The sequence below is a fragment of the Arachis ipaensis genome, chromosome B5 (genome assembly GCF_059453495.1).
Source record: "Arachis ipaensis isolate K30076 ecotype BB chromosome B5, ASM5945349v1, whole genome shotgun sequence".
NCBI lineage: Eukaryota > Viridiplantae > Streptophyta > Magnoliopsida > Fabales > Fabaceae > Arachis > Arachis ipaensis.
The window spans coordinates 118,951,920-119,024,008 of NC_142440.1; the positions used below are offsets into that span (position 1 = coordinate 118,951,920).

Here is a 72,089-nt window from a genome sequence, read left to right on the forward strand (position 1 = left end):
AAAGGGATACAAAAGAATTCCCCAAATGCAAAATAAAGCAATGCACATAGGACAAAATTAAAACTAATGCATGAGCATATAACATCAAAAGTGGGAAAATATGGGTGAAATAGGTAAAGAAGCTTTACTTTACAAAAGTATGTATGTTAGGTGAGATCTTAGACTAATCAAGGATTCGCTCAATTAGCTCATTTAGCCTTATACATATACCCTTACCTTTACCTTGGCCCCATTACAACCTTAATTAAAGACCTCATGACTTTTGTATGCCTATATTCTATAATTGTTGATTGGTTAGATGAAGAACAAAGTTATAGAAAGTAAGGATAAAAAGAAGAATAGAGTGATTAACCCAATAAACACTGAGTGACCAGAGAGTAAACACAAAATTCAGTGAGGGTTCAATAGCTCATTAACATATATCTCTGCTTGAATTATTAATTGTCTTGCAAGTTTATAAAATATTTTTTCCCCTCTCAATTGTAAAAGTGCTTTATCATTATCTGAGGTCTGGCTATATATATGATTCCTTGAGAAATGTGAATTAATTCAACTACATGTGAGCTTTATATACAAGTGAGTAAAAATAATTAGAATTGCATGATGCATTTAGGTAGTTGCATTTAGAATAGATTGCATTGCATGAGATTGCACCACTTCAACCTTACCTTACTCTTTATCTTGGATTTAGCATGAGGACATGCTATTGTTTAAGTGTGGGGAGGTTGATAAACCCATATTTTATGATATATTTTGTGCCTAACTTGAGTGATTTATTCAATCCTTCACCCACTTATTCATATTAATTGCATGGTTTTACTTTCCCTTCCTTATTATGTGATGTATGTGAAAAACATGTTTCCTATGCTTTAAAAGTAATTATTTTAATTTCCCTTTATTACCATTCGATGCCGTGATTTATGTGTTGAGTAATTTCAGATCTTCTAAGGCAGGAATGACTTAGAGGATGGAAAGGAAACATACAAAATTGGAAGGAAAGCATAAAATGGAGTTTTTGAAGAAACTGGCAACGACGCAATCGCATGGACGATGCGGCCGTATGCCAGCGCAAATTAACAGCGATGCGACCGCGTGATTGACGCGATCGCGCGCCTTAAGAGAAACGCATATGACGCGGACGCATGACTGACGCGACCGCGCGACAAGGAAAACTCTAATTGATGCGACCGCGTGACCCACGCGGCCGCGTGACAGAGGCCACGCACCAGAAATTACAGAAAATGCTCCCAGCAATTTCTGAAGCCCTTTTTGGCCCAAATCCAAGTCCAGAAGGCACAGATCAGAGGTTATGAAGTGGGAGAATGCATCCATTCGGAGGAGAGTCTCCAATTAGTTACTATTCATGATTTAGATGTAGTTTTGAGGGAGAGGTTCTCTCTCTCTCTCTTTTAGGATTTAGATTTAAGATTTTATTCGCTTTCAGGATTATCTCTTTCTATCAGGTTCAACATTCCTTTTTATTTATCTTTTCAATTTAATTTATGAATTCTTCTATGTTACATATTACTCTTTTGAATTAATGTTATTTGAGGTATTTCAGTTTACAATTGTTTCTTTTATTTACATTACTGTTGCTTCCAATCTGAAGATATTTTTATTCCGGTAGATTTACTTTTTCCCTTTTGGTCTTGGTTAAGAAATCAGTAACTCAAGAGTTATCAAACTCAAATATGATTGATGATTGTTATCTTTGCTAATTGAATTGAACTTCAATAATCCCAATCTTTCCTTAGGGATTAACTAGGATTTGAGGATCTAACTAATTAGTCACTTGACTTTTCTTCACTTTAAGTAAAGACTAACTGAGTGGAATTAAGATTCAATCTTCATCATCATTGATAAGGATAACTAGGATAGGACTTCTAATTTCTCATACCTTGTCAAAAGTTTATTTTACAGTTATTTATTTACTTTACAGTCTTTTACTTATTTCAATTGCAATTTAAATTACTTGCTCCTCATCTTCAAAACCCCGATTTACAATCTCCATAACCGATAATAAGAACATACTTCCCTGCAGTTCCTTGAGAAGACGACCCGAGGTTTAAATACTTCGGTTATCAATTTATTTAGGGGTTTGTTACTTGTGACAACCAAAACGTTTGTACGAAGGGATTTCTGTTGGTTTAGAAACTATACCTACAACGCGACTATTTTTTTATAAAATTCTTTACTGGCAAAAAGCCTAACGTCAGTAGACCTTGTGTCTTGGTGTACTCTTTTTCCCTACTTTAAGTGTTTTTTAACAAGGCACCTACACGAGGGTTAGGGGTACTCAAGCCCCTAGTACATAGGTCTATGTAAAGGAATTTCTGGACCATTAATAAAATTCCTATTTCTTTCTCCAAAAATTCCTATTTAGAATGCATTAATTTAAGCTCGACAAACCGAAAAATCATTGTCCGACCTAAAAATGGTCAGCAAGATGAAGCGACGAGGTACAAGTTAATGTAAGAAGTTATATAAACAACTCATACAAAGCGACCTCAATGAGATCGGATAAAAAATGAGTTGTAAAAGTAACTTAATAAAGGCCAACTACTCGAAGTCGGAAATATGAAAAGAAACTAATAAATTATGATTTAACAAAGTTTCTAAGGACTTAAAAGTCAAGCAAACTATGTTCAACTACAAAAACACAACTTCATTTCAAAACAGAAAAAGTTCTCTAAGATATAAAGAGAATAGCTTTGAACATTTCTATTAAAAGTTGTGGAAACAAACTGCAGTAAACGGTAAAAATGTTCAAAAGACTACCAGCTATTACAAAAGTCAAAGTGTCATAAGGAACCCACAAGTCGGGTCCTACCAAATATCTAAAGCAAAACTAAGAAAATTCAAGGTTTCTCGCCAAAGAGAGGGTTTAGCTCCTCGCCCATAGCAGCATCCCTTCCTTGGACAGGACAGCCAGGATAGTATCAGATGGTGAAGGAGAGGCTTCCACATTAACAACCTCAGGCAAAACCTCAGAATAGACCTCGAAAGATTGACCAGCCGGAGATGCCGAAGTCTTTGAGTTAAAAGGAGACCCCTCATCCTCATCAGGGACTGGCACAATCTTCCCGTTAACTACAATGTTGTCCATACTGAACAGGGAAAGATCTAGGTCAGGGGTCAGAACTTGAACTTGAGCCTTTAAGTTTTCGAACAACTCATTCATTCCCTCGACCACATGCTTCTAAAGATCGATGTACTCCTCCCAAGCTGTTTTAAGCTCCTCCCGAGTATGGATCAACTCTCAATAAGTCTGGGTATAGCTCTCTTCAGCCTTCTTCGTTAACCCCTCTGCCATTAACACTGCAGCCTCAACCTTCACTGCTCGAGAACATGCTTTCTCCAAATCTGACCTCAGCTTGGTATTCTCCTCCTCTAGTTCCGCCTTCAAGCTACCCACCCTCTCAACTCCAGCACGGGCTGAATCCAGAAAGGCTTGAGTGGCCCAGATAGGAGTCTTCCTAAGTTCCTTGGCCAAGGAGGTACTCACCCTGCCATATGGATACAGTTACAAGCCATATGATGGAGGTGATTCTGAATTGCCACATCGTCTATGGTTATTTGGGTATAAGGCAAAATGTTCCTGTCACTCCAGGCGGACCCATCGAACTCCTTATCATTAATGCCTGGCTCCCCAAAAATATTTTATTTTTTGGAAGGAGGCCCTGACGGTAACGGGGAAGAAAGAGCGTCTGAGCTCTCAGAAGGCAAGTCAGAAGAAATCAGCCGAACGGTAGGGGTCAGGATGACCTTTCTTTGGGCTATAGGCTCCAGCTTCTTTGGAGAAGGTTGGGAAGAGACACCCTCAGCCCCTTGACCTTGAAGATTCTAGGTCACCACGGACTTCTTAGTCTGGTGCAGAAATTTCATAGAGGAGGTCTTCGAAGCCATGGTCTCTGAAAAAATGTGAAAAACATTAAAACAACGAAATATAGTTCGACAAGTTACAAAGGCAAAAGGTCGGGAAAGCTATCTAACTCGGATTGGAGTTGACCGGTGTCTTCTAAAAATGTTTTTGTTTCCAAGTGAGGAGCTCGGCCCCAGCACTCTTGCAACACATCCACGAAGGCTTTCTCAACCTTATCTAGGCTATCTATGGCATATTTGGTCACTATGGGTTATTCTTGCCAGTAAGGGAGAAGGAAGGTTTGTCATTCTCTTCAAAAAGGAAAGGTCGGGCATCCACCATGGCCCGAATTTTAAAGAAATAATTTTTGAAGTCATGGAAGGATTCATCAAAGATAGAGAAAACTTTTTTACCCTGGACAGCTCAGAAAGAAAGCCACGAAGCCTTCCCCTTCAGCATCCTGGGTTTAGTCAAAACAAACAGGTAGAGAAAAATCCTGGTAAAAGGTCGGACATCGAGTTCCTGACATAAAAGTTGAAAAATTTTGAAGAAGACCCAAGAGTTCGGGTGAAGTTGGGAGGGGGCTACATTGCAAGCCCAAAGGAATGTTCGTTTCAAAATTAGTAAAAGGGAGAGAAATGTCTAATTTTGTGAAAAAACAATTAAAGGCATAAAAAAAGGGGCGCTCCGACTCGTTTAAGGGGGGAAAGCAAATCTTCTCTTCGGGATCGAGTACCACTAACTCGTAATTCCTTTCATCCTCCCTATTCTCACAAATTTTATGATGACGATGAGAAATGTTACAGTATTCCCTATCCACTACCAGGACACAAGAGAGGACGGTAGTATCTACCCAAGCTAAAAGGCTAGGAGAAACCTTAGTTGACATACTCTGAACTACAGCATGTGACATAAAAACTACACCTACAGATATAAAATAAAGAGATCATTACTACAGCATCTTGAACGTCGTCCAAAAAAAGTCGGTCAAAACAAGCCAAACTTAAGAAATTCATTTTTTCAAGACTTTCTACAAGGCACAGCGAAAATGGTGTCCCTCCTATGAAACAACATCATCACATAGAAAGGACACCATTAAGGGCAATATAAACATAACAAACTACTATAAGTTTCAGAAATTCATTTTCAGAAAACTCCGGAACCCTGAGACAACCAAATAAAGACTTCAATCAAAAGGAACCTTTAAACAAAGGAATAATAGCCAAGCAAAGAGGAAGTTCTCAAAGAAACAGCAAAGAGCATTACCAAAATCCAAAGCATCAACAAAACCCACTATCAACAGCTATTACTCAGGTGACATTCAACATAATCAAAATGTAAAGCCATTGATAAAGTAAGAAAAAGCACCAACCTTGATGGATGAATCGAGTAGAAAAGGGGCACATTAAGCAGCAAGACACGAACAATCCTCTTCCAAAGACTTTTCCGAAAGGAAATGAGAATTAGGAGAATCTTGAAAATGACGTCACAAAGAGATACGAAGGAAAAGAAATAATCTTTTCCTTTCACAATGAAGAAGAGCAAAACGAAGGGCTTTTCTCAAAAATGGGGAAAGTGGGAAGAAAGGAAGCCAAGGAGCCTTTATAGGAGACAAGGGGTTTTAATGCCCTCTTAACTCCTCTTCAAAAACGTGCGTGGATTCCAAGTAAAATTGCCGCGCAATGTTTGTCCCCCATTAAAGAGGCAATGTTTCAAAACACATCGAGTACCCGACCTACAGTAAAGCGCCGGGGCACCCGATGTCCAAATCAAGGCCATGAGTTACTTGAGCCCGACCTCCTGAAAGCTCTGGGCTCAAGCAGGGGCACTGTTCATACCCTGTCCCAACAAGCAAAGCAAGGCCCAAATAACAAAAAGGCTCAACTAGAAAGGTGGCTCCGCGAGCAAACCCGACCTCTTTAAAGAGGTCGGACATCGACAAAGGAGCCCAGCTATACCAACCCAAACATGTAGCTACCTCCGTAAATCTCTTCCACTATCCCTCCTTAAAAGATAAATGATACCAAACTCTCAAGATAAAGGGAACGATTATCCATCAATAAAGATGGAACTACTTCAACAAATGTGGTTACTGACTCTACTATAAATACATTGATACCCTCAGGTATAATATACATTCTAATCTACCAAAAATCTACCTAAAAACCTCAGGTATAATATCCTCCAGCTCTTTCCGTCATCGTACTTCTTTTCATAATTCTCGTTCTGCTTCTCATTGTCGCTCAGCCTCCAACTCGAGTTTCTCTAACCATCCAAGTGGCCATGAACTAACCCAAGTATTTCCGTCAGATGGGGAGGTTCTTCATCCTCAGGCGGGTGGACCTCCGAACGAATCCCCGGCAGATGAAGGTTTTCCAATGTTCCTTCTCCGCGGGTGGCGTTTGTTCTTTCTCGCAGTGGAAGTAATGCTAGCGTCAGGTCATCATGGTGGGGCTCTGGTTCCAGTCAGATGTCGTGTGGCTGTGTTCATATTGGTTGTCTACCATATGCAGATGTAAACTTTTAAGTCTCCGGTAACGGCGATAATATTCTGAGATTACTTGAAACGGTAATTTGAACTAGGGTATGAATAGTTAAAAATAGCTATTTACTCATGATAATATTAATGATGAAGATCGGTGGAGGGCTAGACAGAAGTTAAGAAAAAACTAAGGAAAAAACAAAATAAGTCATGATGAGAAGGGTTTTACAATGGGCCAAAGTCAAAACCATGCCAAGTCCAAAATAGATAGAGACTTTGTTATCTTACAATCAAGAAAGAAACCTATTTTTGGACGGGGGTGTGAATGAGAGAAGAGTTTATAAAAACAAGATGGACCATCCAAGCCAAGGTCAAAGCGGCAACAATAACGTGAAAGATGTTGGCCCATCGGGTGCAAAAACGCCCTTTGTTCGTCGTAAAAGATAAAGGTTTGTCTTTCTTTAGAATTCTCCATTCGAGGAGGCGTTCACAAGGGAGCACATCACTCTAAGGCTCCAATTTTTTGACAAGATGTAAAGGGGCCAAAATCGCGCACATAGACTTAGTTTTGTGTCTAATAAAATTGCCTAAGTTCATTGTAAAGACCTTATTCGTAGATATAGTCTTTATTTTTTTCAATCTTTTTGAAACTCATCAATTTTTATAGAATGAAATTTTTGTGTAGTCTTGGTTATACTACTATTAGTATCTCTAAAGTTCAGGGACACAATGGTGATATTTGATTTCTTTTTTCCAGACAGAATGTGTATGTAAATCTTCTTAATATTTTCGACTAGACTGTGAGCATTGAGTTGTCCTTGGGTAGCAAGTTATGTGTTTGTAATGTGGTTTTTGGTAGTCCTTGTGTTTAGTATTGCCATCAATTATGGGACTGATTAACTGATATGGCTGACAAAGTTAGCATTTTTTGGCTTGTTGTAAGAGACAGATCTACATATACTAGTACAGGGGCAATTGCCCCCATTGAATTTTTAAAAAATTAATAATAAATATATATGTGTAGATAATTTTTTCTATTGTAATAATTTATTTGTTCCCGCACTTCAAAAAAATTATGTGTAAGAAACATTTATATTATTATTAGATATTAATACAATAATAAAATTATTGTATTATATAAATTTAAAATAAATAATAATAATAATTAATAATAATATAATTATTTAATTACCTCAAGTCAGCTTAAACTTTTAAATATAAATGTAATTATTAATATTAAATATTTTAATAATATATATCTTTTATTTATTTTTTATTGTTTCGTTTAATTTATTTTTGTTTATACTTTTAATATTATTTTTATCGAAAAAGTTTTTACCATAATATCATAAAATGTCAAATTTTTAATTAAATATCAAAAAATTATTTAAATATTTTCTTAATAAAAAAAAATATTATTTTATCTATACCTACATATAACAAGAATTATGATTGTATTGTTTGATTTGAATTTTTATTTTTCTAACAACTTTTTAATCCTCCTCACATAATTTTAGTAAAAATTCAAACACTAAAATAAAAAATAGAAAATATTCTAAATTAATTTATTCGAGTTATAATTTTTATAGATTTTGTAGTTATGGAGGTATTATTATTTTTTTTTTTTTTTGTATCATATAAAAAATAATCAATAAAAATTTGATTTGATGGATATTAGATGCTTGACTAGATACTAGTATTAATAAGGGTGAAGTACGATTTTGATCTTTAAGGTATAGATCGAAATTTTTTTGTTTCCAATATTTTTTTGCATGCAAAATCATCCCTAAAATTTAACTTAATTTTAAAATTGTCATTTTTACTAAAATTTTAAAATTTATGACCAAATTACCCCTAAACAAAAAATTATAAAATATAAACAAAAGAAAAAAAAAAAGAGAAAGATAACGGACAAGAGGGAGAAAGAAGAAGAAGAAGAAGGAAAAATGGAGGCAGCTTCCACTCTAGTGTGGTCTTCTCTCCCAATTCTTTTTTTCCAAACTCACTGTCTTCGTAGTCCTTCTTTTTAGTAAACTCAACAACGGCGATTCTAATAATAAATGTATTACTTATGCAATATTATCAAAACATTAAAATGAAAAAAATTAAATTAATATATTTTTAGATGTGTTAATTACATTTATTTTTTAGAAATTTGACTAACTAATATGTTTTAAGATTTAAATATCTCTAAATATATTAATGTTAATATTTGTTATTATTTTATTATATTCTTTTACTCGTATTTCTAAAATTTTCTGGATCCGTCACTATATATTGTGGGTGACTTTAATGAGAGTTTTCTCCCTAGTAAAGTGAGAGGTGGAGCTTTTAATCCCCATAGGGTAGAGGTTTTTGCTTATGTGTTAGATTATTGTGGTCTTCTAGATTTGGAAAACGGGAGTCGGTAGTTTTCGTGGTACAAGAATGTTAGAGATGGTACAAACATTGCCAAACGGTTAGATAAAGCTATTCATAATCATAACCAAGATCGTGCCTTCTCTTCCGAAAAGCTTATAAAGAGGTTCTCAATAGACTTCATTCTGATTATTATCCTCTCTTGGTGCAGTGCAACAGAATCTTTAGAATGATTATTATCCTCTCTTGGTGCAGTGCAAAAAATAAGAAATAGCATCGTCCTTTCATATTCCAAACTACTTGAACCATCCACCCATCCTTCTCTAGTCTTTTGGCTGAAACGTAAAGAAAAGTTCTCCTAGTGTTGCTTCTCTCTTGTGGGAGATGCAATAAGAAGATCCTATATTTAATAAGAAAGTGTTTGCTAATGTTTTTGTGAAGAAAAGGAAGCTAGATTCTTCCACATGCATATTTTGGTATACAGAAGAAGAAATCGTATTAACAGTATTTTTCTAGAGAATGGACAATGAATGTGTCGTGCACACCACTATTTTTTGGGAATGGATCCTCTTAATTTTTTAACAATTGAGAGTATAAAGTGTGATCTCTAACTTTTTATTGTTCTCTCTTTTATATTTATTCTTAGTCCCACTTATAAAATTAATGGTGAGAGATCACATTTTACTTCTTCAATTATTTAAAAAAATTGAGAGGAACCATTTTTCTATTTTTTGCGCTACCAATCATACCTCACATGACACCATTAATAAAGCACATGACTCACATTTTAGACATTCAAAAAGCTCCAAACTTCAGATTTTTTTAGTATTTAAAGTAAAAATATGAAGAAAAAAAAGAAAAAATTTAAGGTTAGTTTTAGTATAATATTTGTGTTTTTAGAGAGAAACTCTCCTCTTTTTTTTTTTTCTAGAATTATAGTTGATTTAGTTAAGTTTTTGTCAATTTTTTTCTAATTTTAGTTTCGAATCTTGTTATAGTTAAGTTTTATTTATATTTTCTTGTTTTACTATCTTAGTTCGTTAGCACTTTGTTGTTAGTTTCTTATTATGTTATTTAGTTTATAAATTTTTGTTGGATTTATGTTTTTTATTTATAAATTTGATGGTTTGAACTTTTATTATTACTTAATTGAGTTGTTATGATTGAATTCTTATAATAGTTAGTCATAGTTTTTACTATTTTTTGTAATTTATAAAGTTTTGTGTTTATACTTTTTAAGTGTTTGATGAAATGTCTCATTTAATTATAGAGTAAATTTTATATTCTTGGCTTGAGTTGGGAACTTAGGTGATTTTAAGTTACTAATGTATAAATTGATCGATAATTTAGAGATATTAATTAATCTTATTTCTACTAACACTAATCTTTTACTAATTTTAATTAATAAGTTAGTTAGTACTTATGAGTTAGGATTAATTAAGCCTAAATGATTTTTTTTAATTTGTAGAAGTTGACGAATTGGGTTTACTCTTTATAATTATCATGTTGTGGTTAGTGATAAGAACAGTGATTTTTATCCTTTAACCCTTATCAAGATCTTTTAGAATTTAAATTTACTTTTATTTTCTAGTTAATTGCGTTAATTGTTCTTAGTTTAATTTTTTTTATATTAATTTCTTGTTATTTCAATTTTCGTTAATTGTGAACCAAATTCTCAATTTTTTATAATTGAGCACTACGTTGTGATTCCAATGAACAAGACTAAACTCTTGGTTATTGATTTAAATAGTAATATTTTCTAACTAAACTTTGAAAATGTTAAATTCTGATTTAAAGGTATAATGAACTTAAACTTTTAAACTTGTAAATTTTCTAAGCTAGTACTTAGCAATGTTGTTATGGTGGGTAAGTTAGTGTGGCAAATACTTAATTGTAGAGACAAGCTGTGGGTGGTTAGACAAATATATATCTGATTGTGGTACTAAAAATATAAATTCTTTTTGTACATAAATAATTTTAAGAATGACCTACAAATATGGCCAAATAAGAGTCAAGTTCCTCTTAAAAATATTGGGTAAAAGGATGGAACCCAAAAGAACACCTTGAAAAGTTGAATTTCCCTTTGGTAGGAACTAAATTGGTGAAAGTGGATTTGTTGGATTTGGAGTGTAAAGAGTGTTATCTAGTTGAAAGAAAACCAAACTAGATGTCCTTCACTAATGTCACATGTCATAAGCTTTAGTTTAACTTGTGAAAATCAACTTCTTCCATTGAACATATACAGTTGAAAAGACTTGAAGTGACGGGAATACCTAAAAAATATTTGGAGTAAAAGGAGTAAACCAAATATCAAACTATAACTATTGGACAATAGATTTCTTCTGTAAAATGATTTTACACTATAAAAGGACCTTAAGCCACCTTTTTAAAGGACCTCTTTTTTTCTGAAAATTTGGAGGCTAAAAAATCCATCTTTTTTTCTCCCCAAAATTTCTCTCATTGTTATTCATTTTATTCATCACCTTCACGAGTAAAACTGGCATTCGAGTGTTCCAACAGAACACTCGACAACCATTAATTAACCCATGTCCACTTTAAACAAAATTCATTCATCCTCTTGTGACATTAGTGGAAGTCTCAATACTTGTTCTCCACCTCTATTCCTCAATATTAGTTCTTGTATTGTTTATTTGCCATTAACAAAGTATTTTCCTCACAAGTTTACTTACCCCAAATCTCTTATCTTAATCATTTTACACTTAATCTATTTTCACATAACTCACCCGAATCAATGTCAAATCAGAGAGGGTTAAATTTTTACTCCATGAGAAATGCTTCAAATTGCTGGAGAAGCATCAGTGGGGCTTTTGATCACATTAAAGAATGATTTTCTTGGTGCATTGAGGAGATTAATCAATCCTTTTGGTACGACACCTGGTCTCCCCTTGGTAAGGTTTGTGATTTGATTCCTTATGTTCATATTTATGATAGTGAATTAAATATTGATGATGCCTGGGTTTATGTTGATTAGTATATTGAGTGGTTAGAACTCGAGTGATATTTGTGCTCTACTTCACAGACAGAGATGTTGAAGGCTAGTCTTGTCTAGGTTTTTTTTTTTTTTCAGACACCAAAAAATAGATATAATCTAATGCTACACAATGGTAGTAATTACTTCCGAAAGTGCTACACAAATACATCAAGAGTACCACCAGGAGTAGTATTAAACTTTATTACATCTCTCTTGAAGCATTATTTTTTAATTCTGCTCCGGAAAACACAGCGTAATTGCTAGGCTGAAACATATATATTGAAGGAGTACGTATATTCTTGACCTAGCAATAATAAATCAGTACATACGAAAATAAGGTCTATTTTACTCCATAAATTATTATATAAATTAGACCAATAATTCTCTCTGCCTCCACCACCAAATTTATGGTGAATTAATACATATGGATTCTCAGGTCACATGTTTATTTAGATTTGTCATTTTCAGCCCATAGCTGTGATTGGCACAGCTTCTAGCAATGACTTATTATTGGTTTTGGCAAGTTCATCATTTGGGCCTCCAAGAATCTTGTCACGGATCATGGGAACAAAATCCTCAAAGCAATCCTCCAAGCATCGGAACTTTTCATCAGGGTACAGTGTTCCAATTTCAACATCATTTGAGCCATCTGTGCTGAAGTTAACTTGGCAACCCTTGATGAAAATGTCATGCGTGAATGAGGCTACAATGCTTTCAGGTATCAAGTTCGCTGCATACACACACACCCCAAAAGGTAATAACATCCATGCAATAGAAAACATTTTTATCCAAAAACAATATATTTAATAATATCACTTTTACAACCACGTTAGCTAAACACAAAAAATAATCATTAATTAACCATCAAAATAGAATAAATATTAAAATATAAACTAAAAATAAATTAGACAATATATATTTATACATAAATATATATAGCGATTAATTTTTAACATAATTTAGAATTTTTGTAAATTATTTTATTTGGTTAGAACTATTTAATTTTTTTTCCCTTATATCCTTATTCCGTAATTCACAATGTTTTAAATTTTCTAAAACATGTAAACTATATAAGTGATCCATTAACATATTTTTGTGATGGTTTCGAAAATTATAATTGCCGTGCACATAATCAACCCAAGATCTTTTGAAGGCAGAGGAAGCTAATTTTGAACTACAAAAGGACACTTTTAAAATAGGTTATTAGCTTTAAATATATATAAAAAATTATACACATTTAGTTACCATTTTTATTTTCCAGATATAGTTATTTAATTTATTTCTTTTTAAAATTTCATATTTATATAAATACTAAAATCAAAGTATAAATATAGAGTATTATAAATTGATAATTATATTAATTATATTAATAAATAAAAAAATCGATTTTACAAGACAATTAAGTCGCTAATAATAATCGAACCTGCAGCTGCAGCAAGAAGATCATCTTCTGAGATGGTAACTCTGGGAATTGTTCGACCAATTTTCTTTTCCCATAAAGAAGCAAGCTCGTTGACGCTGTAACAATTCATTGAGGGTCTAAAATGAACGTTTTTGTTCAGTGTTCTAACATCATCAACTGCTTTCATTGTCAACCTTCCAATATCATTTCCATCAACAAAGTAAGCTGCACATGAAACTATTCTTCATCACCAATTCGTTTAATTAATAAGTTTTTTGCTACTCTAAGGAAAGAACGAAGCTAGCTAGCAACGGTTATAAAAGATGAAAAAAACTAGAAAAAAAAATAGGACATAAAAGTGATATAGGATGGTAATTTTTCAATATAAAAGATACATTAAAAATTAATTAAACAATATATATTATATATAAATATATAACGGTTAATTTGAATGATTAATTTTAATATATACATAATATTTTTAAATATATATATAATATTTAGTTACAAGATTAGAAGGAAAAATAAAAATTAAGTGTATTATTTTTTTTAAGAAAATTATAGTAATATATTATTTAATTATTTGCTTTCCAGGTCTATATTAATATTTTGTACCCCACCATTGAAAAACAAAGCAGCGAAGATAAATTGCCACCAAACTTTCTTCGTCTGTTTTTTTTTTTTTCGTTTTATTTTTGGCCTGCTTGATATAAAATCCTAGACATCACGTTTTGATCCTTGACATTGAATCTTGATAGCACATGCCAAAATAGATAATTGATATATGATTATAACTTTAAAGAGAACTGTATTCCATATTAAGAAAATAATGGCCAGCTTATGAACGTGTGTGTCCTCGTTAGATGAAGCAAGGATTTCCATTTTATTTCGCAATGTAAAGGTCTGGGTCCTTTTTTGGGGGTTCATTTTTCTCTCTTCAATCTTCATATATAAAATATGCCAAATTACAAATGTCATGTCAATTTAGGGAGTGACGTGGCGAAAATACAGAGAGCATGCATGGTAAAGCAATAGTTCATAAAATGAGTGGAATGTGCGATGTAACCTACCGTCCAAATATACCGCACATGGGATAACCTACTAAATATTGACCTTGATATAATTATAGTAGTAAAACTCAAATAAATCTTCAATCTTTGTAAAGTATGTACCTGTATTCTCTATTTTTGTCTATGCAAATTTTATTTGTGGGTATTTTTTAATAAAATTAGAAAATATTGGCACAGAAAATTAGATAGAGAAATGGTAGGTTAAATGTTAGTGTTATAATAAAATGAGATGCATCAATATTTAACAAGAAGAATAATAAAAATAATCAAAGAGAAATATTAAGGATTAATACTTTTATTAATATAAGATAATACTTTGTACAAACGCTTTATTTTTTATATTATTAAAATTTAAATTTAGTATTTAAAATTTAGAATTTGATCTTTAATATTTAAAATTGGCCAAATATTGACCAAAGATAATAAATTTTATTAGTTATATAACATTATTCATAATTAAAATTAAAGATTTCAAAAATTAACTTTTTAAAGACTAATATTTAAAAAATGTAAATTTTAGTAGGACTAAAATCCTAATAATAATAATAATAAATGAGATGTTTTTTATTCTTATAAAATTTAAAAGTTTTGATTTTTTGTCGATTAATATTAACATTACAAATTAAATAGTGACATTAGAAGTCAATATTTAATGGAAATTCTTAACTATAAGTACTAAAACTAGTTCTCTTAGACCAAAACAAAAACTTGCAATTTTTTGAGGAACCAACAACAAATTACTAAATAATAATAATAGTCATAATAATAATATGAATAAATATAGAAAACCAATTTTTAGTGTCTTTGAAATTTAAAGGTAAATTCTATCGCATTGATATTTGATCGGCTATGCTTTATGATATAGAGTGTTGGGCGGCCAAATGAGAGAACGAACATAAGTTAAGTGTGGTAGAGATAAAGATGTTGAGATGGATGAGTAATCATACGTGATTGAATAGAATAAGAAACGAAGATATAAGAGAGAGAGTTGGAGTAGCACCTATTGTAGAAAAGATGGTAAAATCGCGTCTTAAATGGTTTGGACATGTGAAAAAAAGACCAAAAGAATACTAAAAAAATGGATGAAATAGAAGATAGACAAGAGGTGAAAGGTAGAAAAAGACAAAAAAAAAACTATCCATAAAATGGTCAAATGAGATTTACACGTAAATAATTTTTATATAAATATAATATATAATAAAATTCAATAACGTGTTTTAATTTATGTAACCGACCTCTCCTAGGGAGACCTTCCCTAGTGAGATAAGACTCTGATGCTGCTGTTGTTGTATAGAAAACCCATTTTTTATTATAAAATTATTTCTTAATTCTCATCTTTCCTTGGTTGCACTCTAATAATACATAATTGATGATATGGGAAGCTACCTTTAATGTTGCCATCACCATAAATTTGAAATTGGTCGATGGGAGGAGGGAGCTTAGAAGGATGACAATTGTCATAGTAAGGCCAAGAAGCAATGGAATTGCAACAGATGTTGGTGAAGGGGATCCCACTCTCTTCAACCATGCGTCTAACTACGCGTTTCTCTTTGTACATTGTTAGCCCTGGCTCCACAGGCTCTGCCCTGTCCACGTCATGCCCAAACTCTGATGGCAAAAACCTCTGCATGCATACCATACCACTATCATTTCAAATTTCATTTTCCATAAATATTAAAAGTTATAATTCATCTTTATAATTATTTTTTACTATTTAAAAAGAATAAAATTTTAAATATATATCATTTTTAAGAATCAAAATAATAAAAATTTTAAATCTTTTTATTTAAAAATTAAAAAATAATTTTAAAAAATAAATTAGAATTCTTAATATTTTTTCTCATTTACTTAAGAGTTTCTTTTGAGCTAATTAGTTAACTGCATATAAACTAAAATTTATTTATTTATTTATTTATTTATGTAAGTTGATTTTTTGAATTTAAAATGTAACATAAATTTTGACACTATAATAACAAATTATTTATTTTAAAAACTTAAATAATTGATAAATAAAGATAAATGAATGATTATATATCTAAAAATTTCTTCTAACTACAACTATGAATAAGCTCTAATAATAAGAAATTTGATCGTATACATGGAATTTTAAGTTTATTTGAACCATATTAGACCAGCATATCGGAAATTTCTAATTTATTTTTTTAGAAATTATCTCTATATAATGAAACAAAAAAACCAAATAACTTGAGCTAAAAGTTTTGTCCCGGCCCACCAAATTTTTAGTGTCTTTATTTCATAATTAAGTCTTTAACACATACTATATTAATATCATGTGCACCTATCTCTTTAAATGACTAAATAAATTAGTTGTTTATTAGCTAACAATAAATAATTAATTAGACTAAATGAATTATAAAAGTTATTTTCAACAAATAATAAAATTATTAAGCTCCGAGCAAAGTGGAGAATGAATAAAAATATTAACATTTACACGTGTACTACTATAGCTATAGGAAAAAAAATCTTGTGTAAATGTAATTTTTTTAAAAAGTTTCTAGTGAATTTGATTAAAAAATATTTTTAAATACTCTTAATTGTTTAGGTAATTAGAAAAATCCAAAAAAAAAATCAAATAAATAAAGAATGAATCCAACAAAAACTTTTTTCACCTTGATAGTCTTCACAGATTTCATGGCATCTATTAAAGTAATCTGGTCCAGAACATTGCCCCCTCCAACAAGAGAAATGACAATCTCTATCTCATTGTCTTTCAAAATTTTCTCCATTTGATCCTTATCATTTATTACCCCCTGCAATAATAAATAATAATACAAAATTGTAATGACATGCAAACCTAACCTTTGAATTTTGTTTCAAACACTGAAATATAGAGATAAAAAAAATAAAAATTCAGAGATGATTTTCAAATACAAAAATATAAACATAGATTTAAAGAGACAAAGACAGATAGATATTTTCTATTTTCAATTTTGGAAACAACTACAGAACATAGAAAAATTTCTAAATGTGAAAAAATAATTAAAAATATGTCTTTGTCATAAAATTATGTACTTATTATTTTTAGGTTAATTATAGTGTAAAAATGTAAATTAATACAGAAAATACAGAAATTCATTTTAAATTATATATATATATATATATATATATATATATATATATATATATATATATATATATATATATATATATATATATATATGTTACTAGTGATGTTAACACTATACAGCATAGTTGTTTTCAACTAGAAAAACACAATCTGTACAGAATAAACTTTTACAGTAGTGTCCCTTATTTTAAAACCTATGCATGCATGTCCTGAATTTGGATTGAAAGAAAGTATATATCTCGAAATAATAATAACAATAATAATAATTTCCACTTACATGAATGAGTGTGGCACCTTTATCCTGAAAGGATTTGAGAAGGGCAGCCTTGGAGTGCATTTTATGGGGAGGCCGAACCAGCAAACAAGTGGGATGTCCGAAGGCAAGACTCGCCTTTGTCACAAATTGACCCATAAAGCCGGTCGCTCCGATGACCAGAATCCGAGCCTTGGTGGCTGAAGGAATGGTGGCGCTCGACACAGTCATGTTAGAAACCTAATACTTGTTTTGTCTCCCTCACAAAAATAAGTACTAAAGAAGAGTGACTATGTTGTGCATGCAATACCACCGGGTGGTATTTAGTTTTTATAGGAAAAAAGAGCGCTCTTACTATAAAATTATTATGGATAAAAAATAAAATATAAATGTTGACTCTTAGTCTCTTACATTGACCCCGCTAATAGTTTCCACTTTTCAGCTACTCTTCAACACGTGCAGGAACTTAAACTCATCAAGTGAATGAAGAATTCGACACCGGAATTTTAATTTTTGAAGTTTAGTTCTCAACTTTCTTTCTTTGACTGATAGCTGGGTAGCATCTTGTATAATCAAGCGCTTAAACTGGGATGAATTTTCTCAATTTTAATTTTTCTTTCAAATGATTAAGTGTGTTTTTTTATGAGCAATGTGAAGTAATTATCAAAATTTATTATTTTTTGTTATTATTTGATTAGCAATAATTTATATATATTTATATGTGTTTACATATAAAAAATATATAATTTATATTTATATTTTCCAAAATTTGTACACATAATTTTTGGATAATATTTGACAATAATAATTTGTAAAATATGTATTTATACACATAAATTAATATAATTTATATCCATATTTTTTAAAATTTATACATATAAAGAATAATTTAATATTTATGATAGTCAAAATTATTAAAAACTGATGGCTCCTATAGTTTTTTTTTTTAACCATATTACTTTAACAATCATCTTAGCTGTATATAAAATATTTGAAATTAACTATTTATATAAAATATATATTAAAATATAAAAAATTATTAAAATTAAATTAAATTATATATATTTATATACAAATATATAATGACTAGTTTAATTTTTTACGAACATATAACATTTTAGTACTTTTAATGTTTATTTTAATCAGTTTAGGCATATAATAATGAGTAAACTATTTTAATTCTCGTATATTTTATCGAATCAAAATATAGTCTTTATTTGTAAAAAATATAAGTCCCATTAGTTTTTATTAGATTTTTAAGAGAATTTGATTTATAAGCAGTATTTGTTTCTGAAAATAGAATAAGATAAAATATTAAGAACAAGATATAAAAAATAAAGATACAAAATTAATATTTTTATATTTTATTTAATAATAAAGTAGAATAAAATATAAAAATCTAATTCATTCTTATTTTTTTCATTTAAAAACTTTGAAAAAGAAAATATAACAATAAAAAATATAATTATAAAAAATTAATAAGAATAATAAAAGAAAAATAAAAAATAAGTTGTATTTTTTATTAGTGTCTCTGTTTCTTTTCTATCAGAATAGACATAAAATATATTAATTCAATATCTCTAAACATAATGTCTCTTTCTAGTCATATCTCATCTGTCAAACATAATTTATATTTTTATATCCCTATATCAGTTTCATCAAGAATTAATATAACCCCAATTTTTCTTATAGAAACTATTTTAACTCGCTAAAACTTACGAAAGTTAAAATGGCATATATATTTTACAAGAATAAAATAGAACGTTAATTTATACAAAATTGTACTTAATTAGCTTTATTAATTGAAAAGATACATTCCAAAATTATCACACCATTGAAGGAAAAAGAAAAATATCCAACACAGCAATTCAATAAGTTGGTACCACATAACATCAAACTAAACTATATTACGTTTAATTAGTATCATTATTGACCATATTTTAATTTATTTGAGTTCAAATAAGGAGTTAATTATTTTCAATCAATATATATCAGTCAATTTTCTTTTTTTTTAAATTGTTCTTTTACTCTAAGTTTTATATCATAAATTTTAAACATAAACTCTAAATTTAAAATCCTAATCTTAAATTATAAATCTTCCAAAAAGTGAAAATTAAGAAAACAACTTTACAATAAAAAATAAATTAATATTAACTAATTAAAAGTTAATTTTTATACTTATTCATTTCATTTACTGCTGCTTTCTGTCACACAATCCCGTTATTAAGGTAAGAAAATATTCAATATTTATGCATGGATTCCCCCAAGGTACCAGCTCAGTTTTTTATTTTCAAGGTACAAGGAAACATTCAAATATTCAACCAATGAACATTTTAGGAAGTTTAATTCTATATGGTTTTATAATTTATACCCTCCTATATAATAAGTAATTTAGGTGTAAATGGTTTTGAAAAATATGTTGTAATTTTCTGAGTTAATGAGTTATAATTATGAATAACAATTATTTCTATACATACATTTTAATTAAAAAAGATATGTAGCAACTATTAGAGAGGTCATCATTGCTTCATAATATTAAGGATATACATGAGTTTTAATATAGAAAGGAATAAAAATGTTGTCTTCACCTGGTCCCCCTTAAATTTATGATTCATTAATCATAACCTAACCCCGGCCGCGCTATAGACTTCTCATGATGGACGTTATTACTTTAAGATTAATACAATGTATATAACATAAATTCCCCTTACTTACCGATAATTCAGGATCGTATAGCGCTTGTTTACTGCAAAAATATAAAATATACCGTTGTGTTGTATATACAATTTTTTTTTAATCAAATCTAATTAAATTAATTTAAATTTATCAAAAATAGATATACACTCCAACAAATGTTTAATAGCATAAACGTTAATATAAAAAATGTTTCTTCTCTTTCGATTAAAACTGAAACGATCAAATTTTAAATGACTTTAAAAGTCTCTCAAAAATTTCTCAATTTTTTTGCAAAAATTTAAGAAAATCTCAAAACTACGTTTTAGATCTTCATAAAAAAAATACAAAAATATTATTAAAGGTACTGTTCATTAATCGTCCAATTTTTTCATTTTTTTCTTTTACATTTTCGATCGTAAAACACTAGATAGTTATATTTCTATTTATTTAATAGATTCATTTTGTGTTCTTACAATAAAGTATATATTATTGTTCTCATTATACTGTTCATTTAGTGATAACATTGTTAGGCCAATGTAAAAATGTTACGTAGTATTTTTTGTATAGTTTAACTTATATATGCATGTGTTTTAAGGATTTGCATGTATTTTGTGTATTTTTGAATGTTTGCATGTTTTGAACTGGTGTGTAGTAATCAGTAACAACTTTCGGTGTATTTTATTTGAATTGAGGTGCATTTTGTGTTGTTGTCCTCTTTTTTACGTAATTAGGCAACAAAATATTGTTGTAGTGCTTCTGATATTATTTTGTACATATTTGAATGATTTGTATGTATTTTTGTTCATCTTTGAGAGATTTTGTTCATGAATTTGTTGTAACTAGTCCATAAAAATTCGTTGTAATATTTCTGGTATCATTTTGTAAATGTTTGATTGAGTTTCATGTCTTTTTGAACTAACATTCTGTAATGTAATCAAAAAATAATAGCAGTGTATTTAGTTTGTCTTTTGGTGTATTTTATGTGAATTAAGATGCACTTAGGGTTGTTGTCTTCTTTTTGTTATCATTAGGTCATAGAAGTTGTAGTATTTCTGATTTTTTTCTTTTGTATGTTTGAGTGATTTGCATGTGTTTTTGTCCATTTTTGAGGAATTTTGTTTATGAATTTATTGTAACTAGGTCTTAAAATTTTGTGCATGTTTGGTTGAGTTGCATGTCTTTTTGAACTGATGTTGTGTGATACAATCGAAAAATAATAGCAGTGTATTTAGTGTGTATTTCACTGTATTTTATGTGAATTGAGGTGCATTTGATATTGTTATTATCTATTAACCTAATTTTTTATTTTTTACAAAAAAAATGACAAAAAAAGTTGTTGAGAGGAGTACCACAAAAAAGAAAAGACTAAAATATAATATAAGCATATATATGTTAGAACAATTCAATTTTTTTTGTATAAATACAGTTATGTAATATAACTTTTATTTATTTACAAAAAATTCATGATTTGAGATGTTTCACAAGATCTATTTATGATATATTCATAACATGAACAATAACAAAAAAAAGGTATTGTTGAAAAATTGGGATTTGTTGCTATGATGCATATCCCAACTTTAAATGTGCCACATAAGCTCCTGAAAGAATTGACTATTGAAAAAATTATTTTAAGAAATATAAAAAATGTGTAGGTTAAATTTTTACACTGCTTAACTATTGAATTATTTGTGTAACTATATATTTATTTAAAACAAACATTTTTAAAAAAATTAAAAAAACTAATTTTAAAACAAATAGTAATATAGTAAAATGGAACAAAACAAAAAAAAAATATAAAAAGCAAATCTCATTTTCATAAAAAAATCACACAAAAACTGAAAATACACGGAATACATTCCCAAAATAAACTAATTTATAATTCCAAATGTACAGAAACTGAAAATCAAATAGATTTATCAAAATAATAATTCAAATTCAGAACACTTACATTATATTCAAATTCGAACCATCAACCATGAACAACAATTTTTATGAACAAAAACAAAATTATTCAACTATATAGAATCATAAACTGCTAACGAACTACATTAACTAGATTCGAACCACACCTCAGCCACTTGATTTGATTCCAAACAATAATTCAATTCACACTAGTTTAATTGACAATCTAAACTTGAAAATACACCAAAAGCATTTCTAAAATAAACCAAATTATAATTTTAAATGCACTAAAACTAGGAACGAAACAGATTTATCAAAATAATAGTTCAGATTTAGAACTCCTACATTATATTCAAAGTCAAACCATCAACCATGAATAGCAATTTTTACAAACAAAAATAAAATTATTCAACTACAAAATCTATCATAAAACTACTAATGAACAACATTAACTAGATTCGAACCACACCTCAGCCACTTGATTTTATTCAATTTACCCTGGTTCAATTGACAATCTGAACTTGAATTATTCATTGTCTTCAAAAATGAATACATGTTCAAAGTTGATTTCACTGCTTAATTTTAAAAAATTTGATCCAAATCTTTAGATCAGATAAAAGAGCATTAATATTGAATGAAGAGAACGCAGAGAATACAGAAAAAAAAAAGAACGTAAAGAATGCAAAGAAGGAAGAGAATGTAGAGAATGCTGAAAAAATTTGAAAAAGAAAACGAAATCTGCATAAAAAAGGTAGCTAGTTATATATATATTCATGCGTTAAGTCAAAAGTTTATTAGAAATAATGGCGCATAGAGATAAATTAAATTAAAACTATTTCATTGGACTTGTTAATTAAATAACTTGTTGGATATAAAAATTAATTATAAAATATATGCTATTGTGACATGCTTTGATAATAAATTTTAAATAATTTTGTATATATTAAATTTATAACTTTTATGAATTATTAAATTTTATTAAATAAAAATAAAAATATTATAAAATAAAAATATTGGTGGACTTTAATATTATAAAACACTTATCAATACATAAATAAATTATTTTGTTACATAATATTTTAAATAACAAGTGTAACCTTTTTGTTTCTAAATAAATAAATATAAATAATATAAATATATAAAAATTACAAATCTCTTTCATTAGTTAGGATCAATTATTATGCGGAAAAATTTTATACTATTAAAAATATATTAAAATGTTATTTTTAATTACAACAAATAAAATATAAAATAAAGTTATTTTATTATATATTACCTGAGAGATGATTAAATTGTTTCATTAAAAAAATTAAAGGACTACTTTTGTTAACCCATTAACTCGTAAAGGACAAAGGTTATCAAGTCTGATTAACTTATCTTATCCCTACACCTTTTCTATATAAACCTTCACATATGCTTTGCTATCTTCACTTATCTTTTCAAGCTTTCATTATTTCCTTTCCTCATTTTTAGGGGTGCACATAGTGTGTATGAAGTCGAATTTGATGTGATTTAGATTCGATCTAAAATATATACTGGATCTATTTGTTAGACTCGAATTCGATCCTAGACCGATGAAACCAACATATTTTTGGGTCACAATTATACCAGGTAAAAATCGGATAAAAATCGGACCATTAACATTACATTATGTTGATACATTCTTGTAAGTTAGCATATAAAAATATCCAAATTTTTAAGACTCCAACCATTATTTGATATGGTAAAATTCACTTAAAAAAATATAACAAGAACTAACCCTTCTTCAAAATTAAAGCATAACCACAATCAATACTAAAGCATAACCACAATTAATATTAATATTGTCTAATAACACCAAATATTTAAATCAATACAAATAATACAATATTATACATTAGTCTAAAGTCTTATGCATTCTAAATATAAAACATTAACTTATAGTCTTATAATGACTAATAACACAAAATATTAAGGTTTGCAATACTTAAATTTCGCATAAGAATAGCCATGATCCATTACTAATAATATAAAATATTAATTGTGTATGATGACCGGGTCACCGGGCCGAATTCGGATGATTCGAGCTATGACCCGGACCCGATCCAAAATAATGACCGGGTCTATTTTTAAGTGTTCTAAACCCATTGAAATCACACCGAATTAATCCCTAAAGTGTTCGAAGTCGGGTCGAATCTTCATCGAAGCGGACCATGTGCACCCCTACTCATTTTATACTTGACCTTTAGAACCATGTGAGATGTTCTATAAATCTGGTATGCTAAAATAATGAATATATTTTTCTTTTACCAAATATATGTTATTAATTAACCTTTAGAGAAACGATACAATCCTTTAAGGACGTGGTTTAATCCTTTATCTCAATTACATCTAAAGAAAATCTTCCCCTAAGATTCTTCTTCTTGATCTGGCTTTGCATCCATAGATATAGTGTTAGAAGATCCTGAAATTTTTCTGTGAAATGAAAGGAGAATGTTTTCAATGATCTAGTGTGTTCGACCGAAAGAATTAGGAAACCCCAACAGAATAAAGAGTTTGAAGAAAATTTAGCAAAAATTTTGTAGCATTTTGTTTCTTACGTTCTTTTTTCTCTCTTTTTATAATGTTTATATCTAGAAAAGATTTTTAGTGGTTTGAATTGTGGTGGCTAAAGGTGATTTTTTATTGACTAATAAGTGTTTTGTGGACACTTGGTACTGATCAATGTAAGAGAAGCGTTAGTCACAAAATTAATAAAAAAGACTATTATGTAAAGCGCACCAAAGACAAAAGCATAAGTGTATGCTCAAAAAGTGTTTTTTGTTCATGTGGGTCATTAATTTATTATTGGATCATGGTCCTTGTTTTGATGAGTTTCGTTTATTTTTTTAAAATTGTATACTAATATGTAATTTAACGGTCATTCGAAAATAATACAAAAAATTATTTAAAATTATATTTAAATTAAATATTATTTTAAAATTTTAAATTTATTTTAAAAATAATCAGTTAGATATAGTTTGAACGTATATATTTTTAATTTTAGTATTTATATTTAGTATTATATTTATTAATTTAAATTAAATACTATATAATTTTAAATTATAAGTTAGTATATATAAATTATATTAATTAGTTTATTATTAATTTTAAGGGTAGCTAGTTAAAATTAAACATTGAAAAATTTATTTCTATTGAGCATTGGTGAGTTGCGTTGTCTCCGGTTAGGAATTTATTAAAATAGGGATTACTTCGTTGGTAGCACAGTCCCAACCGACAATCAACTCCCCGTCATAGTTTGGAAGGACAAAATATGTCACAATTCAAAACCAATAAAAATTGGGAGTTTTACTTCTCGGGTCATCTCCCAATGCAAGGACCTAGTGATCAATGAGTGTACAATTTTGGTTGTGAAGGCAACAAGATTTTCAATGAAGATATGAACAATTAAAGAAATAAAAGAACATTTAAAATTGCAAGTAATAAACTAATAAAGGAATTAAAGAACTAGCTATGTAATATAGACAAATAAACTATAAAGGTGATTGATGTATGTATGTGTATGTATGATTCAAAACATAAATGGAGTCTTGACTTGGGATGAGCTAGGGACCTTTCCTTGTTGAAACCACAACTATGACAATTGTAATGGATTAATCTCACTTAGTTAACACTCACATGGGAGAGTAAGTCAAGGAGCTTAGTTGTTCTTAATTCACAAATTCTAACTCACTTGCTAATTACCTTAGCAACAAGTTAGCTTTAGTGGAAACAAGAACAATTAACAATCCAAGAATTATTACTAAATGTTGGACATTCCAACTCTAGAAACCCAATTGTTCATTTTTTCCAAGTCAAGAGGTGGAAATTTAGCCCATAATTAAACTTGACATTTCCACAAATACTTGGTGGACAAAAATACAAAACATGAGAGAATTAAGAAAATTCTCGAAACTAAGAGCAACAATTGATCAAAATCAACAATACCAAATCAATCAAGCATATAACAATCATCAATAATCAAAATCATCAACAAGAAATCAAAATTGAAAAAAGTATATATACATAAAAGTATGACTTCAATTACAAGAAAGAGTAGCAAATTGTAACTAAAAGGAGTAACAATTAAGAGATACTTACAATGGAGGCTAGCAAAGTCCAAGATCAAAAATGAAAATGGCACTTGAAATGTAAAACCCTAGTATAAACCCTAATGGAGATGAAAGGAAACTTAGAGAAAAACTACACTAAAACCTCCTACTACTACTCCTAAAACTACCCTAATGACATCCTATGGTATGGTGTTGTTTTTCCCCTTCATTATGAGCTATTGACTTCAGAATTGGGCCTCCAATCCATCAAAAATGCGAGTCACGTGCGTTCTTAATGAAGGCATGTGCGGGTACTTGTGCGTACGCACAAACGTCTGCGCACGCACACTTGGCCAAAATCTCTGGTTGTGCGCATGCACACTTCGCGATGCCCAGGATGGTCGTGCGACGGGTAAGATGCTGCTCACGCGCACGCTTCGCTCTGCTTTGGTTCCTGTGCGTATGCATACATCACTTTGCTCTCCTCCTTTGATTCTTCATGCTTCCTCCTCTTTGCATACTCCTCTTCCATTCTCACCAATCCATTCTTACCTTATACATCTGAAATCACTCACAAACAACATCAAGGTATCGAATGGAAGGCAAATGGAATAAAATAGGTCAAATTAGGCACAAAAGGGCATGTTTTCATAATTAAGCACAATTTAGGAGAAAATGTCAAAAGCATGCTATTTAATGGAATAAGTGTAGGTTTATATGATGAAATCTACTCAATTCTAACAAAAAATTATCATAAAATACGGATTCATCAATTCTCCCACACTTAAACACTAGCATGTCCTCATGCTAATCACATTCAAAGGAGGTGTATAAAAGGAAAAACAATTTATTTAATGTACTACCTATATGCATGCAACTAATCTAGATATCACTTACTAATATCTACTCTACTAGAATTTGGTAGAAACAAGCCATGAAATTCCAATCAATCATCAAGAAAGCTTTAGGGATAAGGCAAAGAGTGAATGCACTTTGATCAATGTCCAAAGAGTTGAATTGAGATTTTCAAAACTAACAAACAAACAACTTACAAGAAGGCACAATATAAGGAACAAGAACATAGAATTGAGCGATCGAATCCCGCACCGGATGTGTTTACACTCTATTTACTCAATGTTTAGGGTTTAATCACTAAATTCTCCTTTAATCATGTTTTTCAAAGATTTGCAAGTCATCTAACAATCAACTAATATTTGATGCATGAAACAAAAATATCATGAGGTCTTTGGAGGGTTGTAATGGAGCTAGGTCAAGGTAGGATTAATATGGTTAAGTGGACTTAGTGAATTATATCTTTGATTAGCTCAAGTATCCACCTAATCCTATACCATCCTCTATAACAAGGCAACCTAACTACCCATTTATCTCCTTCTCGAATTCACTCATGCATTTTCTTTCCAAAACATGAACATATGCATCCTTTATTCATCTTTTTATTTCATATACTATTATGCATAAAATTTGATTTGATTTAATTTTTTTTTGAGAATTCCTTGTTTTGTCAACAAGAGAAGATGCATATGCTTTAAACAATGAATGCATGACTATTGACCATTTTCCAAATTTTCACAATGAATATCCTAAATAAGCTCATCACCAATGTTTCCCAACAATTTTTTCCCACACTTAGAGTACACACACCACTCCACCCAAGCTAATTAAAGAACAATTCAAGGACATCAATGATTTTTTGTTTTAGGGAGAATATTGTACTTAAAATTAGAACAAAGGGGATTTAAAGACTCAAAGAGGGTTACAAAGGTGAATGTAAGGGTTGGCCATATAGGTTGGTGAGTTCAATATCAAAAACGGCCTCAATCATACTAAATACAATCAAACATAAAAAATAGGACATATAGATTCATGCAAATCTAATATCACAATAAAAAGGAGTGTAATAACATGATAAACCACTATTTTGTGGTTTATCTTGTGCTCAATTGAGTGGTTTTTATCAATTCTTTATCCACTTATTCATACTATTTGCATGGTTTCACATTTGCCTTCCTAATTATGTCCTTTGATTGAAAACATGCTTCTTTGGCCTTAAGTTCCCTATGATTAATCCTCTCTTATTACCATTAGATGCCTTGATATGTGTGTTAAGTGATTTCAGAGATTACAGGGCAGGAATGGCTCAGAGGATGGGAAGGAAGCATGCAAAAGTGGAAGGAATACAAGAAGTTGGAGAAATTGCTAAGCTGTCCAGCCTGACCTCTTCGCACTCAAACGACTATAACTTTAGCTACTGAGGTCCAAATGACTCGGTTCTAATTGCGTTGAAAATCTAACGTCCGGGGCTTCGATTTGATATATAATATGCCATAGTTGCCCTGACGCTAGGCGACGGGAACGTGCGCTCCACACAGACGCATCGCAGTGGCAAAAATCAGCGTGGCAGATTTCTTCTCCAGCGATTTCTGGGCTGTCTCTGACCCAGTTCTCGGCCCAGAAAATACAGATTAGAGGCTGTAAGTGGGGGAATGCATCCATTTATGATAACAAGCTCACAATTCATAATTTTTAGGATTAGATGTAGTTTTTAGAGAGAGAGGTTCTCTTCTCTCTCTTAGGATTTAGTTTTAGGATTTAGGATTATTTCTTCTTCATCACAGGTTCAATGTTCCTTTAATTTATGTTTCTCTTTTACTTTTATATACTCTAATGCTTTTTATTTGTATTCGACTTATGTTGCCCAACTGGCTTATGAACCCTTCATGTTAGGATTTTCTTAATTAATAATTTGAGGTATTTCAGTTTATGATTGTTTTATTCTATTTATGAATGCTTTTAATTTAATTTAGATATTTTCTCCCTTTTGGCTTGGGTTAAGTAATTGGTAACGTTTGAGCTATCAAATAAAGCAGTGGTTGAAATTGAGAGTTGCTCCAATAACTCTAGTCTTTCCATAGGAATTGACTAGGACCTGAGGATTATGCTAATTAATCCACTTGATTTACCTTCATAGTTAGAGGTTAACAAAGTGGGATTAAAATCCAATTCTCATCACAATTGATAAGGATAGGACTTCCAGTTCTTATACCTTGCCAAGAGTTTATTTTATTATTATTATTTTATTTTTCTTATTATTTAACATACTTCTTCCTTACTTTCAAAACCCCCAATTTACAAGATTCTTAACCAATAATAAGAACACCTCCCTGCAATTCCTTGAGAAGACGACCCGAGGTTTAAATACTCGGTTATCAATTTTAAAGGGGTTTGTTACTTGTGACAACCAAAACGTTTGTAAGAAAGGTTGATTGCTTGGTTTAGTAACTATACTTACAACGAGAGTTTACTATAACTTCTAAACCATCAATCTTCAGTTCTTTCAAAATGGCGCCGTTGCCGGAAAATTGCAAACGTGTGCCTTATTATTGGTTATTGTAAATATTTATTTTTTGCTTGTTTATTTGTTTTTATTTTTGTTTTTATTTTTGCTTTTTCATAAATTAAGAGGTTATTGATTTTTATTTAGTTATTAAAAATGTTTCAAAAATTTGTTCTTCGTGTTCATCTTGACCTTCAAGTTGTTCTTAGTTGTTTTCTTCATTTTGATCTAAAAATTTTAAGTTTGGTGTCATTTTATTGTTTTTCTCTTTCCTCATTTAATTCAAAAATATCTTTTCTCTTTATTTTTATTGAATTTTCGAATTTTTCATAAAAAAAAAATTTTAGATTTTGATTTTAAAATTTTTTATCTTATCTTAGTTTTAAATTTCAAAATTCAAATATTTTTCAAAAATTATATCTTTTTCAAAATCTTATCTTATCTTATTTCAAAAATCAAATTTCAAATTTCAATATTTAATTTCCAAAATTCAAATTTCAAAATTCAAAATTTTAATTTCAAAATTTTAAAATTCAAAAATCAAAATTCAAAATTAAAAAATTCAAATTTTAAATTTCAAAATTTTAAATTTCAAAATTCAAATTTCAAAATTTAAAAACTCAAAATTCAAAATTTAATTTTTCAAATTCAAAAATTTTAATTTCAATAATCTTTTAATTTAAATTTATTTTTATTTTTATTTTCATTTTTAATTTTTATTAGCTACCATGAATTCTCATCCCTCTTGCTTTGAGTTTGGTTCTAAATCTGTTGAGAGGAGTGGAAGCTATAACAGGAATATGCATCAAGGTCTAAGCAATCAAAGATGGATGGAGCCAAGAGGATCTGATCAACCCTTTAGGCAACAACACCCTCCAAGATATCATGGGCAAGGACCACTCTACAATGCATACCAAGCTGATAGATATGGTGGACCCCCTTGTAATTACCAACAAGCCCCACCCTGTGCTTATGAACCACATCCCCAACATACCTTTGAACCACCAAACTCACAAGCCCTTTTACACCATTTACCTCCATATGACCCTAACCCACATCCACCATACCAACCACCCTATGAACCGAATGAGCCATACATAGATCCACCCCAACCTCCATTGGATAACAATACACTCATCTCTAACATCATTGGTCTCACCTCTACACTCCAAAATCTTATATCTCGCATGAACCAACCCTCTACCTCCAATATTCAACCCTCAAGCTTTAGTGTACTTCCTTTTCAACCACATAATGATCTTTTCATCCCATCACCACCCTCCATGGAAGAGCACCCACATCCATCAGTCCAAGAGCAAGATGATCCCAATTATGCTATTGATATGGAACAGGAAAGAAGGAATCATCTTCGCGAATCCATACTTCATAAAGAGCTAGAGGAGGCCCTGCGGGTAGAGGTAGGAGAGACCCTTAAAGATGAAAGAGTAGTTGAAAGGAGTTGTCATGGAAAGAAAATCATCGAGGATGAGTATGATTTTATACTTAAACAACTGGACAAAGCAGCAATTATTAAAAAAGAAGAAGTGGTTGCAGACTTAAGAGATTCTGTACCTCCATGGAAAAGTCAAGACATAGAGCCTCCTTCCAAGATGGTTGCATTTGATGTTGAGGAGGGTGTACAACCTCCAAGGCATGTCATGGTTAAGGACTTGGAAGAGGTTGATCAAGAGATGGAGATTAAAGAAGAAGAAGCACAACCTTCCATGCCCTTGGAAAGCAATGAAGAAGAGATTGAATTAGAAGAAAGCTACCAAGAGGAAGAGGTTGGAATTGAAGAAGCTTACAAGGAGGTGGAAGTTGTCAAAGAAGAGCACAGGGGAGTGGAGCTTGATATCACTTTGCCAAAGTTGCTGGAGACCCCTCCCCCTACGTTGCCATCATCCTTCACAACATTCAAGTGGGTAAAATTTATATCCCTTAGATTTCTAATTCCACTTGAATATGGGCTACTGGAGACGGATGGTCAACTTAGAGCTCTTTGTGGCATTAAGAGTAAGAGGAAGATGGTTAGTGGTTGGAGCTGTCAAGCAAGGTTCATTATAGTTGGAAGCTTTAAGTTTAAACGCAAAGGTTGGTGTAGAGCTCAATTGAATGGGTCTGGGAAGTTGTTTGGACACTTCAGTGAGAATTCTAAGGCTGAACCACCCGGATGGAATCATGATAATCAACTTGAAGACGGGTGTAGAAACAAGATTTGGGATCCCGGAGGCTGTTGGAAACACTGGTGGAGATTTTTGGATGAATTCAAGCATAAGCCACCATAACAGGAAGCTCATCAAATGTCCAACTTAAGGACTTTAACTAAAAGTGCTAAGTGGGAGACAACCTACCATGGTATGATCGTTCCTTTTTCATTTTTATTTAGTTTTATTTGTTTTCGAGTTTTATTTTATTTTATTATATTGATCCTGGAGTTTTGCATAACATTCATATTAGCATTGCATTCTGCATTTTTCATGCATAAAAAAAAAACACGCACGCGACGCGGCAGCGTCGCTGACGCGTCTGCGTCACCAGTGCGTTGTGAAAAAAAGAGAATTGAACAGAGAGTCACGCGAGAGCGTGGCTGGAGGCGTGCCCCTGCACAAATCACCTCACGCGACCGTGTCGCCGACGCGTCCGCGTCACATGGGAAAAATGCCTCCCACGCGTCCGCGTCACTCACGCGGCCGCGTGACCTGGAAATCGACATAAGAAAGGGTGCACGACCGAAAGTTGTGCTAGAGTGGTGCTGGACTGGTGCTGAACGCCCAATTCTTACCACGCGGACGCATGGCTCATGCGTCCGCGTCATATCCCAATGATGGCCACTCAGGCGATCGCGTCAACCACGCGACCGCGTCACCCTGGATTTTGGCAATACTAAGTTTTGAACAGAGAGTTGTGCGAGCGCGAGGCTGCCCTCGCGCCAGTAGCACAAAACGCGTCACGCGTCTGCGTGACCGACGCGACCGCGTCGATTAATTTAAGCGCAAGTCACGCGACCGCGTCACTCACGCGTCCGCGTCGCTTGCGCCGCACAGCTTATCCTAATTTGCCAAATATCTTATCTTTTCTTCTCCAATCCTAATTTTTCCTCCCTCCTTCCTTACTTACTTCTTCTTCCCTCCTTTCCCTTCTCATTCTTCTTATCTTTCATTTTATTTTACTTAATTTATTTGCATATTTCATTCATCACATTTTAATTTTGTGCATATTTTTATTTTCTTTTTTAAATTAATTATTTTTTCTTTGGTGTTGAATTTTCTTATTTCACTGTTGCATCTTCTCTTGAATTATTTTAGGTGCTTAGAGACTTGTTTTATTCTGGTTAGATAATATTATTTAAATCAATGGCAATCTTTTATACCTGCATCAATTTTGCATTGACATGAATTTACATTACCTCTCCTTACCCACACTCTCCCTCATTGTTGCAAAATTTTGCACCACTAGTATGCCATGTGCTTCTATTATTTTCTCACTTGCATGTTGTAGCTACCATGTCATTGAGACCCTCATTTTTGGCATTAACCAACCCATATTTTATTTGTTTTTTATCTTTGCTTTGGGTTACTTTTCTTCCCTTTTTCTTTCAGGATGGCCACCAGGAAGAGAACCGGAAGACGTTTGCATGGGAGAGACAAACAAGTTCCTACGCACATTCCTTGATGCGAAAAGCGTCAGTTGAAGCAACCCGTTCACTTGCACATCTTAGCATGCACCGAGGACGGTGCAATCTTTAAGTGTGGGGAGGTCGATACCGATCTCCATGGGTTAGTTACTCTTCTATCTCAACACCAATGGTTTATTTTTCTTGTTAGTTGTTGCATTTGCATGTTTGATTGCATGATTATTTGATTTTATGCATATTTTACCACTTGGTTGAAGTAATATTTTCTTTTTCAAGAAACCTTTTAAAGCATTTCACTAATTTGAATAAAATTTAATATTAAACTTGTATGAAGAAATATTATACTGGAATATGGTTTAGAGCTTGAACACACAAAACCTATGAGATTTTGAGCTTATTTGAATTGGTTGCATTTTATCAACCAATATTTTATTTTTGATGTGTGTTGTTCTCTCTAAAATTGTGATCTTTGTCTTGCTTAATTCTATATTTCCATGGTTTGATGTATGTATGCACTTATATGATTGAGGCCTTTGTTTCACTGACCTTACATACCCATATGGCTTTACCCTTTCATTATCCATTGCAAACTAAATTTGAGCCTATTTTACCCCTTTTATTTTTTACTTTAGCACATCATTAACTCTAAGCGAAAAACAATATTATCCTTAATTTGAATCCTTGGTTAGCTTAGACTAGTGAAAGTGCTTATGATTTAAGTGTGGGAAAAGTGGGTTTGGAAACATTTGGTTTAAGAATTGGGTACATCTTTATGAAAATGAAAAAAAAATGTTTAGGACATGTTCATGCATTCAATAATTTAATCATATGCATTGAGAAAAACCAAAGAAAAAATAATAATAATAATAATAAAAAGATGAAAAAGAGAAAAAGAAAAGAAAAAGAGCAAATAAGTAAAAGGGGACAAAATGCCCCAAAGTAAATGTTGGTAGCAATGCATATGAGTTGTACTCAAATCAGGATGCATGAACATGTGAAAAACATGGTTAATGGATAGTTAGATGTGGTACTATGATTACATGTGTTGTCTAAGGTTAGGTGGAAAGTTTAAGTTAATTAAGGATTCAGATTTTAGTCCACTTGGCCAAATACAATCCTACCTTGACCCTAACCCCATTACAACCCTTAAAAGACCTCTTGATATGTGTATCTGTGCATTAAATTTATATTGATTGTTAGATGAAGAGCAAGCCTTAGAAAGCAAGGTTAGTAGAGAATTGAGAGAATCGAACCTAAAAACACTTGAGTGATTAGAGTGCATACACTTCCAGTGAGAGTTCGATGCTCGATTCTTTGTTCCCAGCTTTCATGAGCTATTTTCTTCTACAAGTATATTTGTACTTCATTTTTATGATTTAAATTAGTGAAATCCAGTTCATATTTATTGTTGGAGAATTTATTTACTTTTAAACCAAGTAGGCAGAAATATTTTGTATGTAGTTGCATTCACATAGATAGGTTGCATTGCATACACTCTACCATTCCTCTTCATCTTTATAGCTTCTCTTGAGTTTAGCATGAGGACATGCTAATGTTTAAGTGTGGGGAGGTTGATAAACCACTATTTTATGGTTTATCTTGTGCTCAATTGAGTGGTTTTTATCAATTCTTTACCCACTTATTCATACTATTTGCATGGTTTCACATTTACCTTCCTAATTATGTGCTTTGATTGAAAACATGCTTCTTTGGCCTTAAGTTCCCTATGTTTAATCCTCTCTTATTACCATTAGATGCCTTGATATGTGTGTTAAGTGATTTCAGAGATTACAGGGCAGGAATGACTCAGAGGATAGGAAGGAAATATGCAAAAGTGGAAGGAATACAAGAAGTTGGAGAAATTGCTAAGCTGTCCAGCCTGACCTCTTCTCACTCAAATGGCTATAACTTTAGCTATAGAGGTCCAAATGACGCGGTTCTAGTTGTATTGGAAAGCTAACGTTCGGGGCTTCGATTTGATATATAATATGCCATAGTTGCCCTGAAGCTAGGCGACGCGAACGTGCACTCCACACAGACGCATCGCAGTGGCGAAAATCAGCGTGGCAGATTTCTTCTCCAGCGATTTCTAGGCTGTCTCTGACCCAGTTCTCGACCCAGAAAACACAGATTAGAGGCTATAAAGTGAAGGAATGTATCCATTCATGATAACATGCTCACAATTCATAATTTTTAGGATTAGATGTAGTTTTTAGAGAGAGAGGTTCTCTCCTCTCTCTTAGGATTTAGTTTTAGGATTTAGGATTATTTCTTCTTCATCACAGGTTCAATGTTCCTTTAATTTATGTTTCTCTTTTACTTTTATATACTCTAATACTTTTTATTTGTATTCGACTTATGTTGCCCAACTGGCTTATGAACCCTTCATGTTAGGATTTTCTTAATTAATAATTTGAGGTATTTCAGTTTATGATTATTTTATTCTATTTATGAATGCTTTTAATTTAATTTAGATATTTTCTCCCTTTTGGCTTGGGTTAAGTAATTGGTAATGCTTGAGCTATCAAATAAAGTAGTGGTTGAAATTGGGAGTTGCTCCGATAACTCTAGTCTTTCCATAGGAATTGACTAGGACCTGAGGATTAAGCTAATTAATCCACTTGATTTACCTTCATAGTTAGAGGTTAACAAAGTGGGATTAAAATCTAATTCTCATCACAATTGATAAGGATAGGACTTCTAGTTCTTATACCTTGCCAAGAGTTTGTTTTATTATTACTATTTTATTTTTCTTATCATTTAACATACTTCTTCCTTACTTTCAAAACCCCAATTTACAAGACTCATAACCAATAATAAGAACACCTCCCTGCAATTCCTTGAGAAGATGACCCGAGGTTTAAATACTCGGTTATCAATTTTAAAGGGGTTTGTTACTTGTGACAACCAAAACGTTTGTAAGAAAGGTTGATTGCTTGGTTTAGTAACTATACTTTCAACGAGAGTTTACTATAACTTCTAAACCATCAATCTTCAGTTCTTTCATCATACAAGAACAAATTTTATGGTTAGAAATGTACAACCATCCATTAGAGATCAAAATCTCACAAGGTATGTTGTTCTAACTCTTTTCTATGTTCTATGAAAGGAATACTCCAAGCAAGTTGAAAAATAATTTTTCAATTCAATCAATGGCATGCCCTAAGAAAGGTTTTATGAAAATTTCTTGTTGTTTCACCAAACTTATTCACTCTAACATGCAACATGCAAATATTTACTATCATCAAACCATAAGCACTTAAAGAAATATATACAAACAAACCAACAAAGTGCAAAAATTAAAGAAAAGGAAGCTAAAAAGGAAACTAAAAAGGTATTGCAAAGTGTCTAAGAAAAGAATTTAACCCTCCCTCAAGATTGTTGAACCTCCCCCACACTTAAATAGTGCACGGTCCTCCGTGCATACTCCTAATTCGGGAGAAAGGTAGCTTGGGGGCTCCACCTTCAGTTGGTAGTCAATGGTGTATGGGTTGATCACTTTCATCATTCTCCTCCCCAACTAACTCTGATAAAGCTTTGGGAGTTGGGCCGGGATCTCCTCCTTGTAGCTTTGCCGCTATCCACTTGAAACGCATGTGCCCAAGCTGCTCCATATTTTGGATACCATGCAAGATGTCTTGGAAAAGGTCCGAAAGAGACCGGAGAAACGGTAAAGGAGCTGATGAAGATGGTGGGTTCGATGGTGGTGCTGTGGGTGCCTTCCTCTTGGCGGGTGTCTCCTTTGATGATCCATCCAAACCTCCCCGCAGAATGAAGTTATTGCCTCTTGGTGTCTTGAACATTATGTCCGTGGGTTGCCTCTCTACCCCCGCTGCTATGGCTAGTCGCATTACCATCGATGGAAAAGGGATGTTGATCTTTTTCTTTTCAACGAGTTTCTGAATCGATGTGTGCATCAAAGGTACAATGGCTATTGTCTTCCCTTCCAAAATAGCCCAAATTAGCAAAGCGGCTTTAAATCTGACATGGGTAGCATGGGTGCTAGGGACTATTGGTACGCAGAATCGTGATTACACTTTAATTATGTAAAGTTCATTGCTCTTTCTTTCCCTGGAAATGGCGCCAAACACATGATGCCAAAACCACGGTTCACAACTCCGTGTAACTGACAAGCAAGTGCACTGGGTCGTCCAAGTAATACCTTACGTGAGTAAGGGTCGAATCCCACGGAGATTGTTGGTATGAAAGCAAGCTATGGTCACCTTGCAAATCTCAGTTAGGCAGATATAAATTGATAATGGTGTTTTCGAATAATAATTAATAGAATAGGGATAGAAATACTTATGTAATTCATTGGTGAGAATTTCAGATAAGCGAATGGAGATGCTTTCGTTCCTCTAAACCTCTGCTTTCCTGCTATCTTCATCCAATCAGTCTTACTCCTTTCCATGGCTGGCTTTATGTGATACATCACCACTTTCAATGGCTACTTTCGGTCATCTCTCGGGAAAATGATCCAATGTCCTGTCACGGCACGGCTAATCGTCTGGAGGCATCACCCTTGTTAATGGCTTCATCTTATCCTCTCAGTGAAAATGGTCAACGCACCCTGTCACGGCACGGCTATTCATCTATCGGTTCTCGATCATGCTGGAATAGGATTTACTATCCTTTTGCGTCTGTCACTACGCCCGGCAATCGCGAGTTTGAAGCTCGTCACAGTCATTCAATCATTGAATCCTACTCGAAATACCATAGACAAGGTTTAGACCTTCCGGATTCTCTTGAATGCCGCCATCAGTCTAGCTTACACCATGAAGATTCTGATTAAGAGATCTAAGAGATACTCATTCAATCTAATGTAGAACGGAAGTGGTTGTCAGGCACGCGTTCATAGGGAATGATGATGATTGTCACGTTCATCACATTCAGGTTGAAGTACGAATGAATATCTTAGAAGCGAAATAAGATGAATTGAATAGAAAATAGTAGTACTTTGCATTAATCTTTGAGGAACAGCAGAGCTCCACACCTTAATCTATGGAGTGTAGAAACTCTACCGTTAAAAATACATAAGTGATAGGTCCAGGCATGGCCGAATGGCCAGCCCCTCTGATCTAAGAACCAGGCATCCAAAGATGTCTAATACAATGGTAAAAGGTCCTATTTATAATAAACTAGTCACTAGCGTTTACATAAGTAAGTAATTGATGTATAAATCCACTTCCGGGGCCCACTTGGTGTGTGCTTGGGCTGAGCCTTAACTTTCCACGTGCAGAGGCCATTTGTGGAGTTGAACGCCAGGTTTTGATCCATTTCTGGCGTTCAACTCTGGTTTTTGATCCATTTCTGGCGCTGAACTCCAAAATTGGGCAGAGAGCTGGCGTTGAACGCCAGTTTGCATCGTCTAAACTTGGGCAAAGTATGGACTATTATATATTGATGGAAAGACCTGGATGTCTACTTTCCAACACAATTGAAAGCGTGCCATTTCGAGTTCTGTAGCTCCAGAAAATCCACTTTGAGTGCAGGGAGGTCAGAATCCAACAACATCAGCAGTCATTCTTCAACCTCTGAATCTGATTTTTGCTCAAGTCCCTCAATTTCAGCCAGAAAATACCTGAAATCACAGAAAAACACACAAACTCATAGTAAAGTCCAGAAATGTGAATTTAACATAAAAACTAATGAAAACATCCCTAAAAGTAACTAGATCCTACTAAAAACATACTAAAAACAATGCCAAAAAGCGTATAAATTATCCGCTCATCCCAACACCAAACTTAAATTGTTGCTTGTCCCCAAGCAACTGAAAATCAAATAGGATAAAAAGAAGAGAATATACTATAAATTCCAAACTATCAATGAAACATAGCTTCAATCAAATAAGCGGGACTTATAGCTTTTTGCCTCTTGAATAGTTTTGGCATCTCACTTTATCCATTGAGGTTCAGAATGATTGGCATCTATAGGAACTCAGAGTTTAGATAGTGTTATTGACTCTCCTAGTTCAGTATGATGATTCTTGAACACAGCTATTTTATGAGTCTTGGCCGTGGCCCTAAGCACTTTGTTTTCCAGTATTACCACCGGATACATAAATGCCACAGACACATAATTGGGTGAACCTTTTCAGATTGTGACTCAGCTTTGCTAAAGTCCCCAATTAGAGGTGTCCAGGGTTCTTAAGCACACTCTTTTTTTTCTTTGGACCTTGACTTTAATCGCTCAGTCTCAAGTTTTCACTTGACACCTACACGCCACAAGCACATGGTTAGGGACAGCTTGGTTTAGCCGCTTAGACCAGGATTTTATTCCTTTAGGCCCTCCTATCCACTGATGCTCAAAGCCTTGGGGTCCTTTTTATTTGCCCTTGCCTTTTGGTTTTAAGGGTTATTGGCTTTTTGCTCTTGCCTCTTGGTTTTAAGAGCTTTGGCTTTTTCTGCTTGCTTTTTCTTTTTCTTTCTATTTTTTTTTCGCCTATTTTTTTTTCTGCAAGCTTTGTTCTTTGCTGCTTTTTCTTGCTTCAAGAATCATTTTTATGATTTTTCAGATTATCAAATAACATGTCTCCTAGTCATCATTCTTTCAAGAGCCAACATATTTAACATTCTTAAACAACAACTTCAAAAGACATATGCACTGTTCAAGCATTCATTCAGAAAACAAGAAGCATTGTCACCACATCAATATAATTAAACTAAGTTCAAGGATAAATTCGAAACTCATGTACTTCTTGTTCTTTTGAATTAAAACATTTTTCATTTAAGAGAGGTGATGGATTCATAGGACATTCATAACTTTAAGACATAGTTACTAACTACTAATGATCATGTAATGAAGACACAAACATAGATAAGCACTTAACATAGAAAACGAAAAACAGAAGAAATAAGAGCAAGGAATGAATCCACCTTAGTGATGGTGGCGTTTCCTTCTTGAGGGGCCAATGACGTCCTTGAGCTCTTCTATGTCTCTTCCTTGTCTTTGTTGCTCCTCCCTCATTGCTTTTTGATCTTCTCTTATTTCATGAAGGATGATGGAGTGCTCTTGATGTTCCACCCTTAGTTGTCCCATGTTGGAACTTAATTCTCCTAGGGAGGTGTTGATTTGCTCCTAATATTTATGTGGAGGGAAGTGCATCCCCTGAGGTATCTCAGGGATCTCTTGATTTGCAGCCACATGTTCTACCACTGAGCTATAGACCCTTGAGATGAATCTTTCCATCTCCCATGACTAGGAGGTGGATGCCTTTGTCTTCCCTTCCCCTCTTTTAGAGGTTTAGGTGCCATCAATGGTAATGGAAAAATAAAAAGCTTATGCTTTTACCACACCAAACTTAGAATGTTGCTCGCCCTCAAGAAAAAGAAGAAAGAATAGAAGAAGAAGAAGATATGGAAGAGATGGAGGGATGTGTGTATGGATGTGAGTGGTGAATGGAAAACAGAAGGGATGGTCATGAATGGAGAGAGAGAGGGTGAGGTGGGTGGGGATCCTGTGGGATTCACAGATCCTAAGATGATCCTGTAGTGTCCACAGATCTTGAGGTGATCCTGTGGTGTCCACAGATCCGGAGGTGTCAAGGATTAACATCCCTGCACCCATTAGGCATGTAAAATGCCCTTGCACACAACTCTGGGCGTTCAGCGCCAGGTTGGTGCCCATTTTGGGCGTTCAACGCCCATTTGCTGCCATTTCTGGCGTTGAACGCCAGAACCATGCTTGTTCTGGGCGTTCAGCGCCAGGATGCTGCCCATTTTGGGCGTTCAGCGCCAGAACCATGCTTTGTTCTGGCGTTGAATGCCAGACAGGTGCTTCCTCCAGGGTGTGATTTTTCTTCTGCTGTTTTTGATTCCGTTTCTAATTTTTTTGTTTATTTTGTGACTCCACATGATCATGAACCTAAGAAAACATGAAAAACAAAAACAAAATTAGATAAATAAACATTGGGTTGCCTCCCAACAAGCGCTTCTTTAATGTCAATAACTTGACAGTGGGCCGTCATGGAGCCTCACAAGCGTGCAGAGCTTTGTTGAGACTCTCCAACACCAAACTTAGAGTTTGGATATGGGAGTTCAACACTAAACTTAGAGTTTGGTTGTGGCCTCCCAACACCAAACTTAGAGTTTGACTGTGGGGCTTTGTTTGACTCTGCTTTGAGAGAAGTGCTTTATGCTTCCTCTCCATGGATGCAGAGAGAGATCCTTGAGTTGTAAACACAAGGTTATCCTCATTCAATTGAAGGATTAATTCTCCTCTGTCCACATCAATCACAGCTCTTGCTGTGGCTAGGAAAGGTCTTCCTAGGATGATGGATTCATCCTCTTCCTTTCCAGTATCCAGGACTATGAAATCAGCAGGGATGTAAAGGCCTTCAACCTTTACTAACACGTCCTCTACTTGTCCATAAGCCTGTTTTCTTGAATTGTCTGCCATCTCTAATGAGATTTTAGCAGCTTGTACCCCATAGATTCCCAGTTTCTCTATTACAGAGAGGGGCATGAGGTTTATTCCTGAACCAAGGTCACACAGAGCCTTAAAGATCATGGTGCCTATGGTACAAGGTATTATGAACTTTTCAGGATCCTGTCTCTTCTGAGGCAATGTCAGTTGATCCAGATCACTTAGTTCATTTGTGAACAAGGGAGGTTCATCTTCCCACGTCTCAATACTAAATAATTTGGCATTCAGCTTCATGATTGCACCAAGAAACTTGGCAGTTTGCTCTTCAGTAACATCCTCATTCTCTTCAAAAGAGGAATACTCATCAGAGCTCATGAATGGCATAAGGAGGTTCAATGGAATCTCTATGGTCTCTAGATGAGTCTCAGATTCCTTCGGTTCCTCAGAGGGAAGCTCCTTATTGGTCACTGGACGTCCCAGGAGGTCTTCCTCCTTGGGATTTACGTCCTCCTCTCCTTCTTTGGGTTCGGCCATGGTGCTTATGTCAATGGCCTTGCACTCTCCTTTTGGATTCTCTTCTGTATTGCTTGGGAGAGTACTAGGAGGGATTTCAGTGATCCTTTTACTCAGCTAGCCCACTTGTGCTTCCAGATTTCTAATGGAAGATCTTGTTTCATTCATGAAACTTACAGTGGCTTTAGATAGATCAGAGACTAAGTTTGTTAAATTAGAAGTATTTTGTTCAGAGTTCTCTGTCTGTTGCTGAGTGGATGATGAAAAAGGTTTATTATTGTTAAACCTGCTTCTCCCACCATTATTAAAGCCTTGTTGAGGCTTTTGATCCTTCCATGAGAAATTTGGATGATTTCTCCATGATGAGTTATAGGTGTTTCCATAAGGTTCACCTAAGTAATTCACCTCTGCTATTGCAAGGTTCTCAGGATCATAAGCTTCTTCTTCATAAGAAGCCTCTTGAGTACTGTTGGATGCAGCTTGCATTCCATTCAGACTCTGAGAGATCATATTGACTTGTTGAGTCAATATTTTGTTCTGAGCTAATATGGCATTCAGAGTATCAATCTCAAGAACTCCCTTCTTTATAGGCGTCCCATTATTCACAGGATTCCTTTCAGAAGTGTACATAAACTGGTTATTTGCAACCATGTCAATGAGTTCTTGAGCTTCTGCAGGCATTTTCTTCAGGTGAATGGATCCACCTGCAGAGGTGTCCAATGACATCTTAGATAACTCAGACAGACCATCATAGAATATATCCAGGATGGTCCATTCTGAAAGCATGTCAGAAGGACACTTTTTGGTCAGTCCTTTGTATCTCTCCCAAGCTTCATAGAGGGATTCACCTTCTTTTTGTCTGAAGGTTTGAACATCCACTCTAAGCTTGCTCAGCTTTTGAGGAGGAAAGAACTTGGCTAAGAAAGCCTTGACCAGCTTATCCCAAGAACTCAGTTAAGAATTGAAAAGGATCTTCAGATGGAAGTCCATGAAACTTGCAGTTCTGCTGCATCAGAGAAACTAATTGAGGTTTCAGCTCAAAGTTGTTTGCTCCAATGGTAGGAATAGAGATGCTTCTTCCATGTAAATTGGAATTAGGTGCAGTAAAGTCACCAAGCATTCTCCTTGCATTGTTGTTGGGTTCGGCTGCCATCTCCTTTACTTGTTCGAAATTTTCAATCAAGTTGTCTCTGGATTGTTGTAATTTAGCTTCTCTTAATTTCTTCTTCAGAGTCCTTTCAGGTTCTGGATCAGCTTCAACAAGAATGCCTTTTTCTCTGTCCCTGCTCATAAGAAAGAGGAGAGAAAAAGAAAAGAAGAGGAATCCTCTATGTCACAGTAAAGAGGTTCCTTATTGTTAGTAGAAGAAAAGAAGAAGAAAAATCTGAACTCAGAGAGAGAGAGAGGGTTCGGATTTTTTGGTGATGTGAGGAAGAGATGTTAGTAGATGAATAAATAAATAGAATAAGATGAGAGAGGGAAAATTTTGAAAATAATTTTTGAAAAAGAGTTAGTGATTTTTGAAAATAGTTTTTGAAAAAGGTTAGTAGTTTTTCGAAAATTCAAATAAAAAATAAAATAATTAGTTTAAAAAGAAATTTTGAAAAAGAGGGAAGATATTTTCGAAAATTAGAGAGAGAGAGAGTTAGTTAGGTGGTTTTGAAAAAGATAAGAAACAAACAAAAAGTTAGTTAGTTAGTTGAAACAAATTTTGAAAAGATAAGAAGTTAGGAAGTTAGAGAAGATATTTTGAAATCAAATTTTTGAAAAAGATAAGATAAGAAGATATTTTTTTTTGAAAAGATATTATTGAAATTAGTTTTTGAAAAAGATTTGATTTTTAAAATCTCAATTAATGACTTGATTCACAAGAAATCACAAGATATGATTCTAGAACTTAAAGTTTGAATCTTTCTTAACAAGCAAGTAACAAACTTGAAATTTTTGAATCAAAACATTAATTGTTGATGTTATTTTCGAAAATATGATGTAAAATTAAGAAAAATATTTTTGAAAAATATTTTTTTTTGGAATTTTCGAAAATAACTGAGAAATTTGAAAAAGATTTGATTTTTGAAAAAGATTTTGAAAAAGATAAGATTTTCAAATTGAAAATTTGATTTGACTCATAAGAAACAACTTGATTTTAAAAATTTTTGAAAAAGTCAACTCAAATTTTCGAATTTGATGAGAGAAAAAGGGAAAGATATTTTTTTTTTATTTTTGAATTTTATGATGCAAGAGAAAAACAAGAAAAATGATGCAATGCATGAAATTTTTAGATCAAAACAATGAATGCATACAAGAATGCTATGAATGTCAAGATGAACACTAAGAACACTTTGAATGTCAAGATGAACACCAAGAACATATTTTTGAAAAATTTTTAATGCAAAGAAAATATGCAAGACACCAAACTTAGAATTCTTTAATGCTTAGACACTAAGAATTCCAGAATGCATATGAAAAACAAGAAAAGACACAAAACATGCAAATGCAAAGATCAAACAAGAAGACTTACCAAGAACAACTTGAAGATCATGAAGAACACTATGAATGCATGATTATTTTCGAAAAATGCAAGATGCACATGCAATTGACACCAAACTTATAACATGACTCAAGACTCAAAGAAGAACACAAAAATATTTTTGATTTTTATGATTTTATTATTTTTTTGTATTTTCTTTTAATTTTTTTTCAAAAATTATTGTGAAAAATAAAAATAAGGATTCCAAAATTTTTAATATGAATTCCAAGAATCTTGCCATGTTAGTCTTAAAGCTCCAATCAAAGGGTCAGGCATGGCTTAATAGCCAGCCAAGCTTTAATAAAAATATGAGTGTAATTCAGACATGACAAGCCTAACATGCCCTATCCAGAAGAATTGGGCATGACTCCATTGAGGTGATTAGTTGAAGACCAATCCCAAAGCAGTTTGGGTATGGCTTTACAGCCAGATAGGCTTCAACATGCTTCATGAAACACTAGAATTCATTATTAAAAATTCTGAAGAAAAATATTTTTGAAAACATTTTTTTTTTTCAAAAACAAGTGAGAAATTTTTTAAAGGTTTTTGAAAAATTTTTGAAAGGAAAACAAAAAGAAAATTACCTAATCTGAGCAACAAGATGAACCGTCAGTTGTCCAAACTCGAACAATCCCCGGCAACGGCGCCAAAAACTTGGTACGCGGAATCGTGATTACACTTTAATTATGTAAAGTTCATTGCTCTTTCTTTCCCTGGAAATGGCGCCAAACACATGATGCCAAAACCACGATTCACAACTCCGTGTAACTGACCAGCAAGTGCACTGGGTCATCCAAGTAATACCTTACGTGAGTAAGGGTCGAATCCCACAGAGATTGTTGGTATGAAGCAAGCTATGGTCACCTTGCAAATCTCAGTTAGGCAGATATAAATTGATAATGGTGTTTTCGAATAATAATTAATAGAATAGGGATAGAAATACTTATGTAATTCATTGGTGAGAATTTCAGATAAGCGAATGGAGATGCTTTCGTTCCTCTGAACCTCTGCTTTCCTGCTATCTTCATCCAATCAGTCTTACTCATTTCCAAGGCTGGCTTTATGTGATACATCACCACTGTCAATGGCTACTTTCGGTCATCTCTCGGGGAAATGATCCAATGCCCTGTCACGGCACGGCTAATCGTCTGGAGGCATCACCCTTGTCAATGGCTTCATCTTATCCTCTCAGTGAAAATGGTCAATGCACCCTGTCACGGCACGGCTATTCATCTGTCGGTTCTCGATCATGCTGGAATAGGATTTACTATCCTTTTGCGTCTGTCACTACGCCCGGCAATCGCGAGTTTGAAGCTCGTCACAGTCATTCAATCATTGAATCCTACTCGGAATACCACAGACAAGGTTTAGACCTTCCGGATTCTCTTGAATGCCGCCATCATTCTAGCTTACACCACGAAGATTCTGATTAAGAGATCTAAGAGATACTCATTCAATCTAATGTAGAACAGAAGTGGTTGTCAGGCACGCGTTCATAGGGAATGATGATGATTGTCACGTTCATCACATTCAGGTTGAAGTGCGAATGAATATCTTAGAAGCGAAATAAGATGAATTGAATAGAAAATAGTAGTACTTTGCATTAATCTTTGAGGAACAGCAGAGCTCCACACCTTAATCTATGGAGTGTAGAAACTCTACCGTTAAAAATACATAAGTGATAGGTCCAGGCATGGCCGAATGGCCAGCCCCTCTGATCTAAGAACCAGGGGTCCAAAGATGTCTAATACAATAGTAAAAGGTCCTATTTATAATAAACTAGTCACTAGCGTTTACATAAGTAAGTAATTGATGCATAAATCCACTTCCGGGGCCCACTTGGTGTGTGCTTGGGCTGAGCCTTAACTTTCCACGTGTAGAGGCCATTTGTGGAGTTGAACGCCAGGTTTTGATCCATTTCTGGCGTTCAACTCTGGTTTTTGATCCATTTCTGGCGCTGAACTCCAGAATTGGGCAGAGAGCTGGCATTGAACGCCAGTTTGCGTCATCTAAACTTGCACAAAGTATGGACTATTATATATTGATGGAAAGCTCTGGATGTCTACTTTCCAACGCAATAGGAAGAGCGCCATTTCGAGTTCTGTAGCTCCAGAAAATCCACTTTGAGTGCAGGGAGGTTAGAATCCAACAGTATCAGCAGTCCTTCTTCAACCTCTGAATCTGATTTTTGCTCAAGTCCCTCAATTTCAGCCAGAAAATACCTGAAATCACAGAAAAACACACAAACTCATAGTAAAGTTCCAGAAATGTGAATTTAACATAAAAACTAATGAAAACATCCCTAAAAGTAACTAGATCCTACTAAAAATATACTAAAAATAATGCCAAAAAGCGTATAAATTATCCGCTCATCAACTATATGGTCGGCCACAATCTGATGCCAAATACGTGCTTCGGCATTCAAGTAAGAATAAGAAATACTCGTGGGGACCAATCTTCTTAAGAATGGGAGCCAAAGACATCCTCCCCTTGAACACATCTGCTTTTATCCTTGAATACTGGTGCACGAAATTGTGATCTCAGGCAACGGCGCCAGAAACTCTGTACGCATGTCTTAAGAAATCATTTTTCATTCACAACTTCGATACAACTAACCAGCAAGTGCACTGGGTCGTCCAAGTAATAAACCTTACGTGAGTAAGGGTCGATCCCACGGAGATTGTTGGTATGAAGCAAGCTATGGTCACCTTGTAAATCTCAGTCAGGCGGATATAAAATAGTTATGGAGTTTTCGAACATAAATAATAAATAGATAGAAAATAAGGATAGAAACACTTATGTATGTCGTTGGTGAGAATTTCAGATAAGTGTATAGAGATGCTTTTGTTCCTCTGAACCTCTGCTTTCCTGCTGTCTTCATCCAATCAGTCTTACTCCTTTCCATGGCTGGCTTTATGTAAGGACATCACCGTTGTCAATGGCTACTTTTTATCCTCTCTGGAAAATGGTCCGATGCGCTGTCACTGCATGGCTAATCGTCTGGAGGCATCACCCTTGTCAATGGCTGCATCCCATCCTCTTGTGAAAATGGTCCAAATGCTCTGTCACAGTACGGCTAATCATCTGAGGTTCTCGATCATACTGGAATAGGATTCATCCTCCTTTTGCGTCTGTCACTACGCCCAGCACTCGCGAGTTTGAAGTTCGTCACAGTCATTCAATCCCAGAGTCCTACTCGGAATACCACAGACAAGGTTTAGACTTTCTGGACTCTCATGAATGCCGCCATCAATCTAGCTTATACCACGAAGATTCTGATTAAGAGATCCAAGAGATACTCATTCAATCTAAGGACGGAAGTGGTTGTCAGGCACGTGTTCATAGGGAATGATGATGACTGTCACGTTCATCACATTCAGGTTGAAGTGCGAATGAATATCTTAGAAGCGGAATAAGTTGAATTGAATAGAAAAATAGTAGTACTTTGCATTAATCTTTGAGGAACAGCAGAGCTCCACACCTTAATCTATGGAGTGCAGAAACTCTACCGTATGAAAATACATAAGTGATAATGGTTCAGGCATGACCGAATGGCCAGCCCCCATGAAAGTCTAAGATAGTATAAAACTGATCAAAGATGATCCAAAGATCTCTAATACAATAGTAAAAAGTTCTATTTATAATAAACTAGTTACTAGGGTTTACGGAAGTAAGTAATTGATGCATAAATCCACTTCCGGGGCCCACTTGGTGTGTGCTTGGGCTGAGCTTGAATGTTACACGTGTAGAGGTCAATCTTGGAGTTGAACGCCAGTTTGTAACGTATTTTTTGCGTTCAACTCTGGCTTGTGACGTGTTTCTGGCGTTTAACTCCAGACAGCAGCGTAGAACTGGCGTTCAATGCCCTTTTACATCGTTTAAACTCGGCCAAAGTATAGACTATTATATATTTATGGAAAGCCCTGGATGTCTACTTTCCAACGCAATTGGAAGCGCGCCATTTTGAGTTCTGTATCTCCAGAAAATCCACTTTGAGTGCAGGGAGATCAGAATCCAACAACATCAGCAGTCCTTCTTCAACCTCTGAATCTGATTTTTGCTCAAGTCCCTCAATTTCAGCCAGAAAATACCTGAAATCACAGAAAAACACACAAACTCATAGTAAAGTCCAGAAATGTGAATTTAACATAAAAACTAATGAAAACATCCCTAAAAGTAACTAGATTCTACTAAAAACATACTAAAAACAATACCAAAAAGCGTATAAATTATCCGCTCATCAAATACTCATCATTTTCAGGCAGAATGTGGGGAATCTTCAGAATAGTTTCTAGAGCCTTGTTGGAAGTGTCCAACATCTTCCCTCATAGGAATACCGACTCCTCTTCCCAAGCTTGGTAGTTCGCATAGAATTCCCGCACCATGGATTCATTAACTTCGTCGATTGGGTTTTGCTCAAGAAATCCCCAATGAAGCGAGGCAATATACTCATAGATAATCGCCTCGTACTTGCTTGGAACCTTCAGTGTCCGCTCCCAATGGATTGTTCTTGTCTCAATTACTCCAACCATCACGCAACACTCAAGTCTTGATATCCAAGAAGTGAAGGCAACCAACAAGATCACCGAAGAGAGGATTGTGACCGAGCTACAATTAACTATATCCATGAAGAAGAAAAGCTCAAACACAAGCAATCTAATCCCTGATCCAACAAGTAAGTTCAATCAAGCAAATAACAAAAGGAAGCTTATTGGGCAGAGGCCAAGACAGGGGACACTGACTGGCTCTTCTCTCCCTCTGATGTCATTCCTCTTAACAAATTGGAAGAAGAGGAAGAAAGTTGAGAACAACATATCAAGCTAATGACATTAAAAGAGCACTTGTTGGGAGGCTACCCAACCGTAGGTAACAATTCCTTTCTTTGCTTTGTCTATTTTCAATAATTTGGCATATAATTGCATTCTAAGTTTGGTGTTGCCAAGCAACCATTTGATTTTCAATCTTCACTGGGTACTTGTATTATTCTAAAATAAAAGTGTCACACTAAATTTGGTGTTGCCACTTATCTTTCATGCAATGTATCATGCACACCCCACTTGTTAATGCAATCATATTGTCTCTATTTTCTTTTTTGTGCCTTTATTGTATCCTTAATTTTGCTTAAGCACATGCATTACTCACATTTCATTGTGTAAGACACTCATGATCCATCATAGACCGCATTACCACTGTTTTAATTATTGCTTGAAGATAAGCAAGCATTCTAAGTTTGGTGTGGGAAGGGGAAGAATAGGAGGAAAGTGACAACAACAATGAAGATGAACTACAAGGTGGTAAAGTTTATTTTCCTCTTATTTGTTACCAGTACTTTAAATTGCATGATTTTCTTTCATTCTTTTATATGCATGTGTGATTGCTCCTTGTAAATAAGCATAGCTTGAATTTTGAAATTGTAACATGCTGCTGTGATATTATGACTACCATCTTGAATTTTGTGAGTCAAAGTAATCAAATAATCATGATCATAAACAAACAAGGTAATTAAAGAAGAATTTAGCATGAGCTTATAAGTATTGGGAAGCTAGCATGACTATTGTTGCTCAATTGAATTTGAATTTGTTTAATTGAAATTTTCATCTAGGACATTTTATGAAATTTTTGAAATCATGAAAACCTTGAAGAAGTAAATGCAAATAAGGCAAGAAAAGAAAAGGGAAAGAATGAAAAAGCTGAAGGCTCTGAGTACTAATGACAATTCAATTGTTAAGTACTTGTGGTGTTTATGTATCAAGAAAAAAGCTTGAAAACAAAACACTTAGAGTCAAGGCTAGACTCAAGTGCAAAAGAATTCCTTCAAAACTCAAGGCTCTGAGTATCAATGATTAGAGAGTAAATAAAAGAAACAAATAAGCTTAAAGAGTCCTCTAATTAAATGCTTGTGGTGCATATGTATCAAGTGGTAATACTTGAAAACAAAGCATTTAGAGTCGTAGCGTTCAACATGGTGCAAAGCACCCAAAAACTTAAGCTAAGAAAAGAATGAAAAGCTTTCTTCAAGGAAGGAACATAAAGAAAAAGATTTCATAAAATGAGCTAGATAGAAGCATCAATCATTTGAATTTCTTTTGTGATTGTAGCATGCTGATGAGCGGATAATTTATACGCTTTTTGGCATTGTTTTTACATAGTTTTTAGTATGATTTAGTTAGTTTTTAGTATAATTTTATTAGTTTTTAAATAAAAATCACATTTCTGGACTTTAATATGAGTTTGTATATTTTTCTATGATTTCAGGTATTTTCTGGCTGAAATTGAGGGACTTGAGCAAAAATCAGATTCAGAGGTTGAAGAAGGACTGCATATGCTGTTGGATTTTGACCTTCCTGCACTCAAAGTGGATTTTCTGGAGCTACAGAACTCCAAATTGCGCGCTCTAAATTGCGTTGGAAAGTAGACATCCAGGGCTTTCCAGCAATTTATAATAGTCCATACTTTGCCCGAGTTTAGATGATGCAAACTGGCGCTCAACGCCAGTTCCATGTTGCATTCTGGAGTTAAACGCCAGAAACAGGTTGCAAAGTAGAGTTAAACGCTAGAAACTTACAAACTGGCGTTCAACTCCAAAAAAAGCCTCTACACGTGTAAAGCTCAATGCTCAGCCCAAGCACACACCAAGTGGGCCGCAGAAGTGGATTTCTGCATCATTTACTCATTTTTGTAAACCCTAGTAACTAGTCTGATATAAATAGGACCCTTTACTATTGTATTAGACATCTTTGATCAGTTTTATGCTATCTTAGACCTTTATGGGGGCTGGCCATTTGGCCATGCCTGAACCTTCATCACTTATGTATTTTCAACAGTAGAGTTTCTACACACCATAGATTAAGGTGTGGAGCTCTGCTGTTTCTCATGAATTAATGCAAAGTACTATTGTTTTTCTATTCAATTCAAGCTTATTCCTATTCTAAGATGTTCATTCGCACCCAAGAACATGATGAATGTGATGATTATGTGACGCTCATCATCATTCTCACTTACGAACGCGTGCCTGACAAACACTTCCGTTCTACATGCAAACAAGCTAGAATGAATATCTCTTAGATATCTAATACAGAGGACCGAGTCCGAGATATTAGAATCTTCGTGGTATAAGTTAGAACCCATAGACGGCCATTCCTGAGATCCGGAAAGTCTAAACCTTGTCTGTGGTATTCCGAGTAGGATCTGGGAAGGGATGGCTATGACGAGCTTCAAACTCGCGAGTGCTGGGCGTAGTGACAGACGCAAAAGGATAGTAAATCCTATTCCAGCATGATCGAGAACCGACAGATAATTAGCTATGCAGTGACAGCGCATTGGACCATTTTCACAGAGAGGACGGGATGTAGCCATTGACAACAGTGATGCCAACATACAACTTGCCATGGTAGGGAGTAGGAATAATTGGATGAAGACAGCAGGAAAGCAGAGGTTCAGGAGGAATGAAAGCATCTCTATACGCTTATCTGAAATTCTCACCAATGAATTACATAAGTATCTCTATCCTAGTTTATATTTTATTTATATTTATTATCAATTCACCATAACCATTTGAATCCGCCTGACTGAGATTTACAAGGTGACCATAGCTTGCTTCAGGCCGACAATCTCCGTGGGATCGACCCTTACTCACGTAAGGTTTATTACTTGGACGACCCAGTGCACTTGCTGGTTAGTTGTGCGAAGTTGTGACAAAGTGTGATTCACGTTTGAGAGCACCAAGTCTTTGGCGCCATTGTTGATGATCACAACTTCTGCGCACCAAGTTTTTGGCGTCGTTGCCGGGGATTGTTCGAGTTTGGACAACTGACGGTTCATCTTGTTGCTCAGATTAGGTAATTTTATTTTATTTTAAAGCTTTTTTATTTCTTATTTTCAAAAATAATACAAAAAAAAATTTCTTCTTTTTCGTTTTTCCCAAAATAATTTTTGAAAAATATCCAAAAAAAAATTAATAAAATCATAAAACCAAAAATAATTTGATGTTTCTTGCTTGAATCTAGTGTCAAGTCATAAGTTTGGTGTTAATTGCATGTTCTTAAAATTTGTGCATTTTTCGAAAACTCATGCATGTGTTCTTCATGATTTTCAAGTTGTTCTTGACAAGTCTTCTTGTTTGATCTTTGCATTTTCTTGTTGTGCATCTTTTCTTGTTTCTCATATGCATTTTCAATTTGTTAGTGTCTCAATATTAAAAATTTTTAAGTTTGGTGTCTTGCATGTTTTTCTTTTATTAAAAATTTTCAAAAATAAGTTCTTGGTGTTCATCTTGACATTCAAAGTGTTCTTGGTGTTCATCTTGACATTCATAGTGTTCTTGCATGCATTGTATGTTTTGATTCATAATTTTCATGTTTGGAGTCTTTTTGTTGTTTTTCTCTTTCTTCATAAAAAAAAATATCTTTCCCTTTTTCTCTCATAAATTTTTGAAAATTTGAGTTGACTTTTTCAAAACTTTTTTAAAATTTAGTTGTTTCTTATGAGTCAAGTCAATTTTTCAATTTAAAAATTCTATCTTTTTCAAATCTTTTTCAAAAATCAAATCTTTTTCATTTTTTCTTTTATGATTTTCGAAAATTTCAAGTTGATTTTCAAAAATCTTTTTCTTATCTTGTTCATAATTTCAAAATCTTTACTAACCATTAATGTGATTGATTCAAAAATTTTTAAGTTTGTTACTTGCCTAGTAAGAAAGGTTCAATCTTTAAACTCTAGAATCATATATTTTTAGTTTCTTGTTAGTCAAGTAATCAACTTTGATTTTAAAAATCAAATCTTTTTAAATTTCTTTTTCAAATATTTTTCAAAATAAGTTTCAATCACATCTTTTTCAAAATCAATTTCAAAATCTTTTCTAACTTCTTATCTTTTCAAAAATTGATTTTCAAATCTTTTTCAATTAACTACTTGACTTTTTGTTTGATCTTAAAAGTTACTATTTCAATCATATCTTTTTCAAAATTACCTAACTAACTCTCTCTTTATAATTTTCGAAAATCCCTTCCATCTTTTTCAAAACTCCTTTTTAATTAACTAATTGTTTTAAACTTTAATTTAATTCAATTTCATTTTTCTTTTTAATTTTCGAATTCTAACTTTAATTTTAAATTAAAAACAAAAATACTTTTATTTTAGGTTATTTAATTTTCGAAATTCTCTCCCCCTCATCTCTTTCTAATTATTTTATTTATTTACTAACACTTCTCTTCATTTAAAAATTCGAACCCTCTCCCTCTTTCTGTGTTCGAATTCTTTTTCTTCTCTTCTACTCACATAAAGGAACCTCTCTACTGTGGCAAGGAGGATCCCTGTTATTTTCTGTTCCCTTCTTTTTCATATAAGCAGGAGCAAGGACAAGAACATTCTTGTTGAAACTGATCCGGAACCTGAAAGGACTCTAAAGAGGAAGCTAAGAGAAGCTAAAACACAACACTCTGAAGAGAACTTTACTAAAATTTTCGAACAAGAAGGAGACATGGCTGAAAATAATAACAATGCAAGGAAGATGCTTGGTGACTTTACTGCACCAAATTCCAATTTACATGGAAGAAGCATCTCAATCCATGCCATTGGAGCAAACAATTTTGAGCTAAAGCCTCAATTAGTTTCTCTGATGCAACAGAACTGCAAGTTTCATAGACTTCCATCAGAAGATCCTTTTCAGTTCTTAACTGAATTCTTGCAGATCTGTGACACTGTTAAGACCAATGGGGTTGATCCCGAGGTCTACAGGCTTATGCTTTTCCCGTTTGCTGTAAGAGACAGAGCTAGAATATGGTTGAATTCTCAACCTAAAGATAGCCTGAACTCTTGGGATAAGCTGGTCACGGCTTTCTTAGCCAAGTTCTTTCCTCCTCAAAAGCTTAGTAAGCTTAGAGTGGATGTTCAAACCTTCAAACAGAAAGAAGGTGAATCCCTCTATGAAGCTTAGGAGAGATACAAGGAACTGACCAAAAAGTGTCCTTCTGACATGCTTTCAGAATGGACCATCCTGGATATATTCTATGATGGTCTGTCTGAGCTATCAAAGATGTCACTGGACCATTCTGCAGGTGGATCTATTCACCTAAAGAAAATGCCTGCAGAAGCTCAGAAACTCATTGACATGGTTGCAATAACCAGTTCATGTACACTTCTGAAAGGAATCCTGTGAGTAATGGGACACCTCAGAGGAAGGAAGTTCTTGAAATTGATACTCTGAATGCCATATTGGCTTAGAATAAAATATTGACTCAACAAGTCAATATGATCTCTCAGAGTCTGAATGGATTGAAGGAATCATCCAACAGTACTATAGAGCCATCTTCTGAAGAAGAAGCTTATGATCCTGAGAACCCTGCAATAGCAGAGGTGAATTACATGGGTGAACCCTATGGAAACACCTATAATCCCTCATGGAGGAATCATCCAAATTTCTCATGAAAGGATCAATAAAAGCCTCAACAAGGCTTTAATAATGGTGGGAGAAACAGGTTTAGCAATAGCAAACCTTTTTCATCATCCACTCAGCAACAGACAGAGATTTCTGAGCAAAATCCATCTAGCTTAGCAAATATAGTCTCTGATCTATCTAAGGCCACTGTGAGTTTCATGAATGAAACAAGCTCCACCATTATAAATTTGGAGGCACAAGTGGGCCAGCTGAGTAAAAGGGTCACTGAAACTCCTCCTAGTACTCTCCCAAGCAATACAGAAGAAAATCCAAAGAGAGAGTGCAAGGCCATTGATTTGACCATCATGGCCGAACCTACAAGGGAGGAGGAGGAAGTGAATCCTAGTGAGGAAGACCTCCTGGGACGTTCAATGACCAATAAGGAGTTTCCCTTTGAGGAACCAAAGGAATCTGAGGCTCATCTAGAGACCATAGAGATTCCATTGAACCTCCTTCTGCCCTTCATGAGCTCTGATGAGTATTCTTCTTCTGAAGAGAATGAAGACGTTACTCAAGAGCAAGTTGCTAAGTACCTTGGTGCAATCATAAAGCTGAATGCCAAATTATTTGGTAATGAGACTTGGGAAGATGAACCTCCCTTGCTCACCAATGAACTGAATGCATTGGATAGACAGAAATTACCTCAAAAGAAATAGGATCCTGGCAAATTCTTAATACCATGTACCGTAGGCACCATGACCTTTGAGAAGGCTCTGTGTGATCTGGGGTCAGGAATAAACTTAATGCCATTCTCTGTAATGGAAAAACTTGGGATCTTTGAGGTGCAAGCTGCCAGAATCTCATTAGAGATGGCAGACAACTCAAGAAAACAGGCTTATGGACTAGTAGAGGACGTGCTAGTAAAGGTTGAAGGCCTTTACATCCCTGCTGATTTCATAATCCTAGACACTGGGAAGGAAGAAGATGAATCCATCATCCTTGGAAGACCCTTCCTAGCCACAGCAAGAGCTGTGATTGATGTGGACAGAGGAGAGTTGGTCCTTCAACTGAATGAGGACAACCTTGTGTTTAAAACTCAAGGATCTCCTTCTATAACCATGGAGAAGAAGCATGAAAAGCTTCTCTCACTGCAGAGTCAATCAAAGCCCCCACAGTCAAACTCTAAGTTTGGTGTTGGGAGGCCACAACCAAACTCTAAGTTTGGTGTTGAAGCCCCACATTCAAACTCTAAGTTTGGTGTTGGGAGGTTCCAACCTTGCTCTGATTATCTGTGAGGCTCCATGAGAACTCACTGTCAAGCTATTGACTTTAAAGAAGCGCTTGTTGGGAGGCAACCCAATGTTATTTAATCACATCTATTTTATTTTCTTTTTGTTATTTCGTGTTTTATTAGGTTGATGATCATGTGGAGTCACAAAAACTACTGAAAAATAAAAAACAGAATGAAAAACAACATTAAAAATAGCACACCCTGGAGGAGGAGCATTCTGGCGTTTAAATGCTAGAAACAAGCACCAAGCTGGTGTTTAACGCCAGAAACAAGCATCTACCTGGCGTTAAACGCCAGGATTGCACAGCAAGGGCATTTTACACGCCTAATTAGAGCAGGGATGTTAAGTCCTTGGCCCCACTAGATCTGTAGACCCCACAGAATTCCCACAGGATCTGTGGACCCCACAGGATCCCCACCTACCTTCTTTTCTCCTCTTCACACCTTTTCATAACTCTCTTCCCCAAAACCATCTTACAACCCATCTACACCCACCCACTCAAATTCAAACCATCACTCTTTCCTTTTCACACATCCTAACCACCTAAACCCCCTTGGCCGAACCATTCATACACCTCCATCTTGTCCCTCTCTTCTTCTTCTCATCCTTTTTTTCTTCTTTTGCTCGAGGACGAGCAAACATTTTAAGTTTGGTGTGGTAAAAGCATTGCTTTTTATTTTTCCATAACCATTTATGGCACTTAAGGCCGAAGAAACCTCTAGAAAGAGGAAAGGGAAGACAAAAGCTTCCACCTCCGAGTCATGAGAGATGGAGAGATTCATCTCAAGGGTCCATAGCTCAGTAGTAGAGCATTTGACTGCAAAACAAGAGATCATGGACCTCAACAAGAGCATGAGGAAATTTCTCACCATGAAATCCCTGAGATGCCTCAAGGGATACATTTTCCTCCACACAACTATTGGGAGCAACTAAGGATAGGAGCACCAAAATCATTAGGGATGAAGCAACAAAAACAAGGAAGAGACATAGAGGAGCTCAAGAGCACCATTGGTTCTTCAAGAAGAGGAAGACGCCACCCTCACTAAGGTGGACCCGTTCCTTAATCTCCTTGTTCTTATTTTTCTATTTTTCATTTACTATGCTTTACATTTATGTTTGTGTCTTATTACATGATCACTAGTGTCTAAGTGTCTATGTCTTAAAGCTATGAATGTCCTATGAATCCATCACCTCTCTTAAATGAAAAATGTTTTAATTACAAAAGAACAAGAAGTACAGGGTTTCGAATTCATCCTTGAAACTAGTTTAAATATTTTGATGTGGTGACAATACTTTTTGTTTTCTGAATGAATGCTTGAACAGTGCATATGTCTTTTGATATTGTGGTTTATAAATGTTAAATATATTGGCTCTTGAAGAATAAGGAAAAAGGAGAAATGTTATTTGATGATTTGAAAAATCATAAAAATGATTCTTGAAGCAAGAAAAAGCAGTGAAGAACAAAGCTTGCAGAAAAAAATGCGAAAAAAAGGAAAAAAATGTGAAAAAAGAGAAAAAGAAAAAGAAAAAGTAAGCAGAAAAAGCCAAAAGCTCTTTAAACCAAAAGGCAAGAGCAAAAAGCCAATAGCCCTTAAAACCAAAAGGCAGGTAAATAAAAAGGATCCAAGGCTTTGAGCATCAGTGGATAGGAGGTCCTAAAGGAATAAAATCCTGGCCTAAGCGGCTAAACCAAGCTGTCCCTAACCATGTGCTTGTGGCGTGAAGGTGTCAAGTGAAAACTTGAGACTGAGCGGTTAAAGTCGAGGTCCAAAGCAAAAGAAGAGTGTGCTTAAGAACCCTAGACACCTCTAATTGGGGACTTTAGCAAAGCTGAGTCACAATCTGAAAAGGTTCACCCAGTTATGTGTCTGTGAAATTTATGTATCCGGTGGTAATACTGGAAAACAAAGTGCTTAGGGTCACAGCCAAGACTCATAAAGTAGCTATGTTCAAGAATCAACATACTGAACTAGGAGAATCAATAACACTATCTGAACTCTGAGTTCCTATAGATGCCAATCATTCTGAACTTCAATGGATAAAGTGAGATGCCAAAACTATTCAAGAGGCAAAAAGCTACAAGTCCCGCTCATCTGATTGGAGTTAAGTTTCATTGATATTTTGGAATTTATAGTATATTCTCTTCTTTTTATCCTATTTGATTTTTAGTTGCTTGGGGACAAGCAACAATTTAAGTTTGGTGTTGTGATGAGCGGATAATTTATACGCTTTTTGGCATTGTTTTTACATAGTTTTTAGTATGATTTAGTTAGTTTTTAGTATAATTTTATTAGTTTTTAAATAAAAATAACATTTCTGGACTTTAATATGAGTTTGTGTATTTTTCTGTGATTTCAGGTATTTTCTGGCTGAAATTGAGGGACTTGAGCAAAAATCAGATTCAGAGGTTGAAGAAGGACTGCAGATGCTGTTGGATTCTGACTTCCCTGCACTCAAAGTGGATTTTCTGGAACTACAGAACACCAAATTGCACGCTCTCAATTGCGTTGGAAAGTAGAGATCCAGGGCTTTCCAGCAATATATAATAGTCCATACTTTGCCTGAGTTTAGACGACGCAAACGGGCGCTCAATGCCAGTTCCATGTTGCATTCTGGAGTTAAACGCCAAAAAATAGGTTGCAAACTGGAGTTAAACGCCAGAAACAGGTTACAAACTAGCGTTCAACTCCAAAAGAAGCCTCTACACGTGTAAAGCTCAATGCTCAGCCCAAGCACACACCAAGTGGGCCGCAGAAGTGGATTTCTGCACCATTTACTCATTTCTGTAAACCCTAGTAACTAGTCTGATATAAATAGGACCCTTTACTATTGTATTAGACATCTTTGAACAGTTTTATGTTATCTTAGACCTTTATGGGGGCTGGCCATTCGGCCATGCCTAAACCTTCATCACTTATGTATTTTCAACAGTAGAGTTTCTACACACCATAGATTAAGGTGTGGAGCTCTGCTGTTCCTCATGAATTAATGCAAAGTACTATTGTTTTTCTATTCAATTCAAGCTTATTCCTATTCTAAGATGTTCATTCGCACCCAAGAACATGATGAATGTGATGATTATGTGATGCTCATCATCATTCTCACTTACGAACGCGTGCCTGACAAACACTTCCGTTCTACATGCAAACAAGCTAGAATGAATATCTCTTAGATATCTAATACAGAGGACCGAGTCCGAGATATTAGAATCTTCGTGGTATAAGTTAGAACCCATGGATGGCCATTCCTGAGATCCGGAAAGTCTAAACCTTGTCTGTGATATTCCAAGTAGGATCTGGGAAGGGATGGCTGTGACGAGCTTCAAACTCACGAGTGCTGGGCGTAGTGACAGATGCAAAAGGATAGTAAATCCTATTCCAGCATGATCGAGAACCGACAGATGATTAGCCATGCAGTGATAGCGCATTGGACCATTTTCACAGAGAGGACAGGATGTAGCCATTGACAACAATGATGCCCAACATACAGCTTGCCATGGAAGGGAGTAGGAATGATTGGATGAAGACAACAGGAAAGCAGAGGTTCAGGAGGAATGAAAGCATCTCTATACGTTTATCTGAAATTCTCACCAATGAATTACATAAGTATCTCTATCCTAGTTTATATTTTATTTATATTTATTATCAATTCACCATAACCATTTGAATCCGCCTGACTGAGATTTACAAGGTGACCATAGCTTGCTTCAGGCCGACAATCTCCGTGGGATCGACCCTTACTCACGTAAGGTTTATTACTTGGACGACCCAGTGCACTTGCTGGTTAGTTGTGCGCAGTTGTGACAAAGTGTGATTCACGTTTGAGAGCACCAAGTCTTTGGCGCCATTGTTGATGATCACAACTTCTGCGCACCACATGCATAAGAAGCTAGCCAACCATGAACATAAAAATTACTACTTTTCTCACCTTGGTTTGTCAAACTTTATTGTATGGTTCTTTATTTTCTTGAGGACAAGCAAAGTTTAAGTTTGGTGTTGTGATGACTGCGCATCATGTTATATTTTTCTATGCTTTTTCACCTTTAATTTTCATTAATCATGCTTAATTATTGAATGTTTTGTGCTTAAATTATAGATTACTTTCATACCTTTGATTTTTATCTATTTTGTAGAAAATGGTGAGAAAAGAAGTAAAAAGCACAAAAGAAGCATAAAAGAAGAAAAGAGTTTAAAGGCTAAACAAAGGAGAACGCCTTTGGCACAATGCTTTTCTCAAAAGCGTACTCATAGAAAGAAGAGCGCCTTTTTGGCGCGAGCACTACGCTTTTCATTCAAGAGCGCTTGCGATAGTGAAGCTGGAAAATTTGCCAGTGACGCGTACGCGTCGAAGTGATAACTTTGGAAGGCCACGTGTACGGATGCATGACGCGTACGCGTGGGAATGGCATTTGTGAAGGGCCATGCGTATGCATGGATGATGCATACACGTGGGAGAGCTCTCTTGGCGCGAGTGCTACGCTCTCCTGGAGAACGCTGAAGGCGACGCGTACGCGTTGGTGACGCGTACACGTCACAAGGGCAAAAAGTGGTGTTGACACATGCGCGTGGGTTCAAGAGCGCTCTGCTCTGCTGAAAAGCACTATGTTCTCCTGGGAGCAGCATTCTGGTTTGATTAATCTCATTTCGAGCCCATTTGAACTACAAGCAAGCAGAGCCCATTAACATCACTCAATCAAAGGCACAAGAATCATCTAGAATAGAAATTTTCTTTTAATTGTAATTTCTTTTCAATTTCATTTCAAATTGTAATTTCGGAAAGCCTATATAAAGGCTTTAGTTTCATAGTTTGAGAGGGGGGCGTTCAAGGGGGGTTCTGGCTAGTAGTAGTAGTAGGCTGCAGTAGGAGTAGAAGTAGAATAGGGGCTTAGGCTGGAGGATTAGAGACTCCAGAGAGCTTAGTTTAGCATTTTTCTTTTGTACCCATTTTACATTCTGCACTTTCTTTTTAGTTTGTATTGAGCTTTAATTTCTCTTATGCAATTTTAATTTCCTGCACTTCTACTTTTCTGCCAATTTTACATTTCCGTTCCTATTGAGCTTGATTTACTTTCATGCAATTTAAATTTTTTGCAAGTGTTTTTAGAGTGATGATCAATTAAATCCCAACCCATTGGGGGGAAGAGCTCTATTGTAATTCATATGAATTAAATGAAATTCTTCTTTCTCTCAGTCCGATTGGGTAGCTAAGAGATAACTTGTGTTTTGATTTGATCCATTCACTCCAAAAGGGGGTTTGGATCCATTGAATTTTCATGTGATCCTCAGAAGGGGAATCATGGAAGTTAGAATTGAAGTTCTATCTCTCACAGCTCTCTTGATCAACACTCTTCGAGAGGAATTGAGATCTTGAGAATTTGTGTGGCTTATGGATGAGAGATATGTACTTAACCTCTTCTCATGACAATTGGATCAAGGAATTGGCAAGATTAATTGATTGCCAAGGGATCTAATCAATTTCAATCCGCCATAGATCTACTCATATGATTGAGAAGGAAGTTGAGATCCATTTGAGTCATTGTGGATTATGATATCTCCAATCCCTGATGAGTCTTTCTTTCTGTTATTTCTCACTTTGGTTGTCTTGAGTCTCATTTGATTGCTCTTCACATGGACCCCACCATGTGAAGGTCCTTGTTTCCAAGAATTGCTTGCTTGCGACCCTCCCGAGAATTGGCTTCCCATACCTTGATGCGACCCGATGTTGGTATTGTCACCCCTTACAACATGATAACAACCAAACTCCAAGCCAACAGGGTGATAGCTCATGGTGAAAAGAAGAGATAAGACTCAATAATATTAACAAAAACAATGAACTAATGAGAATATGTATCCTAACTATCTCTATTTACCTATGACTAACCAAAGAAAAACGTTAGTTACTATTACTACTAGTTAGATAGAGGCGCCATCTATCAATTAGTGTCAAGTAACAAATAAAAATCAAATATTCACAAAAGTCAAGTATTCACACAATTCACATATTTACAACAACCAAAACTATAGCACTCATTGCACTTAGAATTCCCCGGCAACGGCGCCAAAAATTTGGTGGGTTGCGTTCCCGCCGGTTAGGAATTTATCAAAATAGGGATCACTTCGTTGGTAGTACAGTCCCAACCGACAATCAACTCCCCGCTATAGTTTGGAAGGACAAAAGATGTCACAATTCAAAATGAATAAAAATTGGGAGTTTTACTTCTCGGGTCATCTCCCAAGGACCTAGTGATTAATGAGTGTACAATTTTGGTTGTGAAGGCAACAAGATTTTCAATGAAGATATGAACAATTAAAGAAATAAAAGAACATTCAAAATTGTAAGTAATAAACTAATAAAGGAATTAAAGAACTAGCTATGTAATATAGACAAGTAAACTATAAAGGTGATTGATGTACGTATGTGTATGTATGATTCAAAACATAAATGGAGTCTTGACTTGGGATGAGCTAGGGACCTTTTCTTGTTGAAACCACAACTATGACAATTGTAATGGATTAATCTCACTTAGTTAACACTCACGTTAGAGAGTAAGTCAAGGAGCTTAGTTGTTCTTAATCCACAAATCCTAACTCACTTGCTAATTACCTTAGCAACAAGTTAGCTTTAGTGGAAACAAGAACAATTAACAATCCAAGAATTATCACTAAATGTTGGACATTCCAACTCTAGGAACCCAATTGCTCATTTTCCCCAAGCCAAGATGTAGAAATTTAGCCCATAATAAACTTGACATTTCCACAAACACTTGTGGACAAAAATGCAAAACATGAGAGAATTAAGAAAATGCTCAAAATTAAGAGCAACAATTGATCAAAATCAATAATACCAAATCAATCAAGCATATAACAATCATCAATCATCAAAATCATCAACAAGAAATCAAAATTGGAAAAAGTATATATTTATAAAACTATGACTTCAATTAGAAGAAAGAGTAGCAAATTGTAACTAAAATGAGTAACAATTAAGAGATACTAACAATGGAGGCTAGCAAAGTCCAAGATCAAAAATGGAAATGGCACTTGAAATGTAAAACCCTAGTATAAACCCTAATGGAGATGAAAGGAAACTTAGAGAAAAACTACACTAAAACCTCCTACCACTACTCCTAAAACTATCCTAATGATATCCTATGGTATGGTTGGTGCACGAATTGTAAATCACACTTTTCACAACTCGTACCACTAACCAGCAAGTGCATTGGGTCGTCCAAGTAATACCTTACGTGAGTAAGGGTCAATCCCACGGAGATTGTCGGCTTGAAGCAAACTATGGTTATTTTGTAATTTTTAGTCAGGAGATCAATAATAAGAGTGATTATATTTATGAAGAGTAAAAAGGATAAATTAAATAGTACTTGTATGCAGTAATGGAGAACAGATTGAGGTCTTAGAGATGCTCTTCCTTCTGAATCTCTGCTTTCCTTCTGTCTTCTTCCTCACGCACGCAGGTCTCCTTCTATGGCAAGCTGTATGTAGGTGGATCACTGTTGTCAATGGCTACCATCCATCCTCTCAGTGAAAATGGTCCAAATGCGCTGTCACCGCACGACTAATCATCTGTCGGTTCTCACTCATGTTGGAATAGAATCCATTGATTCTTTTGCGTTTGTCACTACGCCCAACCCTCGTGTGTTTGAAGCTCGTCATAGTCATCCCTTCCCAGATCCTACTCGGAATACCACAAACAAGGTTTAGACTTTCCAGATCTCAGGAATGGCCGCCAATAATTCTAGCCTATACCACAAAGACTCTGATCATGAACCAGGAGGCTAAGAGATATACACTCAATCTAAGGTAGAACGGAAGTGGTTGTCAGGCACGCGTTCATAGGTTGAGAATGATGATGAGTGTCACGGATCATCACATTCATCATGGTTAAATACGAGTGAATATCTTAGAATAGAAACAAGCGTGTTTGAATAGAAAACAGAAGTAATTGCATTAATTCATCGAGACACAGCGAGCTCCTCACCCCCAATCATGGAGTTTAGAGACTCATGCCGTAGAGATACAATGTAAAACGTGAAAATATTATGAGATACAAAATAAATCTCTAAAATTTGTTTAAATACTAAACTAGTAACCTAGGTTTACAGAAAATGAGTAAACTATGATAGATAGTGCAGAAATCCACTTCTGGGGCCCACTTGGTGTATGCTGGGGCTGAGACTTGAGCTTTACACGTGCCTAGGCTGTTTCTGGAGTTAAACACCAGGTTGTAACCTGTTTTGGGCGTTTAACTCCAACTTGTAACTTGTTTCTAGCGTTTAACGCTAGAATAGGACAGAGAACTGGAGTTGAATGCCAGTTTGTGTCGTCTAAACTCGGGCAAAGTATGGACTATTATATATTTCTGGAAAGCCCTGGATGTCTACTTTCCATAGCAATTGAGAGCGTGCCATTTGGACTCCTGTAGCTCTAGAAAATCTACTTTGAGTACAGGGAGGTCAGAATCCAACAGCATCTGCAGTCCTTTTTCATCCTCTGAATCAGATTTTTGCTCAGGTCCCTCAATTTCAGCCAGAAAATACCTGAAATCATAGAAAAAAACACAAGCTCATAGTAAAGTCTAGAAATATGATTTTTATTTAAAAACTAATGAAAATGTACTAAAAACTAACTAAATCATACTGAAAACTATGTAAAAACAATGCCAAAAAGCGTATAAATTATCCGCTTATCACAACACCAAACTTAAATTGTTGCTTGTCCCCAAGCAACTGAAAATCAAATAGGATAAAAAAAAAGAGAATATACTATAAATTCCAAAATATCAACGAAACTTAGCTCCAATCAGATGAGCGGGACTAGTAGCTTTTTGCCTCTTGAATAGTTTTGGTATCTCACTTTATCCATTGAAGTTCAGAATGATTGGCATCTATAGGAACTTAGAATTTAGATAGTGTTATTGATTCTCCTAGTTCAGTATGTTGATTCTTGAACACAGCTACTTTATGAGTCTTGGCCGTGGCCCTAAGCACTTTGTTTTCCAGTATTACCACCGGATACATAAATGCCACAGACACATAACTGGGTGAACCTTTTCAGATTGTGACTCAGCTTTACTAGAGTCCCCAGTTAGAGGTGTCCAGGGTTCTTAAGCACACTCTGTTTTTGCTTTAAATCTTGACTTTAACCGCTCAGTCTCAAGCTTTTGGCTTGACACCTTCACGCCACAAGCACATGGTTAGGGACAGCTTGGTTTAGCCGCTTAGGCCAGGATTTTATTCCTTTAGGCCCTCCTATCCACTGATGCTCAAAGCCTTGGATCCTTTTTATTATCCTTGCTTTTTGGTTTTAAGGGCTATTGGCTTTTTGCTCTTGCCTTTTGGTTTAAAGAGCTTTTAGTTTTTTCTGCTTGCTTTTTCTTTTTCTTCCCCCCTTTTTTTTCGCCATTTTTTTTTCGCAAGCTTTTGTATTCACTGCTTTTTCTTGCTTCAAGAATCAATTTTATGATTTTTTAGATTATCAATAATATTTCTCCTTTTTCATCATTCTTTCAAGAGGCAACATATTTAACATTCATAAATCACAGTATCAAAAGACATATGCACTGTTCAAGCATTCATTCAGAAAACAAAAAGTACTGTCACCACATCAAAATAATTAAACTAGTTTCAAGGATGAATTTGAAACCATGTACTTCTTGTTCTTTTATTTTTCGAACAGTTTTCAATTAAGAGAGGTGATGGATTCATAGAATGTTCATAACTTTAATGCATAGACTCTAATCTTTATTTATTATTTAATGGAAATAATATAAATTAGGCATAAAAGCAGACACTTAGCAATAAAAGAAAAGAAACTAAAGACATAAAGACAAATGACTCTAATTTTAATACTTATATACTCTAAAAATAGATAAAAGGTTATCACAGAGTTAGGACTCAACAACCTTTGCTTTGGGAGGTGGATGCCTCTTTAGTCAGTGGGGTGCTTGGCCCTTCAAGAGATAGCTTCTGGCGCTTCAGCTCTTTCAGTTCACGCCCTTGCTCTTCTTGTTCCCTAAGCAGTTTGCAGAGCATGCTATTTTGATTTTGCTGTTCTTCTTTCAGTTGATCCATAGCTTCTTGCAACTTGGTGATAGATGCTTCTAGGCGCCCCCAGTATTCAAATTGAGGAATTTTCGGGAGAAACTCCTGTGCTCTCCTCTTGATGGGGTCGTCCTGCACTTGTCCTTCCATTGACTTTTTGGTGATTGGTTGCTCAACTGAGTTATACTCATCTACTCCCATTTTTACCCCAGCATCTTTACATAACAGAGAGATTAAGCTTGGATAGGCCAATTTGGCATCTTTGGAGTTCTTGTTTGCAATTTTGTAAAGCTCACAAGAAATCAACTGATGAACTTTCACTTCTTTTTCCAGCATAATGCAATGAATCATTACTGCTCTTTTGATGGTGACTTCAGAGCAGTTGCTAATGGGTAGTATAGAGCGCCCAATAAAGTCCAGTCAGCCTCTGGCGACCGGTTTGAGATCTCCTCTTTTGAGTTGGTTTGGGACACCCTTTGTGTTGGTTGTCCATTTGGCTCCAGGGAGGCATATGTCCTCTAGGATTTTGTCCAAGCTCTGATTTGGTCTCATCATTCTCTTATTAAAGGAGTCTGGGTCATCTTGCAGTTGAGGCAGCTTGAAGATCTCCCTTATTTTATCAGGGTGAGTGTGAACAATCTTCTCTCTGACCAGAGTTCGATAGTCATAGAAAGCGGTTCCAGCTATTCTTTGCCTGTCTGTCTGCCATAGATTAGAGTAGAATTCCTGAACCATGTTTCTTCCCACCTTTGTTTCAGGATTAGCTAGGACTTCCGAGCTCCTGTTTCGAATTTGCTCTTGGATCTCCAGATATTCGTCTTCTTTCAGATCGAATTTAACTTCCGGGATTACTGACCTTAGACCCATTATTTTGTAGTAATGGTCTGAATGTTCTTTGGTTAAGAACTTTCCTTGATTCCAAAGTGGTTTTGGAATATTCTCTTTCTTGCCTCTTGAGTTGGTTTGTTTTCCCTTAGGAGCAATGATCTTGGTGGGTATTGGCTTAGTGATCACGGATAAACACACCAAACTTAGAGGTTTGCTTGTCCTCAAGCAAAAGAAAAGAAAGGAGAGGGATAGAGGGAGAGCCAAGTTCGAATTGTGGAAGAGAGGGGGAGGCCGAACGAGGATTTAAAGAGAAGGGGGGGTGGGTTTTCAAAAATTTTTGAAAAAGATATGAAAGATATTTGAAAAAGATAGATTTGTTCTAAAAATGTTGTGAAGATTTAAAAAAGATATTGATGAGTTTGAAAAAAAATTGAAAAAGATAGATTTGTTTTGAAAAAGATTTGAGAAGAGGTTGAAGAAGAATTGAAAAAGATTTAAATTTAGGATTAAGATATTTAAATTTTTTTTTTGGAAAAAAGTTTGAAAAAAGAAAGTATGGGAACGTGTTTATGCAAGAAAAATAGATGGAAATATGAAAATTTAAGAAAAATCCAAGTTGGGAACAAAAACTTCCTCCCCTCCACAATCCTGGCGTTAAACACCCAACTGCTACTTGTTTTGGGCGTTTAACGCCCATCTGTAGCCTCCTTTGGGCATTTAACGCCCAGCTGTTGCTTCTGGCTGGCGTTAAACGCCAGAAATCTTTCATCGCTGGGCGTTTTTCTGAACGCCCAGGATGCTGCAAGTATGGCGTTAAACGCCCAGAATGGTACCCATTCTGGCTTTTAACGCCCAAAAAGGTATCATTACTGGTGTTAAATGCCCAGTAGATGCTTTGACGTAAGAAAAATTGTCGTGTTGGTATAGAGTTTCCTCAAATGAATGAATTCTCGTTGCAATTATAGTTCTACACCAACAAACAATCCTCCCAATCAAAAATATTGGTTGTCACAATTAACAATCCCCAATAAGAATTAACCGAAGTATTTAGACTCTGGGTCGTCTCCCTAGGATTCAATGGAGTGCATGCGTATTGGCTATAGAGGGGAAAAAGGGGGTTTTGGTTGATGATTGACAAGGAATTTAGTTGTGCAAGGAAGGTAAATCAAGCAAACGATTAAAAGAAGCAATTAAAGAAGAGAGACATTCATGGCATTGAATCGAGATCTTAGGCTTTCTATCCTAGTCATGCATGATTAATGTACCTTGTTTAGTTAACTCACACATCGGGAGAATGTCAAACAAGACCAATTAATCGAGTTACTATTATAAACAAGAATTTATCTCATTACGTCATCTCCAACAAATAGGGAGAAAGTCTAACGAGACTAGCTAATCTCAATCCAAAAGTCCTAACCCACTTACTAATCAGATTAGCAAAAGGTTAGCGTTAATGGAAACAATACTAGCTAACAATTCTGAATCACCAACGTAAGTTGGGTTTTCATGACTCAAGATTGCCCAATCACTCTTTCCAAGCCAAGAATGCTCACAATCTACTCTAAGGTCCAACCAAGCATTTTGTCAAACACTTGGTGGGTAGTAAAGAAAAGCTTAGTGAAAGTGCAAGAATTGTAAATCTACTAACTATCAATTGTAAGAAATGTAAAATCACAATCCAAATCAACATCAATTAAAGAAACATCAACATTAAAATTGCATTAAATATAAACAAATCCAACATGAGTTCATCATCACAAAAGAGAGCAAAAGGGAAGGTTAACATAAAAACTAAGAGAATTATGATGTAGAAAAGAGAAATTATAGAAGAAACTAAATAAGATCAAGTAATTAAACATGAAAATTAAATAATCTAGTCTAATCCTAACCTAATTCTAGAGAGAAGAGAGAGCTTCTCTCTCTAGAAACTAACTAAAGGCTCATGTTGGCTAAACTAATTGCTCTCCCTTTGCTTGGGCTTCAATTCTGCATGAAATACACTCAGAAACAAGTTGGATTTGGGCCTGGGCAGCTCAGAAAATGCCCCCAGCGTTTTGCCATTAAGTGGGCCAAGTAAGAGTATCGGCGCGTGCGCGCCATATGCGCTTGCGCGTCGCTGGCAAATTCCCAATCTGCGCAGAAGTGGTATGTACGCGGGTGCGTCCTTGTGAAAAACCACTTCTGCGCGTGCGCGCCTTGTACGGGTGCGCGTCCGTTGGTACATTCCAAATCTTTGTTTCTTCATGCATTCTCCTCTTTGTATGCTTTTCTTCTCATTTCTTCCATCCAATACTTGCCTTATGAACCTGAAATTACTTAACAAACACATCAAGGCATCGAATGGAATTAAGGTGGATCTAAAATCACCAAATTAGGGCCTAAAAAGCATGTTTTTACATTTAAGCATTTCAAGGGAGAATTACAAAACCATGCTATTCCATTGAATAAATGTGGGAAAAGGTGGATAAATCCTCCAAAATGAGCACAAAATAAACCACGAAATCGGGGTTTATCAAATCTCCCCACACTTAAACTAAGCATGTCCTCATGCTAAAATTAAGAAAGAAGCAAAGGGTATCACATTTATTCAATGCAAACTACTAACTAAATGCAATCTATCTCTATGCAAGTTATCTACATGAATGCACTGGCTCAGTCAAAACAAGTCAATTTCCAAGAGTACACATATAAGCACAAGGGCTAGGGTATTAGCAATCAAACAAACCACAATTGGATTGAATCATGAGTTTACAAACTTGCAAGAAAAGATTATCAAGGGTGGAAACATGTAATTGAGCGATCGAACCTCACCAGATATATATCCGCTCTAGACACTCAAGTGTATAGGGTTGAATTACTCAATTCCCCCCTAATCATGCTTTCCAAGATTTGTTTTTCATCTAACAATCAACAATCAAATCATGCATGCATACAAATATCATGAGGGCTTTCCCATAGGTTGTAATGGGGCTAGGGTCAAGGTAGGATGCATATGGTCAATTGAGCTAGAAATTCGAATCTTTGATTAACTTAAACTTTCCACCTAATTTATGATAACCTATACAATTCTAAACAAACCTAACTACCCATTCTTCACTTTTTCACACACTCATGCATTCTCTTTTTGATCATCACACATATGCATCGGCTCTTATTGAACTTCAACTTGGGGCATTTTGTCCCCTCTTTATTGCAATTCTTTTCTCTTTTTTTTTTAAAGAATATATACAAGTACCAATGCATATGGTTTGATATTTGATTAATACATGAGTATGTACCCAATTCCCAAGATTTTTCAACAAAAATACAAGCACACTTTTATCTCTACCCAATGTTCCCAACTCTCCCAAAATCAAATAATGAACACTCTCACTAGCCTAAGCTAATCAAAGATCCAAACAAGGGATATTTATTATTTTTCACTTAGGTTTGTACTGTGCTACAATTAAGAATAAGTGGGTTAAGCATAGGCTCAAAATTGGCTAACAATGGAAGATAAAAGGTAGGCTATTTGGGTAAGTGAGCTATTTGAACAATGGCCTCAATCATATAAATGCATGTGTGCACAAAGTAATGGACATATAGAATCAAACAAATCAAAGATTACAATCATAGAGAGAGAATAATGCACATAAGAATGAAAATAAGTGGTTATATATGATATAACCACACAATTAGGCTCAAACCTCACATGCTTGTGTTCTTAGCTCAAAACATGATCCACAAAGTATATATTTCAAGCAAGTTCTACAAAAAAAATTTTCAACCAATTGGGGTGGTGCCCTAAAAATAAGTTTCTTGGAATTTTCCATCATATTGATTGAGCTTATTCTAATGCGAAATTGTGATTTAGAAAAAAATTTTAAAAATTCTTCTAGTTTACCCCTTTTTCAATCAAAACACATTTCTTCTATAAGAAGGGTCAACTAGATTTTCAGCAATCCATTAATTTTCTAATCACAACCAACAACTAAGATGCAATATATATATATATATATATATATATATATATATATATATATATATATATATATATATATATACTAAAAAAAATGTGCAACAACCAAAATAAGAGTGTCTACAAAAGCATAACTATGTACAGTAATCCCAAAATGATCTAAAACATAAAGTGCGGAATAAAATAAAATAGAGTAGCAGCGAATAGAAATAAAAGTCTGAAAGTTCACCACATAAGTGCAAACACCGGTCACGAACGGTGACCTCTCCACACTTTAGAATTGAGCATCGTCCTCGATGCTACTACTGAAGCTCGGGATGGGGGTCAACAATCGCACCAGGCTGTGGCTCATGCTCAGGCTCAGGTGGTGGAATTGGAGGTGACACTGGCTGTGGCTCAGGTACTGGCTGTAGCTCCGGAATGTCATGCTGGACCTCAAGAGGCTGCTGGACCTCAGTGGTGGTCTGCGTCTCTGATGGTGCCTCTTGCTGTATCGGCTCCTCACCATGCTCCTCCTCCGGATCCTGCTGATCAGAAGTGGGGGACTCTGGAAGTGGAGGGAGCTCGATACCCTGTGATGCAGCCGCCTGGTCTAAACGGTCGAGGCGTCGCATGACGCGACACTCGAAGCACTCTATGAATCGAAGAAGGTGCTGCACTAACAGATAGGTCGGCTCAGGTGCTGATGGTGGTGCAGGTGCTGCTGTGGAGGATGAAGGTCTAGCCGCCTCGGCTACCGCTCTAGCTCGAGAACGGCGGCTAGTCGGGGGCTTCTCGTGCACCCATAGACCCCAGGGAATAGTAACTTCCTTGTCATCGTCATCTGGAGGTGGTGGTGTCACATCAACGTCCTCCCATGGGACATCAGCTAGCTCAGCTAAGCTAGTAATCAGTGTCGGAAATGGTAGCAAGCCGCGGATATGAGCTCTCCACATGCTGTGCCTAATCAACCGGGGGAAATACACCTCTTTCCCTTCCATGACACACCCAATCATAACTAGCATATCCATCGGAATCTCTGAGAAGTGAGT

General features: G+C 34.7%; 1 protein-coding gene and 2 non-coding genes across 3 annotated transcripts; 1 reads left to right on the forward strand and 2 right to left on the reverse strand.

Annotated features, from left to right (window-relative positions):
* Window positions 1–11,857: 11,857 nt before the first annotated feature.
* LOC107643784 (leucoanthocyanidin reductase-like) lies at window positions 11,858–17,796 on the reverse strand. The gene is made up of 5 exons (XM_016347527.3): window positions 17,532–17,796; window positions 16,797–16,937; window positions 15,553–15,790; window positions 13,118–13,321; window positions 11,858–12,424 (listed from the first exon to the last, which is right to left on the reverse strand). Exons 1-5 carry the CDS (start codon window positions 17,736–17,738, stop codon window positions 12,159–12,161), a joined length of 1,056 nt encoding a protein of 351 aa, XP_016203013.1. The 5' UTR covers window positions 17,739–17,796; the 3' UTR covers window positions 11,858–12,158.
* Window positions 17,797–42,801: 25,005 nt separating this feature from the next.
* On the forward strand, window positions 42,802–42,909 carry LOC148565547 (small nucleolar RNA R71). The gene has a single exon (XR_015885521.1). It is a non-coding gene; the product is annotated as a small nucleolar RNA R71 (small nucleolar RNA).
* Window positions 42,910–54,422: 11,513 nt separating this feature from the next.
* Window positions 54,423–54,530, reverse strand: LOC148565548 (small nucleolar RNA R71). The gene has a single exon (XR_015885407.1). It is a non-coding gene; the product is annotated as a small nucleolar RNA R71 (small nucleolar RNA).
* Window positions 54,531–72,089: the final 17,559 nt, after the last annotated feature.

Bases quoted from the DNA above. Each gene is read 5' to 3' on its own strand.
- LOC107643784 (XM_016347527.3), bottom strand. From the start codon at position 17,738: ATGACTGTGTCGAGCGCCACCATTCCTTCAGCCACCAAGGCTCGGATT. The intron at 15,791-16,796 runs GTGAAAAAAGTT...GTATGCATGCAG, and splicing joins AATCTGTGAAGACTATCAAG to AGGTTTTTGCCATCAGAGTT. The intron at 13,322-15,552 runs GTAGCTTCCCAT...TTTCATGTGCAG, and splicing joins TGGTGATGGCAACATTAAAG to CTTACTTTGTTGATGGAAAT.